Source organism: Cynocephalus volans, chromosome 1, assembly GCF_027409185.1.
Source record: "Cynocephalus volans isolate mCynVol1 chromosome 1, mCynVol1.pri, whole genome shotgun sequence".
Lineage (NCBI taxonomy): Eukaryota > Metazoa > Chordata > Mammalia > Dermoptera > Cynocephalidae > Cynocephalus > Cynocephalus volans.
In genome coordinates, this window is record NC_084460.1 from 94,974,682 (window position 1) to 95,042,589 (window position 67,908).

At 39.3% G+C, this 67,908-nt stretch overlaps 1 protein-coding gene across 1 annotated transcript; it reads left to right on the forward strand.

Annotated features, from left to right (window-relative positions):
• Positions 1-27,147: 27,147 nt before the first annotated feature.
• SEC62 (SEC62 homolog, preprotein translocation factor) lies at positions 27,148-58,255 on the forward strand. The gene is made up of 8 exons (XM_063101653.1): positions 27,148-27,367; positions 34,556-34,664; positions 35,626-35,731; positions 47,975-48,179; positions 48,432-48,524; positions 50,215-50,275; positions 52,298-52,417; positions 56,632-58,255. The coding sequence occupies exons 1-8, from the start codon at positions 27,332-27,334 to the stop codon at positions 57,099-57,101; spliced, it is 1,200 nt and encodes a 399-aa protein (XP_062957723.1). The 5' UTR covers positions 27,148-27,331; the 3' UTR covers positions 57,102-58,255.
• Positions 58,256-67,908: the final 9,653 nt, after the last annotated feature.

Genomic DNA, 67,908 nt, shown 5'->3' on the forward strand with positions numbered 1-67,908 from the left:
TGATTCACAGCTGCAACTAAGATGGGTCAGACCCTATAATGTGTTACTTGTCACCCATTTAGCAGTTAAGCTGAAGGGACTCAAAACCTGGGTACATCATACCTGAGAGAAGAAATATGATCCAGGTGGCTAGAAAGTTCAGCCCATTACAGATTCAAAGTTGAAATTTACATGAAAAGGATTAATATTATTGCATTTCTTTTCCTGCAGATTAGCTAGGCCAAAGAAGACAATTCTTCAGTATGCATCTCTCAGATCCTGGCTACATCTGGTAGTCTCTCTCACTATTGGGTATGTCATCCAAAACCACTGTCAGTTCTGGACCATTATGCCCCTTTTACACATAAAGAAGTAGGGGAAAATCTAATTGGGGCACCTGAATAGTTTATCAGGTTCAATTGACACAGTTGAAGGTAGATCCCTATGCTAAACCTCCTTGTGTGTATCTGACATCTACTAAAAGACACCCTTTTTTGGATGAAAATGGAATATGCTAATTTTCAAATAATAGGCACTCACTATAAAATTTACCCCTGGGTTCCGAAAGGGCTCCTCATTGACCCCTAGTGACTTGATGATAATGAATCCATGGTTAGAAAGAATGATCTTACAAACAGCATCCTCAGGAGACACTACTACTTGTGTTCCTTCAGATTGTAACCAGGATGTATAGCTCTGGGCCAATGAGTACTTGAGAAGGGCAGGACAATGTTTATTGGAATATAGAGTAACTCTTGAAGAAATTCATTTGTAGGCTCAGAAATTCCACAGGGAGATTCCTTAGAATTTGATGACCCTGTCCAGCAGGAAGTAGCTAGATAAGATATCTGTGACCTCGTTCCTTCCCCAAGATTGTGGAAGTTACTAATAGATGGGGAAATTTGTAAATGTAGAAAACCCCCCGATGGAGTTTGGATGTATTGTCCTCCCAGAACTCATGGAAATCTGATCCCCAATGTGGCAGTGTTAGAAACTGATTTGAATCATAGGGGCAGATCCCTCATGAATGGATTAATGCTCTCCCTAGGTGGGGGGATTAATGAGTGTGATCTCGCTCTGTTAGTTCCCACAAGAGCTGGTTGTTTAAAAGACCCTGCACCTCCCCTCTCTTTCTTGCTTCCTCTCGCCATGTGATCTGCTTGTACCCACCAGCTGCCTGCTGCTTTCTGCCATGAGAAGCAGGCTGAGGCCCATGCCAGATGCAGCTGTCCCAGAATCATAAGCCAAATAAACCTCTGTTCTTTATAAATCATCCAGTCTCAGGTATTTCTGTTATAGCAACCCAAATGGACTAATACACCCCCACACTCATGTATACACTATAGAACTAACTTTGTTTGCCCTTTTTAGCTGGCCCTTAATGATTAACTAAGATTGTATTGAAAGCAGACATCCTGTCTCACCCCATACATCTCTCAAAGCAGGAAGCAGCTGTCCATCACACTTGAAGACATCCCATCTCCCCAGTATATTTACCTATATAAACCCTCAGCCCTCAGTTGATCAGAGAGGCAGTTGGGACTTCACCCTCTATCTCCTAGTCAACATCTTCCAAAATAAAAAGCATTGCCTTTAAGTTCTTTCTGGCAGGTATGACTGAAGATCCTACAGAGGTGAGCACTCAGATTCTCGCATGGGTTAGAGAGATTCCCCCAATGAAAGGTAATCCCACGGCACTCATTCGTTACCATAAGTAGCTTTCTCTTGTATCTGCAATCCATCCTGCTGCTTCTTTCTGACTTATCTCAGTCCTCAAATTCACTGTTTCAAACATTTCTAAGTCTTTATTTCATACTGTTGAAAACTAGTTAATTTAACTTGACATATTGCACAGTATCTATAAGGCAAAGTTTAGGCTTATGTTATTAGTCAGAAGCCTGTTTTTCTCCTAAGGTAGACTGTGCCACTATTTGCTTTGGATCACAGACTAGAAACGCCACTCAACTGTTCTTTGAACACTGCAGTGTATGAAAACTAGAGATTTCTGTTTCTCTATGTAAGCCAGGCGGATAATTTGCTAAACTGTCAACCTGTTCTTTGACATTTGTGTGAGTAGTCTGACAAGTTCTTTGCAGGAAGCACAATATTTGCTGGAGTTATTTCAAATGCAGTGCTGTGCTTTGCTTTGATAATAGAAATCTGCTGCAGTTTTCTTTCACCAGCAAAACAGATTACAAGTGTTTACAGAAAGCATTGGTACAATCTGACAAATAATAGTTAAGAACAGTTCCCTGATATTTTCAAAACTTCAATCACAGTCCTCTACTAAAGCAATATTTTCTTTTCAGACGCATTTAGGTCCTCAGACACTGAATAAATAGACATAGCTTCCTTCAAAACAACAGAAAGAACTTTAATTGTCATTTTCTTATGAATTAGGTGATGATCAGGTGTTTAATTGTTATGAGATTACAGTTACTATCATATTCTAACAATTTCTTTAGAATCTGTTAATACTCAGCTCTTCCTAAATGATCAACTTGGCTATTTGTGCTTTGTATTAACACCAATGGTTTGTCACTAAAACCACTCATTTAATTGAGTGAGCAAATAAATCAAAATAATGATTCATAGCACAGGAATCAGAATGCATCACTCAATGTCTGATTGTATTGTTTGTACAGACATGAGAAGAATATCAGCAGCTCCAAAAGACAATATAAACGAGACTAACAGGCAACAGTTTTAGCTCTGGGAGCATACGAAAAAAATTTTTTTATTCCAAGCCTGATGGCCATTCTCCTGCCAGAGACATTAAAAAAAAAAAATCATTACTTACCAGCCTTTGTGTTTACTCAACAACTTTTTAGGCAAATGATGTCCACAATATGTATTCTAAGCACTGCTTCCCTTACAGAGAACTTTCCAAAGTGAGTGGTCTGATTGGGTTATTTCTTCTTATGATTGTTATCACTGAAATACTTAAGTCATAAATTAGGGCTTTGTTTTAAAATTAAGGATAAGAACAAGAGCTTTTTTTGAAAAAAACCTACAGGCATTAGCATATGAAAGAGGTGACTGAGTCTGGGTGGATACTATGAAATGCAATAATTCATGTGAAGTTTCAAATATTTTTCATGAACATTAAAATCTTTTATTTAAAAACAGTAGTTTGTTTCAATTATCTTGTTTTAGGATGGTGTATCAATTAGGGTGTTAAACTAGGGTACTTCAAAAAGTTCACAGATTCATATCATCAAAGATTTTATCTTTCCACAAACTTTCTGAAATACCCTTCTATAATACAAATGACAGAAAACCCAATTCAAATTGGTGTAAACCATAAAGGTAACTTATTGGACCTAGTAATTAAAGAGTCTAGCTGTCTGACTTCAGGCAGTCTTTAATCTAATGGTTCAAATGATGTCACCAAGGATCCAATTTCTCTTTGTGCCATCTTCCTTTGACTTCATCTTCAGATTCTGTAGAAATGGTTTCAGAGCAACTCAAAGCCCTCCTCTCAGGGTAGCAAAATGCCTGCAGCAGTCCAGACCTAACATTTGCAAGTCACAGAATAGAAAGAAAGAGCGTGTGTTTCTTCTGATAGATTCAAAGTCCTGGGAGTCACTCTGTCTCATTGGTTTTTTTTGGCTCTTGCACCCAATCATGGTGGCCAGGAGGGCTGTATACATTCACTGGACCATCCTTAAAACCTGAATTTTAAAATTTTTTTAGCCCCATAATTTTGTTTTTCATTTGTAATATCTCATCTCACCCTTTTGGTTATTAGCCCCATGAGAGCTGCAACTGTGATTTCTAAATTCCTTGCACTGTTTCAAAGCACCCACAACAACGAATGCTCAACATATGGGACTGAGTGATTGAATAATTCAAGGTAATCATTACATATTGTGAGAATCATAATAGTCCTGTCTTTGTTTATTTTGTTGCCTACTATCCCAAGGTAATGAGTAAAAACAGAATCATAGAATGATGAATGTTTTCCATGGCCCTCCCAGATCCTATCTCCACCCTCTCCATCATGCTCAGTGCCCAAGAGGCTGACTTCAACTGACTGCAGCAAACAGCCTCCCTCTCCTATGACTTCCACATAGGCTCAACCAATGGGAACCACCAAGAAGAGACCAATGAGTGGGAGGAAAGAGAGGTGGGAGTATCTAATCTTTGGTTCCCTCCCTGCTTTCCCAGGCTGCTTTCCTCATGGAGGCCACAGGTCTTGTCGGGCAGCCCTTCCCTGTAGCTGCAGCAACAACTCTTCCCAAATTCTGGGATCTGAGAAACCAGTTACTCCCCTCGTCCTTTCAGGCCAGGGATGAGGCCATTTGCTAGTTCTTTTGGTTTCCCTTAGTCCTTCTCATGCCTCTGTAAATGGTCCTTCACTATTTCCTTAATCATTCCATTTAAGTGTGCCACTGTGTAGTGCCAGGATTCTGACTCATAGATATACATACACTATTAGAAAATCCAACTCAGACTGGCTTGAATCATAATGAATTCATTGGATCATGTAACTGAAAAAATACAGACATCTGGCTTCAGGCCGGTGCAGTGGCTCAAGTGATGTCCTCAAGGCTATGAGAACTGGAAGGAACTTTATTAATCAGATTGTTACCTTGATTATAGTTAATTAAATCTGTGTGCAGGACGGGTGAGAGGTAATTGTATCCCATTTCACAGTTAAGAACACTAAAAAAGGAGGAAGATAGTATACTGGCACAGTTGTTTTTGAATCCTATCTTAGCACTCTGTCAACTTTCGAGATAAATAAATGAGAACTTTCACAAGCCAAAAGCAAAAACTAACTCCATAGGAAGAACCTAAAGAGAAAATAAATGGTCAACTACTTACATCTTTGCACATCATTAGCTTTTTTCATCTTTTATTCCTCATGGTATCTAACACAGTCTGCCAGACTAGGCATTCACTAAACTGATGGATGATGGAAAGTCCAAACTAGCTCCTTTCTTTTGTGTGATGCTGGACATGGTATAGCAACTGCTGTAGCTCTCTGTTCTCATCTGCTCCTTCTGCTGAATTCATATAATGAGGAAACTGAGGAAGACAAATGAGCACCAGTAAATGATTTATAGCAACCAAGGACAGTAAAACATACACTCGTTTTGATTATCTGCAATAAGACTTTTGCTATGTACACATTACTAATGATGCTTCAATGCTCAAGTTGAGGAACAAGGTGACATCAAGTATGCTTAATATTTCTCTATTGTTTCAAGTACTTTGAATTGTTTTTCCCCTTTGAACAATGGACAGTTGACTCATTAAACAACAATACTTTTATGAGACTTACACAGCTGACCTTTCCTCTCAAAAAATTATCTTTTATACCTCCTTAATTTGAAAATGTTTTTGACTCTCTCATTTATCTTTTCTTTAGGTAACCAGTGAGTGTGTCTCCTTTGTTCCATGCTATGCCAATGACAGCAGTTTATTCTTATTGTAGCCTGAACAGGTATAACAAGCAAGAGAGTAATGTGACCATGAGGATTAGTGCAAAGCATTTGTTGTCCAGGAGGTGGTAGGTAAGGTGAGATAGAGCCATCTGAATACAGTAGCAATCCCCTCTACACCTATGCTCCCACCTAGCCAGGGCTGCTTCTTTTTTTTTTTTTTTTTTTTAAAGAAAATGTAATTAATATTATTTTTTTACATTCTAGGATGTTGTTGGGGAGCAGTTGGGATGGAGGGGAAGAGGGGAAGGGGAAGGAAAAGTGATGGAAGAAGGAGGAAGGAGGAGGGGTGGGATTGAGGTCTGTGCCACACCCCTCATTCCTACAGAGGAGACCAGGGGGCTTCTAATAGTGGCTTGGCCATTGCCAGGCTGGATGCAGATGTCAGGGGGGTGTGGCATAAGCCCTTGCCCCCCAACACCCCAGCTCAGGAACCCAGGACCCTTCTTGCTGCAGTTTGGTGGTCATCACTGGGCTGGCTGCAGGTGTTGGGGGGTCGTGGCTGAGGCCCTTGGCCCCCCACCACCCCAGCTCAGGAGAGCCCAGGGCACTTTCTGCAGCAGCTTGGTGGTCATCACTGTAGCCAGGGCTTCTTGAAGCCATATCTTTGGGGGAGACTAGAGAACACCAAGGATACTTTGACCTTGGCTCAAGAATACCTGAGCATAGCCCAATTTTCTCATGGTGAAAGACCATTTGCTTAGTCCATTTGCTGCTATAACAAAATACCCAAGACTGGGAATTGTGGATAATTTGTAAAGAACAGAAATTTATTGCTCACAGTTCTGGAGGCTAGGAAGTCCAAGATCAAGGTGCTGGCAGATTTGGTGTCTGGTAAGGGCTCTATCTTTGCTTCTAGGATGGCGCTTCTTGCTGTATCCTCACATGGAAAAAGGGTGGAAAAGCAAAAAAGACTGAACTCTCTCCTTTGAGCACTCTTATAAGGGCACTAATTCTACCTCCCAAGAGCCTTACCTCTTAATACCATCCCCTTGGGGGTAAAGTTCCAACATATGAATTTTGGAGGAACACATACATTCAAGCCATAGCATCATGTCTTAGCCAACTTTTTAAATTAAAAATAACTTTTTTAAAAATTTCAAAAGCAATAAATGTTTATTATACAGAATGTAGAATTTTAAGATTAAAAAAATCAAGATGGGAGAGAGTAGCCCTTAATTCCACCACTCAAAAATGACCATGGTTAACATTTTGGTGTATATTCAAAGCTCGCTCCTTCCTTCTCTCTCTATCCCTCTGTGATCTTATTGTAAATAATATTCTTTTGAGTATCTTTACACATTGTTCATTTTACTCATCTGTCATTCCTCACAGAACCAAACACAGTCCTGCATGAATAGGTATTCAGTAAAAGGAAAACTAATTGAATGTCCAAACCAGCTCCTTTTGTCATGTGCTGCCGGAGGTAATACAGCAACTGTTCCCCCATCCTGTTCTCACGTACCTGCCAAAGGAATACTAGTCAAGGACTTATCTGAAGCCTCAAGAAACCACAATACTTACTAAGTCCACAGAAAACCCCTCCTTAAAAAGAGCAGGTCTTCACAAACCCATTGCAGTGTTTCACAAGTGAAAGAGCCCTTAACTTGGAGCTAAAAGATCTAGGTTTGAATTATAACTGGGACATTTTATTTCTCATTTTACTCTTTAAGCTTCCATTTTCTACTGTGTGAAATGAAGGTATTGACCTATGACCTAGAAAATGCCTAGCAGTTAATTCTATGATATATATCTCTGTTGAAACACATACATATGTGCATGTATACACATATTTTAGTGAAGAAAGAAGGCAGGGGAATGGCCAATTAGCTAAGTTGGTTAGAGTGTGGTGCTGGTAACACCAAGGTCCATGTTTGATTCCTGTACCAGCCAGCCACCGAAAAAGGAAAAGGAAAAAAAAAAAAAAAAAGCAGTAACTATGCCTTGAGGTGCTACTGTGACAAAATCTGGTTTTGTTTGTTTTCCAAAAAAATGAAAGTCTTATAGGAAATCCAGCCAATATGTTTTTCATGCCTACAAACACTTTCTGAGGCTAAGTTGGGAAAATTAAAAGCAGGAAACCTGAAAGGAACAGAAAAATAATAAAAACACTCCAATGCGTGCGGCTTTTATTAGTTCTCAGTCCCATTCTCAGATAACTGTTGTGTCTGAAGTTCCCTGTCTTGTTTTGTGGCTTTACACTTTGTTGTATCATTTCCAAAACAGTCCCCCATTTTCAAGGTTACAAGCAGAGAACAGCTCTTCACTCACTTGTGAGCGATAAGTTCTATAAGAGAACTTAACAATTGAAGCAAAAAAAATCAAATATCAGAACAGGTTAAGACAGGAAAATGATTAGTAGCTCAAGTGTCTGGGTGGAAAAGGAGCATGAATTGTCACCACCTACTCATTCCTTCCCATCAGGATTGGAGACATTTTTAAACCCCACATCGATTCCTTGGGAGCATTTAAGAACTGAGGTGTTTCTGACATGAGCTGGGTTATGCTGAAGTGCCTCCTCACCCTGCCCAAGTGGAGGGTGGGTTAAGTGAGGTGGAAGGGACCAGAGAGAGCCACACTTGGAAAACTCTGTTCCTGGGAAGTTTGTCCACCCAAGTGCACCAAGGTTTGGGAACACACCACCCCCATAGTGTCTGCTTTTTCCAAATGATCAATCAGAACGCATTTGTTCATTCCTGGTGTGGATGATGTGCACCCAATTCTGACTCATTTCCTCTAACTTAGACATTTTGCACCTATGCTAGTAGCACCAAGCTGGGCCTGGCTGAAAGCGTGTCTTTAATTGCTGGGGTCAAGGCCAGGCCTGCACACCCAGCTGTCTCTTCTGGGACCGCCAGATGTGATGTGTGCTTAGCACTGGGGCCCTTAGCACACTGCTCCTGCATGCAGTGGGGAGTGACTGCCTTTTCCAGCCTCGCCTGGTGAAGGAGTCCTCTCGTCCTCAGTGGCAGGGGCTGCTGCTGCTGCTGCTGCTCCTCTTCTCTTTTTTTCAATTTAAATTTCATAGTTAAAAAATGATGACATATGGTCACATGGCTCAAGAAGGTATACAGTGAAAAATCTCTTCCAACCCTGTCCTCTAGCCACTAAAGGCCCTCCTGTAACAAGCAAAAATGTATATACATTCTTTTTTAACCCCCTTTTAATGCAAATGGTAACATTGCATTTGATTTTTTTTTTCACATAACAAAATATCCAGGACTGGGCAGTTAACTCAGTTGGTTAGAACACAGCCTTATAACACCAAGGTCACTGGTTTGGATCCTGAATCCCGTACTGGCCAGCTGCCAAAAAAAAAAAAAAAAAAAATCCAGACATTATTTCTCATCACTCCTTTTAAAAGATGTATAATATTCTGTTATATGTTCCTACCAAGAATTATTTAATCAGTGTCCTGCTGTTAGACTTCTTCAGGCTCTTTCCAGTCTTGTGGGTATGGGTGTGTGTGTGTGTGTGTGTGTGTGTATATATGTACACATACACATATTCAGTTTCATACAGGTGCAAGTGTATCTGTAGGACAAATTCTTGCAAGTGGAGTTCTGGGCCAATGGGTTCATGCAATTAAAATTAAAATTTTCACAGATGTTGCAAAATTGCATTTCATAGAGGTTATCCCAATGTACACTCTTGCCAACAGTATGAGTGAGTGCCTATTGCCCCAGATTCTTGCCAACAGTTTTATCAGAGCTTTTGATCTTTTCTAGTCTGATGAAAAATCTCAGCATAGTTTTAATCTGTAATAATTACCTGCAGGAAGTAGCAAAAATGCCTACTGTGCATACCTATTCATTCTCTACCTCTGATAGAACTGACCCAAGTGTTTTCTTCCTCGAGTCAGCCCTACCCACAGGTATCCAGCAATGCTTCATCTCCTAGACAGGGACACCTTTTCCTTATGAGGCAGGAAGTCCTTGGAGCCAGGGGGCCTGCAGCTCACCCTATCATGGGGTTTGGGAATCTCTCCAACTCTGAGTAGCTACATGTGACTGCACACCCCAAGCAGCTTCTCCTGATACTCTTCTTACTACTCTGATTGCTAGACATCTCTTTGCCTATGTCCCCTCCTTCAGCTAGTAGCAGCAGCAGCTGGAGCTTACCCCACACCTATGCCTGAAAGGCCAAGGGAAGGGAACCATTTCCAGAATCCCAACTGAGAAAGCTGAATGGAGAGGCCACCTATCCAAAGCTGTGATCTCCAACCAAGGACACAGCCAAACCACTGCCTCCCAGCAGGGAGGTGAACCAGCAGACTAAATGACATGACCTCCCCTCCCACCCTCCAATCTCCTGCCAGGCTTTCTATTGGCCCAACCAAACCAGAGGTCAGAAGTCAAAGGAGTTGAGAAGTTAAAATAAAAATACTAGGCCCAGAAGAACCCAGCGAAGAAGAAAACTTCAGATACGATAAATAGGATTATTCCATATCGCAGTCCTGTTTGGACAACAGTTGTATGGTGGCCCTGGAAGGTACTCTCTCGTACTACATCCCGTCATCATTGGTATATGGTTAGTAGGTTAGTTAGTAGTCCTAGGGTTAATAGAATACTAGAATTGAAGTGGAATCATATTGTTAGGCCAGATGCTATGAGTAGGGCGGATAGGGCTCCTGTGAGTGGCCAGGGGCTGGGGTTCACTATGTGGTAGGCGTGGGTCTGGTGAGTCATTAGGTATTGTCATATAGGTAGAGGCTTTCTAGGAGGGTAAATACGTAGGCTTGAATTAGGGCTACAGCAAGTTTGAGAGTGGTGAGTAGAATAAGGAGGGTGAAGGTGGTTGAGGCTGTTAGGGGGCTTAGGGTTGTTAGCACTAGCACGGCATTTCCAATGAGGTGCACAAGTAGATGGCCAGTTGTGATGTTGGCTGTTTACTGTATGGCCAGGGCTACGGGCTGGATGAAGAGACTGATGGTTTCAATGATTATGAGTATTGGGATAAGGGAGGTGGGTGTGCCTTGGGGTAGAAAGTGGGCTAGAGACTTTTTTGTTTTGTAGCGGAGACCCAGGATTACTGCTCCAGCTCACAGGAGGATTGCCATGCCTAGGTTTAGGGATAGTTGGGTGGTTGGTGTAAATGAGTGGGGTAGTAGACCTAGTAGGTTTGTTGAACCAATAAATAGGATTAGTGAGATTAGTATTAAGGATCATGTTTGTCCCTTGGTGTTGTGAATTGCTATCAGTTGTTTTAGGATGAGTTGAACCAGTCATATTTGCAGAGAGGTTTAAGTGATTGTTGATGAGGTGAGAAGGGAGAGGGTATATTGCGTTGGGTAGGAGAATAATGAGGACTACGATGGGTATTCCTATTAGTGTGGGGGTGGTGAAAGAGGTAAATAGATTTTCGTTCATTTTTTTTCTCAGAGATTTGTGTGTTTTGATACCTTAGCAGTTTTTTTCTGTGGGACCAGGGGGGTAGGTGAACTTTGAGAATTTTAGTTGGAGTATGATGAAGAGTGTTAGGATTATAGACATAATGGTGGTGAATCATGTCAAGGTATCTAGTTGTGGCATTTCATTGTGGGAAGGCTGGTACTTCCATTCTTTAACTTAAAGGTTAACGCTATTTAGCTTCATGATGTACTTATAGTGTTGAGGTCGATCAGTCCTCAAAGTATTTGAGTGGGACGAGTTCAAGTACGATGGACATGAAGTTGTAGTTTGAGCCACAGATTTCTGAGCATTGCCCGTAGAATAGGCCCGGTCATGTGGCTGTTAGGGTCGTTTGATTTAAACATCCTGGGACTGCATCTGTTTTCAGGCCTAGTGAGGGTATGGTTCATGAGTGCAGCACATCTTCGGGTGAGATTAGCATGTGAATTGGGATTTCTATTGGGAGTACCATTCGGTTATCTACCTCTAGGATTCGGAGTTCTCCTGGTTTCAAGTCGGGAGTGGGAATTATGTATGAGTCAAAGTTTAGGTCTGCATAATCTGTATATTCGTAACTTCAGTATCATTGGTGGCCCATGGCCTTGACGGTTAGGAGAGGATTATTGATTTCATCTGTTATATAGAGGATTCGCATTGATGGAAGGGCAATTGAGATTAGGATAATGGCGGGTAGAATTGTTCATACGGTTTCTACTTCTTGGGCATCTATAGTGCTTGTGTGAGTGAGTTTTGTGGTCAATATTAGGGAGATGATGTAAAGGACTAAGGAGCTGATTAGGAATACAATTATGAGGGTGTGGTCGTGGAAGCACAATAGTTCTTCTATAATGGGGGAGGTGGCGTCTTGAAGTCCTAGTTGCAGTGGGTATGCCATAAAGATATAAAGGATTTAAGCCTATAAGTTAACTTTGACAAAGTTATGTAATATTTTTACTGATATCTCACTTGTGGGGAAGTCATAGAGGTTATGGGATTGGCTTCAAACCATTCTTGGGGGTTCGATTCCTTCCTTTCTCGTTGGGTTTTATGTATGCTGGTTCTTTGAATGTGTGGGGGGCAAGAGGGCAGCCGTGTAGTCATTCTAGATTAGTGGTGGGAAATTCTACTGTTGAAACCTCTCGTTTTGAGGTGAAGGCTTCTCATGTCATAAAGACCATTAGTATAACTGCCATTAAGGAGATGAATGATCCTATGGATGATACTGTATTTCATATGGTATATGTGTCAGGGTAGTCGGAGTATCGTCGTGGTATCCCCGATAGGCCTAGGAAACATTGTGGAAAGAATGTCAGGTTTACACCCACGAATATGACCGTGAAATGAATTTTGGCTCAAGTGACTTTGAGAGTGTAACCTGAAAATAAAGGGAATCAGTGGACAAAACCTCCTATAATGGCGAACACTGCTCCCATGGATAGTACATAGTGGAAGTGTGCTACTATGTAGTACGTGTCATGAAGTACAATGTCTAGTGATGAGTTGGCCAGTACAATTCCTGTTAGACCTCCCATTGTAAATAGGAAGATGAAACCTAGGGCTCATAACACAGCGGGAGATCATTTGATATTTCCTCTGTGCAGTGTGGCTAGTCAGCTGAATACTTTCACGCCTGTGGGAATTGCCATGATTATTGTGGCTGATGTAAAGTACGCTCGGGTGTCTACGTCCATTCCTACTGTAAATATATGGTGGGCTCAGACGATGAAGCCCAAAAAGCCAACGGATATCATAGCTCAAACTATTCCTATATATACGAATGGCTCTTCTTTTAACCTGAATAATAGGTTACAATATGGGAGATTATTCCGAAGCTGGGGAGAATGAGAATGTAAACCTCGGGGTGTCCGAAGAATCAGAATAAGTGTTGGTATAGGATAGGGTCTCCTCCTCCTGCAGGGTCGAAGAATGCAGTGTTTAGGTTTTGGTCTGTCAATAGCATGGTAACGCCGGCAGCCAGGACGGGAAGGGAGAGGAGCGGGAGGACGGCGGTGATTAGTACCGATCACACAAACAGAGGGGTTTGGTACTGGGATATTGCTGGTGGTTTTATGTTAATAATGGTGGTGATGAAGTTAATTGCCCCTAGGATGGAGGAGATGCCTGCTAGGTGTACGGAAAAAATCGTAAGGTCTCCGGAAGCTCCGGCGCGGGCTAGGTTTCCGGCTGGGGTGGGTGGACGGTCCAGCCTGTGGCAGCGCCGGCCTCCACTACGGAGAGGCGAGTAGGAGCAGGAACGACGCGGGGAGGAGTCAGCCGCTTATGTTATTCATCCGGGGAACGCTACGTCGGGGCTCCGATTATGAGGGGAACTAACCAGTTGCCGAAGCCTCCAGTCATAATGGGTATAACCATGAAGAAGATCATCACGAACGCGTGGCCGGTGACGACGACATTGTAGATCTGGTCATCGCCTAGGAGGGTTCTGGGCTGGCCGAGTTCGGCTTGAATAAGGAGGCTTACGGCCGTCCCTACTATTCCGGCCCAGGCGCCAAATAGGAGGTAAAGTGTGCGATGTCTTTGTGGTTTGTTGAGAACAACCAACGGTTAATGAACCTGGGTATGGGGTGAAGTGGCTGAGTAGGCGTTAGACTGTAAATCTAAGCATGGGGGTTAAGTTCTCTCTTCATCAAGTCTTGAAGTGATTTGTCACATTGAATTGCAAATTCAGAAGAGCAGCTTCAATTCTGCCCGGGCTTCTCCCGCCTTTTTTTCCTGGAGCTGGGAAAAGTAGATTGAAGCCAGTTGTTTAGGGTGATTAGTTGTTAACTAATTTTTCGTGGGGTTGGAGCCCATCAGTCTAATAAGGGCTTAGCTTAATCAAAGTGACTGGTTTGCATGCAGTTGATGTATGGTAAATTCTTGCAGTCCTTAGGTCAGAAATTAAGTGGGAATACTTGCTCAGGGCTTTGAAGGCTCTTGGTCTGTCTAACCTAAATTTCTAGTTTAACATGGGGGTATAGGGGCAAGGGGAAGGAGGAGTGTTGATAGAATCGTTAGTGTTGGTAGGAGAAGTATTTGCTTTGTGTTTTCATTAACATGGGGGTATAGGGGCAAGGGGAAGGAGGAGTGTTGATAGAATCGTTAGTGTTGGTAGGAGAAGTATTTGCTTTGTGTTTTCAAAGTGTCATTTCATCTTTGTGTTATTGGTTACTGGAAATATGGTGAGGGCTGTGGAGTAGATCATTCGCATGCAGAAGTATAGGTTGAGTAGTTCTGCGATAGTTATAAATGTGGCAAGGCAATGTTGCTGTTTTTTGTTATCTCTTGGATAATAACTCATTTAGGTAGGAATCCTGTTAGTGGGGGGAGTCCCCCTAGTGATAGTGGTGTTTTATTTCATAAGAGTGTTAGGGAGGAGGTCGTGTGGTTAGCGTTGAGGTTGAGTATGGTGAAGATGGTGAGTGTAAGTACAATGTAAATTAGTAGGCTGAAGATCATGATTGAGGGGTTGTAGGTGAGGATGGCCGTTATTCAACCTATGTGTGAGATTGATGAGTAGGCTATGATTTTTCGTAGTTGTGTTTGGTTAAGTCCTCCTCAGCCTCCTACTAGGATAGATAGGGTGGCAGCAGTCAGGGTAATATGAGGGCTAAGTAGTGGTGCCACTTGGAATATAATTGAGGCTAGTTTCTGTCATGTCAGTAGGATTATACCTGACATCAGGGGGACTCCCTGTGTACTTCTGGGACACAGAAGTGGAAGGGGGATAGGCCTAGTTTTATAATTAATGCTAGTATTAGTAGTGAGGTTGTTAGGGGGTTGTCTATGTTTATGACTGTTCATTGTCCCGAGCCTGCTGCATTGATTACAACAGCTATTATTAGGAGTATGGATGCTGTTGCTTGTGTGAGGAAATATTTGGTGGCTGCTTCTGTTGATTGTGGGTTTGTTTTTAATGTCAGGATTGGGATAAGGGCAAGTGTACTTATTTCTAGGCCAGCTCAGATTGTTAGTCAGTGAGAGCCTAGTATTGTTATTTTAGGGGAGGGGATCTAGAGAGGCAAACAGAAGACACACAACTTGCCTACAAATGGCAAATCCCATGTTCCTTGTTCCTTCAGCTTCTTTACTTTGACTCTTGAATTTTCCAGGCTCCTTGAAGACTCAGGCTATTCACCCTCAGGTTTTCAGTCTTGACTACCCATGCTTCCCCTCATGTAAGATTTTTCTGGTAGAGGGGCACTCAGCAGCATAGTAGCCATAATTGCCTCTGGGTTACTCATATATTTTTCTAAAGTTCATCACCTGGATCATGAGTACCATCAATGAGTTCATAAGGAAGAAAAGGATCTGGATAAGAAGGAGGCATTACTCATTTTCAACAGGAAGATCATGTTTCATGAAGATCTGCTTGTTTTATAGGTTGAAAATAGCTAATGTAGTCTGGAGACCTACTAGACTAGGGAAAATTATTGTTCTAACTCTAGAAATCCAGTGTGTCACACTATCTCAAGACAGTGGGTACAAATGAGTCCCCACTGATTGTTAAAATATAAATTTAGACACATTAAAATCTAAAGAATTTATTTGAACAAAACAATTCATGAATTAGGCAGCAGTCAGAATCAGAAGAGGTTCAGAGAGCTCTGGTGCAGCAGCCTGGGCAGAGAGGTTTTATAGGCTGAATGTAAAAGGCAACAAAAACATATTTGATTAGAGTGAAAAGCCCCTAGTAAGAGGTTAACTGGCAGTTTCTGATTGATAAAGTCTCTAGTTTTGTTTTGCTGTTATATTGGGCTTCAGTTTGCTTACATAGGAACTTAAAGTGCTGGAGCCACCTCAGCCTAATGGCCTCTCATAACAAAAACTTTAACATGGTTTTAATATCTAAACCTCAATAGTACCTCACTCCCACTTGCTCAACTATATGGAAGAGTTTTTAACAGTGTCCCTATTTCTGGAAATTTGTGAGAATCTGCCAGGATCTCACATGTGCCTGTGATCCAGTCATAGTCATTATTTGCCATTCTTGTAAACTGGATCCTAGGACTCCACAGCTTCTGAGGCAACTGCTCTTTTGCCCATGGCTGCCCCCTGGAGTACTGCTAGGGTGCAAACTCAACAATATCCAGATCACCTAGTGTCAGTGAGTTAGAGTCCTGAAGCTGTGCTGCTGGAGGTGGAATTGAAATGTCTTTGAGGCTATAGATCCAGACAGTTGATTTTACAAACTGAGAAGGAGAATTCTCCCTCTGGCTTACATGCAGGTGCAGCAGTGCCAGGTCCCACAGTGAGCTTGGACCTAAAGTTTTAGAGCATTTACTCTCACAGTTCTTTTAATTAATACACTAAGCAACTTTTGCCATGAGTCATACCTACTGCCAGAGGTCTGTGTTGAGGTAAATTCTACAGTGGCAGTCTCAAATCTCCACCCCCTCTGAAGCCCACACTCTGTTTATGGGTCTGACTTGCCAGGCCGGGCTCCTTCTTCTCTCATAAAGTGCTCCTTACTCTCATGCCCTGCATTGTTCTTTCTGAAACTCTGGCCTCCATGATCACCACACTAGGCCATCAGACATGTTGTAAATGCCTTCACTGAGTTCAAAGTCTTTTTCTTGGAAAGATGTTTAGCCCCAGTATAAATCAGAGGATGCAAAGAGATTCATAGTAGACACGTTTCCCCTAGGTCCTCTCGACAAAACCAGAGAAGCTCTTTTCCAGACACCAAAAGAGGAAGAAAAAAATCATATACTGCTGCATAGATATTACAAAAGGGAGCAGTTTTCATGGGGTGGGGTGGAAAGCACAGTACATGAAGGACACCATATTGACTCTCATTCACAAACCATTCATAAGTGACAGTCTCTAGAGGGTCAAGCCAAATTGATAATTTAGGAAGCAAATAAATGAATAAACTCTTCTGTATAGTAGTGTCTCAATTAATAAATGTAGAAGGAATGATGGAAATAGAAAATTGCCATTTGGCAAACACCACAATAATAATTATTTCAGGCAGAGATAATTAATGAATGCTAAAATTAGTGGGCAAAAGTATGATGAAAAACAGAATATTTACATAGTGTCAAAGTATCCCTTCATAAAATACTTACTAATTTCAAAAGAAAACATGGTAATTTTACAGAGGTGAAACCTGGCAGATACCACCTTAATTAAGTGATCAAAGTGTCTCATCACCAGTGATGAGGACATCAACTATGTTCCTCCTGACAGGACACATTGAGAAGGGCACTAAGATCTGCAACATAATCGGTGCCACTTTAGACAAGGCCAAATACAAATTGGCGCTGCCCACCTCCTCCCCTCTCTCCATTCTTTTATGAGAAGCCTCCTGACTTAAACAGAAACCCCTTTTGCTTCCGCAAGGATGCAGTTCTCCACCCTGATCCATATTAGCATAATGACCCTACTTGATGGTATCAGCCAGCCCTTGGTGCTCTATATAAGCTCTACCACCCCCACACCCGGTGCTGTCCACCATTTGCAGGGCAGCCCCAGGCTGCCTGCCACTCTGAGCACAGCCCGGCAGATTTCTTTCTTTAATAAAGCTTGAACGGTACCTGGCATCTCAGCTCACTTTCTTTCAGGCACAATGTCACTTCTGTGATATTCTTGCCAAAAATGTATAACCTGAATTTAAGCATGAGGAAATATCAGACAAACCCAAATTGAGCAACATTCTGCAAAATGACTGATCATGAAACACAAAGAAAAACTAAGGAATGGTCCCAAATTAAAGGAGACCAAGGAACCATGAAAACTAAATGCAATTTGTGAGCCAGGATTGGATCCTGAACAGTAAAAGGATATTAGTAAAACAACTGACAAAATTTGAATGGCATGTGCAGATTACTGTCAATATTAATTTTCCATTTTAAAAATGGTACTTTAGTTGTATAAGACGTTGATATTTGTAGAGGCTGGGTAAGGAGTATATAGGAATTCTTCATACTATTTTTTGTAACTTTCTCAAAAAGTCCGAAAGTATTTCAAAAGGAAAAGTTGCAAAAAATTAAAAATAAATCTTAAAAACCATGACTGAGCAAAATTCACTGATTACAATATCGGTTTATAGAGAAAGTGAAAATACATATTAATTAAAAGAAATATCTTCCCTCTTGAGTTCAGGACTAGACAAGCCAAACTTCTCCTTTGATTAATCATGTGTAGGATTATTCAGGCATTTCTTGAAAGCACAGTCTTAACTTTCAGTATTTATTTTATTACCAAAAGTTGAAGGTCAGAATAACAATTGTATGCCAAAGTAATCCTGGTCCTTCCTTGTAACAATATGAATAGGGCTCTGCTGGGAACTGTTTTATTACGACAATTGAGCACTAAATACACTGACCTTCAATTCCTAGGTATAAGGTAGATAAAAAAGAAAATTACACATTTGGCAGATAAAAAATCAAGACCCCTAAATCCCTTTCCTTTGGAGAGATAGCTAAAGAAAGGAACTTCCCCCCCCCCCCCCCCCCGCCTTGCCCGCTTCAAATGCAGTGAGTTCCTTTACCAGGGGAGGGAAAAAAACTTGCATAATTTAGAAGCAACATGCAGAATAAAAACAAAAAGAAACAAACAGACAAAGGATAATTAGAGCCACAGGAAGCAGAACATCTTACATATGACATAGGAATATAAAATATTGTATTTTAGTAGTTTCTATATAAATATTCAAGGAAAAATAATTGATTAACTAGTAGCCTTAATTTGGAGGTAGACCTACATTACCACTTATAGCAGCCTCCACCAAATAATTTACATAACTACCTAAAAGTGGTTTACTGGCCTATTGTCCTTTTCATTTCAGATATATCCACATTACTGAACACTAGCTGAACATCAGCACAGGAACACAAGAACTGTCAGAAAATTATCTGAGGCCAGTGTAAGAAGGAATGTGAGGCTCTAAATCCACACGTATGGTCCGGGCAAGGAAGTCCTGGTTTCCTTGGCCCTCCTGACTTCAGTTCCATGAATTCTGTGCCAACTGAGCCTCCATTCTTGATCTTTTACATCCCTTTGCACTCTTTTCATCGTAAGAGATAGTGGACTTGCACAGAAACAAGTTCTAGATACCCTAAGAATCTTTGCGGTTTCACTGCCTTTCCTTGTGAGACAGGATAGAGCTAGACCTGTGGACCAAACTGACTCCATTTTCCCTGCAGAGGACACTATGTCATTTTTCCACTTCTGAGTCATCAGACCTGCCAGGGCACATGATTACCCTATGGCCCGCCTTGATAAAATAAACTGAGATAAGAAGGGAACAGATATTCACTGAGTCGCAAAACCCCTTCCCAAGGCTTGTCCATCATTTAAAACATATTATCTACACATTCTTTCCCTGTGATTATAAAAAACTAAAATTACAGGTTAACCTTGAGACCCCTTTGGGAGTTGCATGCAGGACACTACTGGAACTGACACCCCCCACAACCATGTGAAGATATCAGAAATGAATCAAAAGAAGATACTGATGTCAATTGAGGGATTGCTTGCCTTTAAAAACTCTTCCCCAACTTCTCTCAGGTAGACAGCTTTTTCCATTGTCTCAATTATGCATAAGTTTATCTCTTCTTAATAAAGTGTTGCTTGCCTTAAATCCTGCTGGGTACTTTGCTCATTTCAATGACATTGTGATCCAAGAGCCTAATTCAGTAACACTTGCTCAAGAGGTTTTCATTTTGGAGATTTAGCTTTGCCAAACCCTGTATTTCCTCTCAAATTGCTGGGTCTCTCCTCTCAGGTAAGTCTACACTTCCAGGAAACCAGGCAAAATACTGATTCCTACAAGTACAGTCTCTCTTCTTGCACAAGGATGAGCTTCCTCAACCAAATCTAGGAAAGCCTCTTGTTAAATTGGTTTTCTTTAAATTCCATAGAGGACTATATAAATAATAGAAGCCATGGGATACAATGAAGACTTCCCAACAGAATTCTGTCTTCCTAATAAATATCTTTCTTGCATGTCTCCAATGGATAAGGATTATGCCATTTTCATCATTCACTATTCACTCCATCAACACCCATTTACTCTGGGCCAGGCACTTTGAGAACAAAAAGCTAAGACACCATACTTGCCCTTGTGGGAAAATAGCCTAAGTGACTCATTTTCAAGAATAGCTTAACAAGGGTTGCTTGACTAACTTGTGGTGTGATAAACCCTGAAAGTGCACTTTTCTGAGAGTGACTTCTCAAAATGGTGGCTGGTCACCTTGTTCTTTTTACTTCCTGGTTCTTCTTCCTCCTCAGGACTTCTGGTGAGCCTTTTTTGCGGGCTTGTCCTGAGCCTACCCCTTTCCACCAGAGGGAAGGGGACAATAAATGCCTTATAAGGAAGTAATAAAACAGGTGGCTTCGGGAAGATTGTACATCCCATAATACTCAGCCAATGAGGAACTGGGGGAGGGACTTATGCACTAGGGAATAAACTGCTCAATGTAACCGTTTCAGGTGTGCCTGGTTCATCAGACACCCGATCTTGCAAGACTGCCATTAAAGTCTCACTTTGGAAGGCTTCCGGTCAAGATGGTGGAATAGATGGTCCCCAGCGTCACTCTCTCCCACAAACCAACTAATTCACAACTATAAAAAAGCAACAACATCCAAACTGGGGCTGCTAGAGCTCAGGGGAGGAGGAGAGAGCTATGGAGTTCATGAAAGCAGGAGAAGCCACAGTGAGAGAAAGAAAAAACTGGAGCACTTTGTGCCACAGCCACTTTAAGGCTGGAGCTGCTAGGTGCACAGAGCAGGAGCCAGAAGAAGGCACAGATGTGCCCTTCAGATGAAGTTGCATGGAGGCTGCAGGGGAGAAGAGGGCCTTGATGGCCCCCAGGACAGCAAGACCACTAATAGGGTTCCTGTGGACCCACACAGGAGGAAGAAGCCACAACAACTGAAAAAAAGGAGCCATTCAAAAGCCAGTGAGTCATCACAAGGGACCGGGGGAGGGCCCATCCCATGGGAAGTGTCTGGAGCATGGGCAGTGGAGTAGACGCACCCACCAGGGGAACACTGGGACACAGCAAGGACAGCCCATCCACCCCCCAATCAGCACAGAACCACTCAGAGGAGACTGGTCAGGAATAGAGAATTGCATGGGGTGTGGCTTGATGAAAAGACTCAGGCCTAGATCGGAGTTTCTACACAACCCAGGTGCACCAGGTCTCTGGATAGCCGGAAGTACCTATATAAGGTCAACCATTAAATCCTGAGCTGCACAAAAAGCCTTCCCTAGGGAAACAGCAGCAAAACAGCAATTTAGCTCAACCACAGAGCTCAAGTACTGGTTTCCACAGGAAGTTCCCCCATTTTAGAAGTAAGCAAAGTACAAAAAATTACTTCTGGCCCAGGCATACCACCAGCACCTTGGGGCCCACCTGGGGACCTGAGGCACGGAACTGGAGACTAGACTCCCCCCCACAACCAGGCATACCAATAGCAATAAGGAGCACGTCAAAAACATCACCTCCATGTGGGTGGCCCACCACATCCACCAAAGTAACCATGGCTGCTGTGAAAGTGGCTAGACATCACAATCACCATGCAGACGGCCCACCAGCCACTGAAGTAAATTGACACAAGGAGAGTCACCAGCAGAGACCAAAGAAAAGAAGAGAATGTCTCTCACCACAAAGCCCATTCCAGAGTAACAGAAGAAACATCTGCTCTACGATAATATTGGGGGACCTGAACACACCTCTCTGCATTGGACAGATCTTCTAGGCCACAAGTCAACAGAGTACCCATTATTACCCTTTCAGAGGGAGAGTAGAAATCTAGGATTATCAGAGGTGGGAGTGGGGAGGGAAAGGGGGATAGGAAGAGATTGGACAAGGGGCATAAAGAATAAGTACAATTTGTAACAATATATATACTAGTAATATTGATTTCATCAACATGTCAACATTGAACCCCCAAAATATGTATAATCAATTATGATTCAATAAAAATTTTTAAAAATAAATTAAAAATTTTTTAAAATTTAAAAAGTCACACTTCGCCATACCTCGTGTCTCTGTGTCCAGCCTTTGGAATTGGACACGTGAAGGCATTTCTCACACCCTTGAAAGGTTCTCAGTCTGGTAGAAAGAAAAACAACAAATTGTGTGTAAATTATATATACCATGGCAATGATTTGTACAAAATGTTGTAGGAGCCCATAAAAAGAGAAAATTGAGTCTGTTGAAGAAAGAATTCAGGAAAGGTTTCACTGTGGAGGTGACATGTTACCTGACCTGTGAAGGACAGGCCAGGTGGGAAGTAGAAGGAGAAAAAAAAGAAAAAAGGAAACACGAGTAAGAAAGTGCAGGTAGAAGGATGGCGGGGGAGCAGCATGATCTCACAGTACTAAAACATGATTCCTTAGGAGAGTGGGTAGGTAGGAGTGGACTAGGTTACTCTAAGGGAGAAGATAATGGTGTTGGATATGGTCGACTGGCACACAGCAGAAGAAAAGAAGCTGAAGTCTTCATTCCCCAGATTCCCTTCAAGGACAGTTCTGGTTCTAATTGGAGGCACTGGTAGGATATCAGGAGGACAGACATGATGAGGAAGCCATCTTCCTGCTGCTGCTGGCCAGCAAGATCATAGAGACAGCGTTTTTCTACAGTATCGCTCGTGTCTAGTCTTGATCTTTGTGAGATAAGAAGCAACTGCAGCAGTGCTGGCAACAGCTTTCTGATCTTGGCTTTCTGGCAGCTGGATCACAGCTCTCCTAGCAGTCTCCTAAACTCAGTGTTGCTGTGCTGGCCTCCTGACTCCCCAAAGGTAGAGATCCCCCTGGCTGTTCAGTTCTGCAGGGTATGGCAGTCATTCAGGCTGGCGTCTGCTCCAAACTTTCAATAATTTTGGAAGCATCTAATTCCCTTAATTAAGTACCTTTCTTATTAAAATACGTATATTAGTTTCTCTTTTGCACTGAACCCTAGTAGAGTAAAAAGGAAATCATGAGAAACTTGTATGTTAATGAGAATCATACTTCTAACTTTTCTGTTTGAAATGATAAAACAATTACCGTTTTGGTTAAGACAAAGTGATTTTTTTATATTTTCTTTGTCTAATTCTAGCATGTTAAAAAATTATGTATTGTACTTTTTCCAAAGTATCTGTGTTTGTTTTTCAGTGGTAGATACTTATTGTCTTATTTATGCCACTTCTTGATTGGAAGTCTAAAGAATCAACTTATTTTAAAATATTAATTCAATTTTCAAATAAAATTAGGCTTACAGCATTTTATATTAAATATATTTCAAATTAAATTTATTTGTTTTTCTTTGTGATAATAGCATTAAATCACTAACATTATTAACTACATATTTTTAAATGCTTTTATAAAAATCATGACCAAAAAAGGTGTGGCCACTGTTTGCTTTAGTTCCCTATAATTTTTTCTTTTTTCTTTTGTCAGACATACATATTAACCTATAAAATGGGCCCAGAGAAATGATGACTACTGATGACTCTGTAGGAGACATAAAATGTTTCCCCTACCCCCTTGTGTTCTGTACCCAAAGCCTGTGAATTAAACTGACAAAAGATAGATTAACAGAAGAAAGGCATACCAATTTTATCTGATGTTAATATTCTTACTGTTCATGGGGGCTTCACAGAAAAGAAATGTAAAACCAGAGAAGTGGTTAGATTTGGGGGCTTATATACCATCTTAACAAAGGATGATCAATTGTGGAGAAATGACTAGATAAAGAAAGGGGGTGTGGGCTTGTAGGAATGGTAAATCGTGTGAATGTAAATATTTAGGGGAAACTAATGGTAGATAAGGGTTTTCATCTAGATGCTGTCTCTACCTCTATGATAAGGGTTGTTTTCCACTTCCTGGAATGGTAGAAGAGGGAGGACACATTCACAAGGGGAATTTACATCCTATTTTTAGGCAGATAAGGGAAGGGCACAGAGCTCTTCTGCGTCAGCTTTTTCTCAGTTGCCTTCAGCTTAAAGTAATCCTTATGATAAAATGGCATATTGTGGGATGATGTATTCTGATACTTTTCAACTCCCAAATATGTATTCCAGCCTGGACCTCTCCTCTGAACTCTACTTCTCATATAGCCAGCTGTGTATTCCTCATCTCCACTTGGATGTCCATTAGGCTTCTCAACATGAGCACACCAAAAGCCAAATTCATATTCTTCCCATGCCAAACCTTTTCCACTCTTACTATTCCCATTTTAGTAAGCTGCAATCCCATTTGTGCGGCTGGTGAAACCAAAAATCTTGAAAGCATCCTTGACTCCTCTCTTTCCCTTATATTCAGAATCCCACTGACTCTACCTTCAAAATACATCCAGAATCCAAGCCCTTCCCAAGTGTATGGCAACTACCAAGTGTAAACCACCATCATCTCTCACTCGTTTGCTATAATAACATACCAACCTAACCTCCCCCACCTTCTATCTGTGCACCTCCTCCCACAGTCTATTCCTAGCACAAGAATAAGAATTCTTTCCAAATAGAAATCATCATGTCACTCCTATGCCCCATTCCAGCTTGATACATCCTCTGATAGCCCCCATTTTACTCAGAGTGAAAGCCAAAGTCATTACAATGCTCTATAAAACCCTATGCAATTTAGCCCCATTTTCTTTCTGACTTTATTCCCTGCTTCCTTCCTCTTTTGAATATGCTACAGCCACTGACCTCCTTACTGTTCCTCAAACACACCCTGCACTTTCATACTTGTAGACTTTTGTAAGTGCTATTTATCTACCTGAAGTAAGTATAATTCCCTACCCATTGGGTTTACTTCCTCCGCTCCTTCATGGCTTTTTGTTTTTGTTTTTGTTTTTGGTCAAAGACAAACCCTCAAAGAGGACTGCCCTGACCATTTAAATTACAATTACACCCTCCTTCCCTCTTCCAGCAGTACCTCTATCCTGCTTTGTTTCTCTCCTAAACCTTTGAATATACTATATGATTTGCCCCCTGTATTTTATTGTCTGTTCTTTTCTACTTAAAGTATATGCTCCATGAGAGCAGGGATGTTTGCCTCTTGATCACCAGTATATTCCCAGTGCCTAGAACAAGGACTGGCACATAGTAAGCCTTCAATAAACAATTATTTGTTGAATGAATAAATATAACTCTCCTCTTTTTCTCAAAAACCTCCAGGAAAGACTCCTGTAACTACTAGTCTTGCTTTGGCAAAAGAAAGAAAGAAGGGCAGTGCTCCTCATTTGGGAGAGAAATAACAATCAAATGATATGAGTGAGATTGCAAATTTAAAGGGAAATCAGAGTAAGGAGTGACTAGGAGAAACTTCCCATTACCACCACCAAAGATATAGATGGGGTGCAGAGAAGAGAGTTTGAGCTATTTTTATACAAATATTAAATGGAAAGGGGAACCAGGATTTTGACACATAGGTCATACATGCAAACATTAGCCATCATTCATACTGCTACACACAGTGGGAGTCATAGGAGAGTTTGAACAAGGAAGTAGAAGACGGTCTGGAGTGTAGAGAGGGCAGAGTTGAAGAGAACAATTAGGAGGCTGTTAATAGTTCACGTACATAATGATAAAGACCTGATCAAGGCAATAGCAGTAGGAATGATGAAGAATAGAAGAATTCCAAACCTCTCAGTTGTAGAACCAATAGGATTGGTGACTGACTAAGGCAGAAAGGCATGTTTGGGACACCTCCAAGGTTTCTAGGATGAGTAACTGAGTGAACAATAATGCAGTTATCAAAGTTTAAAAATATAGGAAAAGGGGCAGCTTTTGCTGGAAAAATGGTGATTTCTAGTTAGACATCCAGTGTAGATATCCAGAAAAAAGCCAGAAATAAGTATTTATGCAATATTTTGGAATTAAGCTATAAACATGAATGAGAGTCCCCATAATGCACAAAGAGAAGAGAAGGGAAGAAGCTGAGCATGGATGCATGGTGGCCTGGAACATTTGAGAGCTGGGTAAATGTAGAGAAGCCAAAGAGAAATCAGAAGGAGGAAACTAATACCATAAATGCAAAAGAAGAAGTCAAGAAATGAAACGGTCAATATTGACGAATGCTGAGTAAGACGCTAGTGAAAAGAAGGTATTGGATTTGACAAAAGAATTATTAGTGGATGGTGGAGGTGGAAACCAAATGGCAGTGAGACCATGGGGAAAGTAAAGTAAAGCTCTTCTGAAGAAGAAGGTAATACGGCAGTAATTGAGAAGAAGCCATTGTCCACAAAGGATTTTCATTCTCTATCACAGTCCTAGCCTAACATTTTGCATCTAGTAGGCATTCAATATCTATCAAATGCAGTAATATTTCCATTTGTTGACCAGCACTCCTGTGAAAATATTGCACATTTAATTGCTATTAGGTTAGATATGTAATATGGGAAACTTGAACATTTAAACGGTATAATAAAATGCTTACAACATAACATTAGAAGAAAAAAGTAGGCTACCATGTTGCATATGGTTTCAATTTGGGGAACGAGAAAATATAGAAATACAAACAGGCACACGCATACACAACATAGGAATAAATACTAGAAGAAAACAAACTAAAATGATTAACAGATCTCTGAGTGGTAGAATTAAGAATTTTTTTCTTGATCTTTTCTGTATTTTCCCAGAGTTCTACAATTAAAAATGCTTTAAAATCTCCATAAAGTCATGTGAATTTCTATCTAAGCACTTACTAGCAATTTATGCCCTGTTCTCTTTGGTCTAAAATAACAATATTTTATTTTAGAGGTGGCTCTAAAATAACAAAAGTTATAATAGTAATTCACCAGACATTAAGTAGCCTGCAGATTTTTCATTCCCAACTTCTCAGAATCCTTCTCCTATTCATCTTAATTATACTTCCCTGGGTTTTCTCTGACTCCCGGATTCTAAGGGTGAGTCTTGAGAAGCAACGTGTTACATGGAAGGGAGAATCCAAAGTTTGTTTTGGATGAGCTGTACTACTCCGTCCATGGTAAGGGCAAAAATAATTGGCTCAGGTCTAGGCTCTGCCATCTACCACCTGTGGGGGCTTAGATAAGTCAGTTCATGTCTCTGCCCCTCAATTTCTCATCCTTTAAATGGAATTTTAGGAAATATAAAGGGCGTGGGATAGGGCTTGTTGGGAATAGTATAGGAATTGCCACAGGTAAAGACTTCTAGGATCTGGTAGGTCTCGGTCAATTCCTCTGTGAAAGGTCCCACCCCAAACGCACTGAATCTGACTCTGAGGGGTGGGGCCCGGGAATCTGTATTTCAGCAGCTTCCTAGCGCAGACAGATGCTCGGTCAGGTTTGAGACCTGAGGACTCTTCCCAGCGCTCCTATTCTCTGAGTCACTTCTCAGCCTTGGTCCTCGCGATTCTCCAGTTCCCTCAACAACAGGAGCGGAGGGCACAGGACCAAGCCGGCGCCGGTAAGGCCCGCAGGCGCGCGGGGCTGCCGGCCGCCCTCCTTCCCGGGCGCCCCCCTGCGTGTTACATAACGGGTCGCGGGGCGCGCTCTCGCGAGGTTTCCACCCCCCCTCCTCGTTCCACGTCAGAAGGAACCGGGCGGAGCGGCCAACATGGCGGAACGCAGGCGACACAAGAAGCGGATCCAGGTAGCGAAGCTGAGCCCTGGGGTAGGGGGCTTCAGCGCGCTCGGAAGTGGGAAAAGCCCCCTGAAAGGGCGGGCGAGGGCGAGGGCGAGACGGGGTGGGGTTCCGTCGCGAGGCCGCCGGCTGCAGGCTGCGTCGTTGTGAGGGGCCGGAGGGGGGGCGGCGTTGGCGACGGCGACGACAGAGAGGGAGGTGGTGGCGGAGCCGCAGGGGAAGGAAGGAGGCGCCGAACTCGGATTCCGGCCGCGGAGGCGCGGCTGCCGACCCCGAGCCCCTGGGGCCGCGTCGGCCCGGGCCTGCTTTGGCAGGTCGGCCTCCTCCCGATCTCAGACACTGACCCTGGGGCTCCTCCCCTCCCTCCACCCCATCCTCTCGCCTTAGCTATCCCGAAATTAAGGCCACGGCAAGTGGGGTAGAAGTAGGCGGAGGACTGACCTAAAGCAGCAGGTTCTTTGTGCGCATAGATCGTGGGAGGGGGAATGATCTGGATTTGGTCAGCTGCCCCGGAGGCCAGGCGGCGATCTGCTTATCCAGATGTTCATTGCGTTTGCCCTCCTTTCTCTTAATATTATTAACTTAATAATCCACTTGAAGCTTGCCGGCTTTCTTCCAGGCGACGCGGTGTAAACAAACACAACCCTATTGGTGCTGCAATGAGCTGGTGGCGCCCAGAAACCTCACATACCAGTGTGTCATCCTCATAACCTACATCCCTCCCGCATTCCACATGCGTGTCATGTGTGCATTTCTTCCCTGCAGTTTTCCCCCGTTCTCGGTCTTTGCCAAGAGGCTTAAATATGTCTAATATTTTAGACTCAGGATGTTCATTAGTTGTTGTCTCATCAGCTCATATGCTGAGAAACCTTCATAAGGCATCATAAATTGATAGCATGTAGTAAATTATTAATATACCAGTCACAAATTGTTTCACTCGTCATTGTCTTTTTGCTCCTTACTATTTCGTTGCTTAGAATGACTTTTTCTATCTTCTGTTTTCTCTCTCCAGTTAAAAAAATTTATTGGCCTACCACAGCTGTTTTAAACTATGCAAGTTAAAATTCTCCTGAAAACTTTTAAGCACTATGAAAAAGATATCAGTGACCAGTAAATTTGGAATTTTAGAATTTGGCAGAAATTCTAAAGTAATTCCAAACAGAAAGGAATTAGAGGCAAATTCCAAGTTCAGACAGGTCATAAAACCAGGGCCTAAGAGCGCTAGAAATTGTTTCCAATTATACTATTCCTAATTTTTCAAGATTTGGTGTTACTGGTCCCACACGGATATACTATTTTATTCGAATTTGTATTGAAGTTATCTGATTTGTACTTACTGAACTCCTGATATTTATGCATGACAGTACAATTCTGTGTTCATTAATACACATTGTTTTACAATTTTAACTGCTGTTTAATATTGCTGTAAAAGTGATATAATTCGCCTTTTGAATAGCTGCTATTTCAGTTTCAGTCTTACATTAAACAGAAAGATAGGTAAAGAGGCTGTGTAGTACTATAGTGGTAGTAGCTGAAAGCTAAAACATGAGCCAGACTGTGCTTGTTTGTACTCCAGCTCCACCAATTATTAGCTCAGTAACTTCGAGCAGGTTTTTACCCCAATTTCTGTATCTGTAAGAAGGGATATTTACCTCAAAACAAAACAAACAAATAAAAAAACACAAAGCCTCATAGGGCTGTAGGATTGCTGTGAAAACAATAGGTGAGTCAGTGTCTTAATGAAGGTTGTAAAAGTTATTAAAAGTGCTTGGCATATAACCTCTCCCTTCTCTACCCCCTCCCCCAGGATGAAGGGTTTAGGTTGGATTGTTATTTTTGGTTTTTGTTAAGCACTCTGATATGTTGAAGAAGATTAATACCTATCTAGTCAGTAAATAAACCATTAGGTCTTGAGTTATCTAAAGTATAGTTATTTACTTTCTATTATTTATTTGATTGTTAAAAATCAGCTTGGAATACTGAAAAATGAAATAAATGACATTTATTTTCCTATCATCAAAGTTTTCTACATAGCTGTGTAGAAATGTTTGTGGGAGATCTTGGAGTACTAGTTTTATGCAGTCTTTAACAAATTTAGAAAAATACACTATCCTAGAAAATCCCTTGTTTTTTTTCCTCCCAGAGAAACAGAAACTCTATAATATTGAGATAAAAAGATCAAGTGTAATGGCAAAGTTTAGAGTTTACATTCCAGAAAAGATTCTGTTGTAGGATTTTCAGGCAAAAACTTTGTCTGCAATATCAGCTGAGTTTCCTTTCATTTATTTGATGGTTCATGTTTAGAAAAGATTTTTATGTTTAACAGATTCAGACTTTGAATTTTAATTTGTACATTGGGGAGAAATGTTTGCTACAGACAAATAAGTTCATGGTAAAAAAAAAAAAAAAGTAGCTAATTCATTTGCTTTTTCTAGTGCAGCATGATTTCAGATTCTGGTGTCCCATCAAAGCTGGAAGCAAGAGAACTATTGTCACCTTTCCTTCTTGGGCTCACATTACTGGTCACTGAAAACCAGAAGCAAGCTACATATAGTTCATTGACATTATATTGTAAAATTTTAATGTTTGAGATTCTCAAATGAGAGTGATCTCAATCCGAATTAATGAAATATTTGAAAATAAAGTATTTTATTTAAGAAATGCAATTATATAAGTTTTTGAGGACATACAGTAACTTCATATTAAGAAAGTGCTGCTTATTAGACACATTGATTTAGAATCCTGGTATCATAAAATTTTAGAGTTGAAAAGGATCTAGTAAGGTTTGTTTAGAATCTTTTTTCACAAATTCAGTCTTATTTAAAAGCAGAGTGGTGGACCCAAAGCTTACCGATCTTACCTAGCACTCTCATTTTACAAGTAAACTGAAGTCCAGTGAGGTTATGTGACTTGACCCAGGATCACTCAACAAGGTAGTAAAACCCAATTTGGACCAGGTCTTCTAATTCCCAGTTGAATATTCTTTCCCCTCAACATTTATAAAAATAAGTTGTTCTGAAATACTTTAATCCTGAATTTTTTATATTAAATTGTCCAACATATAGGCTTAACATGATTTGTCCCTGCTAAAGAGAATCATCCCATTTAGTATTCTGCTTATGTGTAAAATATCCAGTTGAGTTTTGGGACATTTAAATGGCTTACTAGATTTAGAACTTTTATAACCTCCATCAGCTATTTTTGTTGCACCCATCTGTCTCCTTGGCAATAAAACCCTGACATATCATGAGCTTATGTGCCTAATTTCAGGAAAGGGAAAAAAATAGAGTTTGGGACTCTACAACCTTTACAGGTCTGACTCTCAGGACCTTCTGAAGTAAAGAGAAGGAACCTGGGAAGCCAATCCTAATTCTGAAAACTACCCCCCGAAGCTTAATGGAAGGCTTTGCAGTTACCTAGCAAACCCATTGCTAAAGAGGGGATACAATAGAAGTGAATTGGAGGTATTACAGAAGGGAACTGCCGTACTCAAGATGCAGACTCCTGTAAAGCTTTATTAGCAACACACTGTGTTACTTTGAGCAAATGATTTGTCTAAGGTCCTTTCCAACTCTGATATTTTATGGTTAACCTACTATTTGCATTTTCACAAATATTTTTTATACTGCTTGTATAAAGATACAAATTCACAGTTTGTGAAGTAAACCTTTTCCTCTTTTGCTCAATTCACTATTGACAGATCAACTAAGCTTATTTCTATTGGCTATAGTAATTTTTAAAAATTCTCCTATATCAGAAATTCTGCAAAATTGAGATCCATGCCTGGCCTACTCTTGATCTATTTTTTTTCTCAAAAAGGTTAAGTATTGTCTAAAATAATAGAAATGGTAACTTCTGTTTCATCATAGTATTTGAGTGCTGATGCATTCTAAAGTAAGAATAGTATTTGTTAATTTTGTGAGTGTTCTAACCAAACTTATAATTTAAAAAATTTTGGATGTGAAGTGCGATAGCCAGTTATTGATATTTGTGTGCAAAGAAAGGCAATCCAGCCTAAGTTTACTGGTTTTTAGCTTCCTCATTCTAAGACAGTTGTGTTCATTCATTGAACTAAAAATGTTCTCTACATTTGGTTGAGGATTGATAGGTTGTTTCTCTTTATTAGTGGGTGCTACTATTCCCAAAAGGCCTTCTTGTTAGAAGTCTTCTAGGAAAGTTATGAAAATATTCTGTTCACATCAGTAGGAAACAGAGAGGAAGGTACTGTAGTCCAGTGTATGTACAAGATGGTAAGACTGTTTTATACTTTAGCTGTAGTAAGGGAGCAGTGAGAGTGAAGACTCCATTCAGGATGTCCTGTGTAACCAACTTCCCATGGTCTCATTCTCATGTTACTCTTCTTCAGCTATCTTTCCTTTTTTTTTTTTTTTTGACCGGTAAGGTGATCGCATTCTCCGGCATGGTGTGGTCTGCACCATGCTCAGCCAGTGAGCACACTGGCCATCCCTGTATAAGATCTGAACCCGCAGCCTCAGCGCTACCAGTGCGGCACTCTCCCGAGTGAGCCACGGGGCCGGCCCTTCAGCTATCTTTCTTTATGGCTCCATATTATATGCCCCGACAGATGGCACAAATTATATTATTTTCATTAAAGGCAGTCTACACTATAGATAACTTAATATAAGTTACTGATACTTTAAGAACATATCAATGGACAAGTAATTCTGTGTCTAATTGGCAGAGATTATCCAAATCCATGTTTTCTGTCTCTCTTCTGGTCATTGTTGCTTAGTAGCAACTTTACCAAGGAGGGGATACAGTTGTGGAAAAGTTTGGTGAACTTGAAGTTAATTGTTAAAATGAGATTTAAAAATTTGTGGATACATATAGTATCAGATTCCCTACTGGGTAATATAGAATCAGCTTTTCAGTTTTTTTATGTATCCTAATATTTAATCAGATTTTATATGTGATGCCTCTATCAGCATTCAGTAGATTAGTACCTTTGTGTCAGTAAATGGTTTACTGTGTTCAGTAAATGGTTTAATTGAGTGTTAGTATGAGTGTAGATGTGTTATGCCTAAAAATGATATGATTGTTCTCTAGAATCACCTTCCTCCCAAATTTCCTTTCTGTTATGGAAAACCATCCTTTCCATTGATCAGATTAGAAATCTGACGTTTTTACCTAGCTATTTCATTTGTCCTTTATCATTGAGGCTTATCTGTTCTACATGTAAAATGTTCAAGTATCTACATTTTCTTCCTATTCCTAGTTAAGTATCACATCACAATTTACTTGAATACTGCAGTAGTCTTCTAACTAGTTTCCCTACCTTATGCATTTTTTTCCAATTCATTGGACACTCAGCCACCAAAATAATGTCTAAATCATTTTTCTAATGTCCTTCTATTCGAAAGCTGCTAGTGGGCTTTCTTCTACTTACACGGTAAAGTCAAAATTCTCAGCCTGCCTTGAAGACTCTTTAGTCTATTATACTTATACACATTTAATCTCCCAGTGCTTCCTAACTTGTTTCTACTGGAGCCAAACTTTGTGCTCATTCTCAGCCACAATGTTCATGCTCTTCATTCAGTTTACACGAAACTTGTTCATCTTTCAAAATCTGGCTCTTCTAAGAGGTGTTTTCTAGCTGTTCCCATCCACATTGATGATCTCACTCCTACTTTGTGTATTTCTAAAATATTTTTTCTACCACTCCTTTTGGAAAATAACAGTTGCTGCTTTTGATAGTTATGTAACAAAGTATAGGTATCATGCCTTACAAATCTTTGGTATTTACTGTAACATCCAAAGATTATAGAGTAAACACGCAGTAAGTATGTATTTGATTAAATGGTTTACGTTTATTCAGACTTCTCCCCACAATTTTTAAACAAGCATATTCAAGTAACAAGTTAGCAGTTAATTAGAAAACTTTAAGTTGACTACAGATGTTTCAAAATGAAGGAAAAAATGATCATATATGGTGTGATTATAAAATAGAATTGATTTTTATGAACCATTTATAGTATTATTTTCAACTATTTATACTTTTTTAGGTGTATGCATATATAGAATATTATTTACTAATAGATAAGGCTCCCAGAAGTATAATGTGTATTACACAAACATAATTAAGTACTGTCATTTAACATATATCATACCAACATATATTAATATATTTTATCATGGTTTTAAAATTTTTAATAAGGAATTTTCACCTTTTATTATGTCAGAAAGTATATTTTGTAGCTAGGCCTTAATTAAATCATTATGAATCTTGTAGATGTTAGTGAACTTGGAGTGTTAAATTTTGAATTTGCAATTTTTTAAGATTCTATTTTTCTGTGATACATATTTTAATGTTTTAAAATAAAAGTTTTTATTTCACAAATATCTGGTTTTTACAGTAGTCTTCATTTGGGTTAAGTGGTTTGTGCTTTTAAAGGGAATAAAAGGAAGGTGGGAAATGATAAACAATGAAGAAAGTAATACAAAGTTTGGGTAAAGTATGGAAGAAAGAAAACAGGGAAGGATTAAAGCAGCCTTTCCAAAACTACTCTGTCAGTGCACTTCCATTAATCAGTTCTTCAGATGAGATAGTAATTTCTCTGTTGCATTTTTTTTATTTTTGCCTCACTCTTTACTGGGGAAGAGAAGACAACAAGATGATAAAGGAGTCTTAGACAATATCTGCAACCAGAAGGCAAAGGGGAAGGGAATACAAATCATCAGCATCTCAGTAGTTCTTAAGGCTCATTGGGGCAGCTATCGTTGGTTAATTTGAGAACTCGGTGTGTTGTCCATTGCTCAAGGGACATATCTATGGCTGTTGTTATTTTAACATTTATTTATGACACCTGTTTCTACTTTGACATTTGGGTCCTCACTATTGGCAATATCTTATCTTTTTAATTACTGCTTTGTGCCTTATAAAAAGAGACCGTACAAGAGTGAAGGTGCACTGGTACAAAGTAGGTAAACATACTGGAAAAACAACTCAAATGACTTATAGTTGAGGCCAAGAAGCAGACAGGTTTTGGCCCTATCAACTTGTGTTTGAAAAACAGAACTTTTGTATGTACACTACCAGGTCTGCTCCAGAGAAAGCTTAAAATAAGCAAGGCCTATATTCCACTTGAAAAGATTCACAGAACAGATCTGTAAATTATTCTTCAGTGCATGAATTTCTCAAGTGAATAATTACACTAAATTAATATTCTTGCGTTGCAGGAAGTTGGTGAACCATCTAAAGAAGAGAAGGCTGTAGCGAAGTATCTTCGATTCAACTGTCCAACAAAGTCCACCAATATGATGGGTCACCGGGTTGATTATTTTATTGGTAGGATTACATCAGTAAAATCATATTAGTGTTCATATCTTACGAAGTTACCTAAATTTGGGATATGTAAAAATTTTGAGTGTTTTCCAAGTATGATTGTTGAAGCTGGGTGATGGGCATATGGTAGTTGATTATCCTATTATTTCCTTTTATAATTGAAAATGTGTGTAATCAAAAGATTAAAGAAAATGCTGTCTAATAACATTTGTTGGAAATTTTTTAAACAGGATTTGTTTTCAGTGTTTAAAAGTACTGCCTTTTAATCAGATAGTATATATACTCGGAACTAGGAGCTTTGGTTCTTCACATTATCCACACAATCTGTTTATATGCTGATGTCATCTATAATAGCATATAAATAGAGGTTGAATTTGCCTGTCTCTTCAATTAAAATTGAATTGCCATTGTAGAGAAGAAATTCCTTTATATCCCTTTCTTTAGTGTTATTGATGATTTTGACATTCATTAAAAGTTTAGGAAAAAATAGCCATGCCAGTCTAATCTCTTCAGATTGAATATATTTAGCTGCTTCTAGTGACAACAGAAGATTGTTTACACAACTTATTCCTCAGTGGTTTACATTAAAACTTGATGAGAATTTCCATCAAGTTTTGGTTTATTTATCCTACATCTGATTGTGATTATTTGATAAGGGTGATAGTTACATACGAATATTTTGAATTTCTTTTGTTGAGAACATTTTTTCCATAAATTTATCTTGCTTTAATTAGTATTACTGAGTGCCATTTATTTCCCAGCATGACTAAAAAAGACTTATCAATATGTTTCACAAGTTGATGTTTTGAGGAACTATTATCATGATCGTGTTAGATTTAATTTTCTGTTGAGCTTGGTTTTCTTTTCTGTTACCAGAATATTAAAATTTGCTTTATAAAATATTATTTAGATAGACATAAATTCCCATGTATACTAAATTTAAAATAATAATTTTCTTCTTTAGCTTCAAAAGCAGTGGATTGCCTTTTGGATTCAAAGTGGGCAAAGGCCAAGAAAGGAGAGGAAGCTTTATTTACAACCAGGGAGTCTGTGGTTGACTACTGCAACAGGTAGTGTTTATTTCTTATTGAAGGATAACATAAATAATAATTTTAAATTTTCTCTGTAGTTGTGAGGCTCCTTGCCTATTTTCATCATTAAATGTAGTGATACTACAACAAAACTCAACCTTCGCTTTCACATGTAACTGGAATTCTTTGGTATCTCTTGAAATGTATTTAGAATTAGACTACTATATTTTTAATTGTGTATAACTTTTCCTTATGTTCTGTTACTTTTTTATATTTGCCAGGCCTACTGAACTGAAGGGTCAGCAATAAAAATCATATACCAGTGCATACAGTGAACAAAAAATTATTTCTTTTGTAGAGCAAATGGTTGGGGAGTCTTTTTTCCAAAACTTTTGCAGGGATTTCTATTAGCCCTGTAATCTCTGGTTTTTTAGTGCCTACACCTATATAAGCCAGACACCCTTTTCTATTTTGCTTATTGATTGTTAATGTGATCTTTTAAAATTAAGGCAGCCGCAGCATCTTTCTTGTGTTTTTTTTATTTGTTTGAGGATATCAAGATGGAGTACAGGTAATTCAGCAAAATACACATTTTTCATAGTAGATATTTTTTCTTTTCTTTTTCTGGTGAGTGGTATTCCTAAAAGACAAAATCACTTTCCTCTTAGAAAGAAGTATTTTGATTTTTCTTTCCTTTTTCCTTATTTTACTTATTACTTATTAAGCATATTTATTAATAGATATTAACTAAATTTTGTTTTCATGACACAAGTTTATAATCTGTGGGTATTTGAGATTTAGATTTTTTTGTGTGTGTTTGATAGGGAGATACATATAGCATTTACTAATATTTTGTTTAATGGCACTTAAAGTATCAGCCACCTGAGAATCCTCTTAAAAACTACTCTTTTACAACCTGGCTTTTTAAGGTGTCAAGTTAAAGAATTATCAAATATTTCTTAAAATTCTTAGTTGCTAAAGACTAGAGGTCACTAATGGACCTTTTAGAAACAATAAGTCTCGTTGTTGGGGCAGGAATGAGCTAATAATGGTGCAGTTGGTATTTACTTGTCTTTTACAGCAGTGCATCTAATTAGAATTACCTCCAAAGGGCAAACTTCCCTACCTACTTCAAAATAGAATTACTTTTTATGTCTGGTGTAAAAATTAAGAGATGCCACAAATGAAAAAATTGGGGCATAGACAAATTAAGTACCTTGTTCAAGGTCACACAGCTAGTAAGTGGCAGATTTACAGATTTTTTCCAAGCAGTCTGGCTTCAGTCCATGATGTTAACCACTGCACTCTACTGTGTCCTCCAACAAAATGATGATGCATTTAATGGAGCAAAAGTTAAAACTGATTCATTTGCCATTATTATTATTTGGGATATTGTATCTGTGAGCCGAAATCACTAAGGAGAGCATCCATATTAGTCTATATCTCTTGGCCTTTCTGGAAACTTGATACCTTGTTATGTGAAAAGCTCAAAAGATTAAGTACAGAGAATGTCCTAGAAACACAGTCACTTTTCATTGTATATGTTATTTCCATTCATGTCACGTTGTTTGTGTCCTTTCTGCACTAAAAGAAAGGAGAAAAGCATAACTCTACCTAAGATCTTCAGAGCCACTTCTGATACAACTGTAGAGTCCTCATGATGGCCAGTCCTCATGGATTCCTGCCTAACCACAGACAAAACCAAAGAGACTCTTGAGTTTCATTTTCTGAAGCAGCTAGGTGGACATGAGGGAGTCTGAGAAAAGACAAAAGAAAATTGGAAAATGTAGGACAATAACAAAACATTATCTAATGTGATCTACACCTTTATATGGCCAATTTCACATATAAATGCTTCAACCTAGTCTCCATAAAAATGCATCACCAACCCCCAATCCAGTAATGTCCAGTAATGTTGTGCGTTTGTCACACTCATTCTCTTCTCTGGTTTTTCTTTGATCTTAACCTGCCACTTACCCTGAGTGGTTTTCCCTCCTCTGTTTACCTGCCTCTCGGTATTACAAGCACATCCCTCAAGTCCTGCCTCTACCATGTAATATTCTCCAGTTCCTCCAGCCCACACTAATCTTTGTATCTAAAATTGTATCTGCTGAATTTATCAAGTTAGTATCATCTAGTTTGGCCCTTAACTATTTTAGAATTGTTGCATTGTTGCATATGTGTTAGTTTTTTAATCTCTTGCTAGCTAAATCTAAGAAAAATTGTAGGACTGTTTTATACTTTATTGTAACTCCATAGCAATTAGCACAATGTGGGCACTTAATAAAAACTCACCATTGCCACATAGGTGAAAGTCCCTAACACATGTCTAGCATTCAATAAATATTTGTTAAATCGGGGCGGGGGGGAGGTAAGGAAAAATACAGAAGTGATTTTAAAACTTTTTACAAGGTATTTTAAAACCATTTATTTATTGAACAAATAATTTCAAGATGAAGTACAGATAATTCAGCAATATACACATTTTTCATAGGTATTTTTTTTTTCGTTTCTTTTGCTGGTGAGTGGTGTTCTTAAAAGACAAAAATCACCTTCCTCTTAGAAAGAAGTATTTTGTTTTTTCTTTCCCTTTTCCTTATTTTACTTAATACTTACTAAGCATATTTATCATTAGATATTAACTATTATATGCCAGGCCCCAGGAATACAACAATGACTTTGACTTGGTCCCTACCTCAAAATGCATATTCTAATCTGTTAGGAAGATTTATAACTAATTACAATATAGTGTGTTCTATAAGGAGGACATGGATGGTGAAACTATCAAAAATCACTTCACAGGAAAAATGTTTTAATCAAATTTTGAAACATAAATATGTGATTACCCAACAAAGAGGAGAAGAAGGAATACTTATTCCAAGCAAAGGGCATAGAACACACTGAGATAGAGACGTGTGAGTAGTTCTGTGAAAATGTCAGAACTTTGTATTAGTGATTTGTCCTGTATTACGTATTTATGGCTAAATAAATGGAGGCTCTGACTTTATTACAAAGGTTAAGTAATGTCATTGTCACTCCTAGGCAAAGAATGAGTTGAAGTAGACATCCTCCAAAGACACATCAAGGAATAAGTCAGTGATCCTACTTATTACAGAATGGAATAATACTATAATGTAATGAAACCCAAAACGTGTGTATTCCATAACTATTAAATGAAACTGAAAATTTTGCCATAGCAATAATGACTAACATTTATTGAATACACGTATGCCAGGCACTAGGCTAAACAGTGTACATACTTCTGAGAAATAACCTCTATGAGATAGATAGCCCATTTTAGAAGTACACTGAAATTAAGTAACTTAGCCAATATTGCCTGGCTAGTTAAGTGGTAGAGGTGATATTTGAACCTATATACCTAGCTGTGAAATTTTCAACACCAATTTGATTAGAAGTTAACAGTCTACTGTTCTTGCATGGGGGTGGGGCAGCTGTATAGAAAGGGTTATAGAAGTGGGCAGTCCTGCTGGTTCTGTACCCTTCTGTATCTGCTCACCAGGGAAAAGGTTTTTTCTTCTAAAGTTCTGTGGTTTATTTTTTAATTATTTATTTCTTTATTAAGAACAATCTTTTTCCACTAAAGTAAATTTAAGAAAATTTAGAAACTTTAGAAAACTGAAAATTTAGAAAATGATATAGGAGAAAATTCAAATTATTAAAAATGTTGCTTCATAGGTAACCACATTACCATTTGAGAATATACTTCTGGTATCTGTATGTACACACATGTACTCTTAATATATGGGCATCTATAATATGAACTCTAGTATAAAATGCTGGTTTTTCAATTAATGTGATGAATAGGATGTATTTTTGTTTCATATTGAGTGGTAATTAGTATTCCTGATATAAATCTGGAAATCATAAAAGTGCATAAACAAAAAACTAGAATATATGTTCATTAAAAATTATTTCAAGACATTCTGAAGTAGGGTAAGAAAATATAAAACTCTCCTTCATATCCAAATGTCTCCCCCCACCACTACTCTTATGCCACTTTCTACTCATAAGTAATTAATGTTTCATTTCAGACTTTTGTTTGTTTACATATGTGTGTATGAGGGTACTTCAAAAAGTTCATGGAAAAATAGAATTAAAAGATAATAGGAATCTTTCCATGAACCTTCTGAAAATCCCTCATTTATGGGTAGCAGATATTAGTGGTAGCATTCTGGGGGCAGTCTGAACTATTGTGTAATTATATGCTAAACAGATCTTCTGAACAAGTAGAATGGACCAAATGAGGAAACCTAGAGGTTGACTTTGAGGAGATGCTCGTGGGTTGGACCTAATTGGGCAGGAGATTGAAGCCCAGCCAGGCAGGTGAAACACTTGCTTCAGAGGGCACAACACAATGGTCAGAAGTGGTTCTCTGGGCAGGAAGAAAGCATCTAGTTAACAAGGGGTATGATGTGCTGAAGCAGGCACCAGAGAGGTGTAAGTAGAAAGGTAGATAGCTACCATCAGCAGGCATAGATGGTGGTAGTGAAAGCTACATACTAGATTGTATTGTAGTAGTTGTACATTATCAAGGCAGGAATGAAGAAACAAATCAGGCACTCTGAAACTGGAACATCTAAAAGTGACTTTTAGATGACGAAGGTTAGGGCAGCACAGTTTCATGAATCAGATTATAAGTTTAGAAAGGAACTAGCAGCAAAGTTGACTTAATTTGGGGTCAGCTCAGCTTCCAAACCCATCAGATTAAAAAATGAATAAAGCAAGGATTGCACTCTTAAGTTTAGTGAAAAGTGAACAGATATAACAAATTCTATAGTGAGTTAGAAGATAATGCTATAAATAGGATAACAGGAAACAGTAGAGAGGCTTGAGGGTGGTGTACAGTTTTAAACAGGGTAGATTGTGGTTGATGGAAAGCTTGAAGGAAGTGAGGGAGTGAAACAAAAGTTCGTGCTTATTTGGGGGAAGATCATTCAGGTGATGAGAACAGCCAGTGTGAAAGCCCTGAGGTAAGACTGTAAAAAAAAAACGGGGGAAACTAGGAATATATAGTGTTTTGCCAAATATATTGCACATTTTTTGATTTGTTGTTGGAGAGGCCTTTTCAGTGTCCAGAAATCTCACTTTGTATATTTAATTGTTCATTACTTAATTGAAGATACTTCATTATAGTGGCTGACTGAGTAGTGAAGTATGCGGAGAAAAAATGACGTTGAGAAAGGCTGAAAGGACAAGTCGACACCAGTTGACGATCCACCGGAGAGAGCTTGTTTATTAGGCAGCACACACACACATATATATATAGGGCTTTTAGGGAAGGCTGATTGGCTTAAAATACAATCCCTACTTAGCATACCGCATGGGGCTTAGGGTGAGCTGATTGGTGTGTGATTCACGCCGGCGGGAAGGAGAGTACGGAAGAGAAGGGCAACCAGCGCCATGATGGGGTGTGGCCGAGAAGGACTTATGTGATCAGGGTGTGATCCCTTGGGGCATTTGGGTTCTTACATTCCTCCCTTTTTCTTGTTTTAGGAAAGGGGACGTTGAAGTCATCGAGCTACTTCCTGCTGAACTGGGGCGTTGGGGGGGGGGCAAAGGGAGGAAGGTACATAAATACCCATTATGAAACCCCAAAAGAGGGTGGAGAAACAAGTAATTTCAAAAGGGGAAAAGTCCATAAACGTTCCTTGAAGCCACAAGTCGAATATGCACCGGTTCCATTGTTCGTCGTTGGAGACTGGAGGGAGCAGCCAGGCATCGGTGGCAAGGAATGCGTTTCCTCTGTAAGGTGGTGTCTCTTCAGCATCGGCTGAGGTGCTCACGAGATGAGGCGGGGGGGGGGGGGTTCATCGGTACCTAGAAGCTGGTAGTTTCTAAGCAAAAGCTGGTTAAAGGCCTGATTAGAGATTTTTCCCACTTGGGTTTGAAGAAACCTAATGATGCAGGGCAAGAAAAGGCAGGTTTAGAGGTCCCAAAATGGGCCAAATCCAAGTTAGGATAGGGTTTCAGATAAAAGAAGAAAAGGGGTTAGAACTGGATGTGGTTCGTAGGCTGGAAGCTAAGTCGGTGAGTTTGATGATGTTTGTTTCTACTAGACTGGATTCATTGATATAATAACAGCATTCTTCCCCAAGGAAGATGCAAGTACCTCCTTTTTCTGCAGTGAGGAGGTCTAGTGCTCTACGGTTTTGGAGGGTGACCTGAGCTAAAGAGGTAATTTGTCTCTGTAGAGAGGAAAGAGATTCGGCAGTGGAGGTCAGAGCCCCTTCAAGTTTAGCATTTATGTCTTCGACCGCCCATAAACTGTGTCCTAAGGCTCCTCCCGACAGGCCGGCTCCGACCGCTGATGTTGTTAGGGAAATACCAACCATGATTGGGAGGAAGGCAGCCCTTTTTTGCCTTGAGGGGGGATGAAGAAGATGGAACAGTTCTGAACTGGTGTACAGAGTGAGTTGAGGGACGATGGTGACAAGAAGGCATGGGGCAGTAAGATTAGGCAGGATGGAGGTAGAGAGGGTTCCATTGCACCAGAAGAAAGAGCCTGGTGGGGCAACGGTGTGGTTATAAATGGTTGAGGAAGGGAAGCGTTTAAGGGGACGGCCGCCAGGAGCGGTCGCATGAAAGAAAACAATTTCCGGGAGAGAGAGAGAGAAAGATGAGTGTTTCAGAAATGATCTGTTGCCAGGTGTAAATGGGTGACCCTGGGGAGCTAGCAGAGGGGCCTGAAAGCTCCCTGGGTGAAATGAAAAGAACAGGAGAAGGCCAAGGAGAAGGTTAATTGGGAGTAAGGTTGAGGTCTGGGATAGGCGGAGTTTGAAAGGGTTGGTAGGATGAGGGATACACTTAAAAGAATGGTGTGTTAAGTTCTTTTGCAGCTTGTTATTGGAGTTCTCGGTGGCCGAGGGCAGATCCTGAGTGTAAGGCTTCAGCCTGGAAACATGATTACCTGGCAGGGCAAGTTTAGCAGCAGTTGGTGTGCAAAAGATGACAGGACATGGGCCTTCTCACTTAGGGGTTAAGGGGGTTTTGGGTTCCAGGGAAGTGTAGAATACTAATTGGCCTGGGCTGAGTGAAAGGTTATTTTTGGCAAGTGACGGATCTGGAAGTAGCCAGTCCTGGTACTTCCATAATTCGGTGCGAAGGTGGGAGAGCAAGGGTAAGGCCATGGTGGGTGGTATGGGTCCTTCAGTTGCTGTGATCCCCGGGGGTAGGAGGGGCCTACCATACATGACTTCAAAAGGGGAAAGATTGGAGGGATTTTTTGGGAAAGCTCTGGTCTTGAGTAGAGCGAGAGGTAGAAGACGGACCCAATCAAGGTGTAATTCCAGAGATAATTTAGTTAGTGTGTCTTTTAAGGTTCTGTTGGTTCTCTCTACCTTTCCAGATGCCTGAGGTCGGTAAGGGAGAGAGAGTGACTGGGAGAGTTTTTGTATTATCTGGGCGGTAAATTCAGGTCCATTGTCAGATTGAATGGAAGTGGGCATCCCAAATCATGGAATGATTTGGGAAAGGAGAGTCTGGGCTATAGTGGAGGCCTTTTTATTGGATGTTGGGAATGCCTCTACCCATCCTGAAAAGGTATCAACAAACACCAAGAGGTATTTGAGGCGCCGGACAGAAGGCATGTGTGTAAAATCGACTTGCCAGTCGGCCGCGGGTGTGAGACCTCTGGCCTGGTGGGAGGGGTATGGCCCAGGTTTGAGAGTGGTGTTAGGATTGGTACGCTGGCAGATTGTGCATGAGGAGGAAATTTTTTGCAAGAGGGCTTTGTCAGATGGGGTGACTGAGAAGAAGGCTTGTAAAAACTGGGATAAATCTTGGGGGCTAGACTGAAACAGGTCATGGAGCAAGCGAAAGAGAGAGGACTTATCATCATTAGGCAGTTGAGGCTGAGAGGGTGTCTGTGAACCTTGGGATCTGTGAACCTTGGGAGCCGTATGGAAGAATGGGAAGTTGGTTTTGTGTCTGTGGGTGCCGTGCCGCAGTGCATGCGGCGAGGTCAGCCTTACAATTCCCGCGAGTAATCGTCCCTCTGGTGGGATCTGCAATGAATGACTCCTAATTTACAAGGTAAATGGGATGCCTCAATTAATGTGGAGATTAAAGCTGAGTTGGTGATTGTGTTACCCTTGGTGTTAAGCAGACCGCTTTCTTTATGGCGGCATGAGAGAGAAGTATATGAAAGACATATTTGGAGTCAGTGTATAAGTTAAGAGTTTTTCCTTCAGCTAGAACACAGGCTCGTGTGGCAGCAATAAGTTCAGCCTGCTGGTTGGTAGTACCCTTGGTTAGAGGTTGGGCTTCTATAACCGAATCAAGGGAGACTATGGCATAACCTGCGTAATGAGTGTTTCCGTCCCTGAATGAGGACCCATCCGTGAACCATGTGAGATCAGCGTGAGATAGGGGTGCCTCAGTGATGGAAGAGCGGTAAAGTATAAAATTTTGAAGGCTTTCTACGCAGCTGTGCAAAGGGGTGTTGGGGGAATCTGGTATAGGCAGTAGGGTAGCCAGATTTAGGGGTGGGCAGGTAGTGAAGGATGGGGTGCAGGATTTTCCAGAAATGAGGATAGGAGGGTTAGGATTCTGGAAGGTGGGAGGGATTGGAGAGCCTTATAGGTAAGGAGGTCATGAACATAGAGGAAAAAGGGTTTAGTTAGATCAGGGAGATGAAGTGCAGGGGCTATTAGAAGGGCCTATCGAAGAACCGAGAAATGAGTAGAGGTCGCTGGGACCTTGGAGAGAAGAGTGTATGGATTTGCGAGTGTGGGAGTATTGAAAGGTGAGCGAGTGGGACGGAGATACCCCTTTTTTAATAGGTCCTGAATGATGGGGCTTAACCCGAGGAGGGCTGTTGTGGTTAATGGATACTGAGCCTGACAAATATATTTGGAGGGGTCTTTTAGTTTTATGTGTACAGGGGAACACTGGACCAGAGCGGGGCTGGCAGTGTCCCAAACTGTGCGGTTAACAGGGTGTGTTAGCATGGGTAAGGACTTCTTTGGAGGGGTGGAATTAGTAGGATCTTGGGCTTGAACTAGCGCTAGGAGGAAGGAAACGGGGAAGAGGAAGAGGACAGGGGCAAAGTAATGGAGACTTGAAGCCGTGATAGAATATCCTGACCCAACAAGGGGACGGGGCACTGTGGCATGACTAGAAAGGAATGGGAGAAAACGGATTGAGTGCAGCAGGTTAAAAGAGGGGTTTTTTGCGGAAAGATTTGTTTACCTCCTACCCCGACTATAGGAGAGTTGCTGGAGGTGGTGGGGCCTTTATATTCCCTTAAGACCAAAAAGGTGGCTCCAGTGTAACCTTGAAGGCCACTGATAGGATTTCGGTCTGAGGGGTTGCAGGACCCTGCTCTAATTTTTTAAGTTTAGTTTTAATGTCGGGGTAGGATTGGGCCAGGAAATAGGTCATAAGGACATGCTGGCCATCTTCTGAGTTGGGGTCTAAGTTAGTGTATTGTTGAAAGGCCAGAGTTAATCTATTGAGGAACTCGGAGGGAGTTTCCTCCTTTTTTTGGACAATTTCTTGAATTTTTTGGAAACTGACAACCTTGCGAGCCGATTTTTTGAGGCCAATTATTAAGCAAGAGGCAAAACGGTCTCGAGCCTGGATTCCCTGGGCTGTGTTATAATCCCAATTAGGTTCCTGTTCTGGGACTGCTTGGGGGCCTGGCGGGTGATTTGGATTGGTACGATGGGTGTCAGTGGCATGGGTTTGGGCTGACTCCCAGACCCTGCGGCGTTCCTTGGGGAGGAGGGTATTGGCTAGGAGCATGAAGATGTCATGATGTGTGAGGCTGTAGGCCTGCAGGATCCATTGGAATTCTTTAATGTAGGTGGTAGGGTCGGTAGAGAAAGAGCCTAGTCTTTTTTCTAATTCTGTAAGGTCAGCTAGGGAAAAGGGAACATGGACCCTAACTACTCCTTCAGCCCCAGCTACCTCACGTAGTGGGGCGATTGTTAAAGGGGCAGGGGGAGGTCCTCAGGAACGGGTGAAAGGGGGGCTTAGTGGGTCAGGAGTAGGTGAGGGTAAAGACGGGGGAGTGGATGGCGCAGGAGGTGCAGAAGGTGACGCGGATGACGGGGGAGGAGGAGCGGACGCCGGAGGCACTGGGGGAGGAGGAGGTCGGTAGGGTGGGGGTTCATCAGCAGGGTCGAAAGTGGAAGAATCGAGGGGTGACTGTGAAGAGGGTTTACAGGCTAAAAGGACTTGAGAGGGAGCACAGGAGGAGCAGAGGGCGGGGTTCTGAGCCAAGAGGCGAAAAGCCTCGATGTAGGGGATCTCCTTCCATTTTTTTAGGCACTGGCAGTAGTTAGAGGTCTCGTAGAATGTTAGGATCTAGTGTGCCCTCAGGGGGCCATGTGTTTTGATTATCTGAAGGATAATAAGGCCAATCTTGTGTACAGAATTTGGTGAGGAGTTTGGGCTCAAATCCGGCCTGAGGGAAAGGTTGGTGAAATTTTTCAGAAGGCATTGAAGTGTAGAGTCCCCTAGGGAGAAGGAGGAAGCGCCCATTCTGGTCTCTTAATGGGAATTTAGACAGAAATCGGACAGAGATTTAGTGATAGGACAGATCCTTCGGCTGGCTGGGAAAGGCGGGATCCTAGAGGGCGTCCCCAGTAGGTCACGTCAGTCCCGGCAGGTTCAGGTACGAACCAGGAGGAGAGAAGGGAGGTGTGGGTCGTCACTCAGACCTCCACTTCTCTAGGGCAAAAGCCCGGTGTCTGAAGGAACCTAGTGCCAGGATTTTCTGGTCGGGTCCCGGACCCGGGAAGTGGAGGAAAGAGAGTGGTGGACAGGAGGATGAAGGAGAGAACAGAATGGGGCTTTTAACCTCCAAAAATGAAAGTAAAAGTTTACCAGGGCTTTGGAACCTGTTATAGTTTGGGAATTTATGGTGGTCGTGAAGACCGTGGTGGGGTGGGGTATGGGCGTTAGGGGCTACCGGATGATCTAGACTACCTGTGGTAGCCTGAAAAAGGGCTGGTGCCCTTTAGGAAAGGGGGCTTACCTAATGATGAGCCGGTGGTGAGTGGAAGGAGCCAGCTCCGAAAAGAATGGACAAGGGTGGACTGTCATTGGTGAGCGGTGGAAGGGAGGCCGGTCCTGGCGGGACGGAGTTCCCGAGGGGCGACTTGGAAAGTGCTGCCGCTGCGATTGGAAAAGTGTTACAGCTCGAGGGAGCCCTGAGGGGCGACTTGGAAGATGTTGCCGCTACGATCCGAAAAGTGTCGCCGCTCGAGAGAAGCTCCATCCCGGGTTTCCGGCACCAAATGAAAGGACGAGTCAACACCAGTTGATGATCCACCGGAGAGAGCTCGTTTATTAGGAGGCACACACACATATATATAGGGCTTTTAGGGAAGGCTGATTGGCTTAAAATACAATCCCTACTTAGCATACCGCATGGGGCTTGGGGTGAGCTGATTGGTGTGTGATTCGCACCGGCGGGAAGGAGAGTATGGAAGAGAAGGGCAACCAGCGCCATGATGGGGTGTGGCCGAGAAGGACTTATGTGATCAGGGTGTGATCCCTTGGGGCATTTGGGTTCTTACAAAGGCAGCTAAAAAAACACGATTTGGATCATTCAAATCATGGACACATTTTTAATCTGTTACATTTCTTAAACTTTATTTTCCCCTTTATTAGGTCTGCTCTTGCATTTGAGACTTAACATTAAATGAAGCTGAGTCTTGATTATTATTATTTTTTGGTGGGGGGCAGCTGGCCAGTATGGAGATCCAAACCCTTGACCTTGGTGTTACGAGGCTGTGCTCTAACCCACTGAGCTAACTGGCCAGCCTAAGTCTTGAGTATTCTTTTTTTTGTTTGTTTTTTGTTTTTGTTTGGTTTTGGTTTTGGTTTTTTTATTGTTGCCTGGCTTGTGTGGGCATCTGAGCCTTTGACCTTGGTGTTACCAGCACCATGCTCTCCTACGTGTGCTAACCAGCCAGCCCTTGATTATTCTTAGTGAACCTAGAGAGAAGCTTTATATGGATGATCCAAAACCTGTAATCTCTTTTAAATACAAATTATATAGTTAAAACTGAAAATTATATTGAACATTATGAGTTTTGACAACTTTTATACAATCAAATTGGCTATAAAGATTTTTGATTATAGGTGGAATTGACTATTTTTTCCATGGATTTATTAGTTGTAATTTCTCTTGTGAGTTACCAATTTATGTCTTTCTTTGCTCATTTTGTTCAGGTCTTGATATTTTTGCTTTTTAGTCTATATCTGTATAGTTGATAGAGAATATAATGTCATACCTTTTTTTCCCCAAAGGCTTTTAAAGAAACAGTTTTTTCACCGGGCACTAAAAGTAATGAAAATGAAGTATGATAAAGACATAAAGAAAGAAAAAGATAAAGGAAAACCTGAAAGTGGAAAAGAAGATGATAAAAAGAGCAAGAAAGAAAATATAAAGGATGAAAAGACAAAAAAGGAAAAAGAGAAAAAAAAAGATGGTGAAAAAGAAGAATCCAAAAAGGTGAGTTTAACTAAATTAAGTAAAAATAAAAAGTCATATGCGCACATGATCACTACTGGCATATAAGCACATTTAAAATATTGTGCAACAACCACATGAGATAACCATATTAGGGTTATTAGAAATACCATGGCTAAGAATTTTTATTTCTGTGTTACAGTCAGTGAAAATTTTCAACTATATAAATCTCATATTGTTTTTTGCTTGTTTCTTGTAAGTGTTAATTCTTCTATTCCACTTGTGTTTTCATAGGAGGAAACTCCAGGAACTCCCAAAAAGAAGGAAACTAAGAAAAAATTCAAACTTGAGCCACATGATGATCAAGTTTTTCTGGATGGAAATGAGGTGAGAATATTTAGCCTGTAGTCAGAATCCAGTTTTCCATGGAAGTTTTTAGAAATATGTTTGATGCCTTAACTAAGAGAAGTAGTTTAGATAAATCTAACCATGTACTTAAGTATATAAAAGCTACTCTATTTTAAAAAAATCAATAATTTCTCTGAATGTAGATTTACTAAAAATTCCAAATTAGATTTGGCTATTTGTGAGTAATAACACTCCCTGAAATAATGGTGGCTTAATACAAAATAGATGATTATTTCTCTCTTGTCAGTGAAATCTAGGGGTAAGCAGTACAGATACGGCAGCTCCATGGTGGAGCTCCTTCTGTCTTATCTCCTCTGTGTGAGGCTTCTAGCTAAGGTTACCTCATGGTACAGAATGACTGCCAGCCTTATATCTGCACAAAAAGAGAAAAGGAGAGTGAGGAACATGCCTCTCTTTAAGGAGACCATCTTAAGGACACCATCCAGAAAGCAGACAATTTCATTTCTGCTTGAATTTCTGCATTTAAACATGTTACTATATTACAGTGTGGTTAAGTGTCATGGTGTGAGAGCACCAATTAGGGATAGTTAACCTGGTCAGGAAGCATAAGGAGGGTCTGGAAACCCTGGACGGTTGAGCTGAGCCTTATGGCATGACTGGTAGATTGCCACATGTACCAGGAAGGAGTTCTAGGTTATTAGAAAGGAAGCAGCCTGAGCCAAAGTGTTGGTACCTGCCATCCTGAAAAGGCTAGATTTTATTCTGTAGAAGGTAGCATGTACTCCAGAACTTTTAAAGTTGGGAAATGTTTTTAATTTTAAAAACATGTTTTTTTTAGAACAGTAACTGGTAGAAGTAATGTTCATGAGTCTGATTCCCAGGGAAAAAAGTGCAGAATAAAATAAGGGGTTGAAGTGGAACCCCAGTGCTAGAAATAGAAGAAAGAAGTCAGAAAGATAATGAAGACTTCTGGTCAATACAGAACTAGAAAATGAAAGAGTACTGTCATTTATAGATTCTAAGAGATAAAACTTAAGAGTTTTATGGATGATGATCAAGTAGAATTCAGATCTGAATGATGAAGTAAATTTCTGTTGTATGAAATAAATAGCCTGATAAAAGTAAATTAACTTTTGAAGCAGTGGTTACTAGCTTATGGGCTACAGACCTTCCATGGAGGAGTGGGTAATAAAATTATTGCAGGGAATCATAGAATCTTTATGTTTACCAAGGATGATCTTATCTTTAATAATGGTTCTTTGTGTCTTATCAGTAGGAGAGAAAAGGGTGGAGTTGAGAGCTGCTGGATCTGTAAGAGGGCCTTGCTGGGATCTGTCTTGACTGTGCTCTTAGCCCAAACTGGTTCATCATTACATTAGGGACAAAAAGGTTGACAATTGCTGGTCTTTAGGTTGAATAAATAATGGTTTGTACACAAGAATAAATTGATAAATGCATGTAAGTACATACAAATTTACTTAAGTGCATTACAGAATTTATAGTTTTCTTATAATCATTTTCTAACTGGATGCCTAAAGAATCACCACTACTAAAGGAAAGGTCTTTGGAATTTGTTTACCTTTAGAAATTAGTTCTCATATGTTAAGAGGTTTGTGAGTATTTTAGAGGACCCAAAATATGTAATTAAGCTTTACTTTCTAATGTGACCTTAGTACTTTTAAGCATTGAGGTTTCTCGATTCTTTTAGGTTTATGTGTGGATCTATGACCCAGTTCACTTTAAAACATTTGTCATGGGATTAATTCTTGGTAAGTAGCAGGATGTAAGTAGCTTTAAAGTACAACCTAAAATTTACAAAACAAAATGTAGACACCGTAAAGGAAAATATTTCTGAATTTAACATAAAATATTTATTATTTAAAAAAATATACTTTAAAGTCAGAAGATAAATGATAAACTAAGGAAAATATTAACAACACATTAAAACAAAGATCTTTAAGAGTTTAACAACCTGGTAGAAAAGTGGTAAAGGTAGCTCACAGATAAAGAATGCAATGACTAGTCATTATAAATGTCACTGAATCACACTAATAATAAATACAAATTAAAGCAACAATTATTAAGAGGATTACAAAGTTTCACAGTGAAGGTCTTAGAAAAAAGTCAATACACTCCAACAATTGATGGGTATGCCCATTGTTTTAGTTTTTATGGAGGACTGTTTGGCAATATCCTTCAATTTTTAAATGCATATACACTGACCCAGCAATTCTACTTCTAGAAATTTATCCCATGGCTGTTCTCATACGGTTATTACAAAGTGTGTGCATTGACACATGATCTATTTTAATTCACATCCTTCTGACTATATTTAAAAGGTAATGAAGCAAATATCTTTCAAATTTTAAATGCCTGTACCTTTTGACATAATAATTCCACTACAGGGAACGTATCCTATGCTGTAATCACAATTGCACAAATGTACATGTACAAGAGTATTTGCACTATCATCTGTTTTCAGGATAAAACTAGAAGCAATTCAAATCCCTCGATAAGAAAATGGTGAAATAAATTACAGTGCAGCTACACAATAGAACACCATGCATCTTTTAAAGAATTAGGGTGTACTGATGGAAAGATACCTAGAATAGAGTAAATGAGAAAAGAAAGTTGCAAAAGAGTAAGAATAGAATAAGCTCATTTATTTAGAAAACAAAATTCTTTGTAGCTAGTTTTAATTATATATAGGCAGTCTTTGGGAATACAAATAAGTTTAACAGTAGTTAACCTGTAGGGATTGGAGCAAGAATTGGATAAAGATTTAATCTTTACTATACTTTTTGATTTGTTTTTGAGTTGGGTTTTTAACATGGGTATGTATTCCTGTAAGTTCAGGGCAGGGATGGGGAAAGAATGATTTAACAAATAAAAAAAAATAGATAGTAGTTAAAATAAGCTTTTTCAATATGATATCATAAGATCCCATTCAAAATAACTCTTTTATAATAGAGTTGAAACTCAATTAAACCCAACCCAAATAGCTGATAGCTATTAATTACTTAAACTGTACTAGTTACTTTGCTGAATATTTTACATACAATGTTTCATTTTATCCTACAACACCCTTTAAAAAATAGGAAACAGGTACTTACTAAATATAACAAAACAGCCTCAAAAGGGTTAAGTAACTTGCCCAGGGTTACTTAGCTTATAAGTTGATAGAGCTAGAATTTGAATCCTGGTTTTATTCTAAAGACCTAATAACCAGGCTTCTAATTTCTTGTAATTCTTTCACACGGCCACACTTTAAAATGCAAAAAAACTGGAGAAGCTTGTATACAATTTCTCTAATTACCAAAAAAACATCTGTAGCCGAATCACCCAGGGAACTTTTTCAGTCTGTGGATGTCAGAACTCTACCCCAGAATCAGAATTTCCAGATAGGGTCTTTGGAATAATTTTTTTGTTAGGTTTGTTGTTTTGTTGCTTCTTTAAGCTCTACCACTCATTAGATATATTAATATTAAAAAATAAGGTAGACATAGCTTAAAAACAGCAGTAGGTGGTTATTTAAGGTGCTAACATTCTAGACAGCACTTTTTTCTAGTTAGATGTAATTTATACTAGAACAGCATAAAATGTTAGGTTGAACAATATGAAATTGCTTATAATTTACCATTTTTTACCTGTAGAAATAGCAGTTTTATGTTTTAATAAGTTTATGTTTTATAGTTTTCGCCCCCTAGGAATATGTTCACTGTTATTGCAAACAAGCATTTAAATTTTTATTTTGAAAGTATCAATGTAACTTTGTTATTTTTTTGTTCCAGTGATTGCAGTGATAGCAGCCACCTTGTTCCCTCTTTGGCCAGCAGAAATGAGAGTAGGTGTTTATTACCTCAGTGTGGGCGCAGGCTGTTTTGTAGCCAGTATTCTTCTCCTTGCTGTTGGTAAGTATTATTAGTAAAACTGACCTCAGTAATGTAGGTACTGAGCACTTGGACTATTATCTGGAGCTCCAGTAAAGCTTAAGCAAAATTAATGTAGGTAAATAAAGAAGTATATGGTCCTATTTTCCCTGTCAAATTCCAAAATGAACTCAGACTGATTAGATTTGGTCTAATGCAAAGAAAAAGCACTTCATATTACTTTTTTAAATTAATTTTTTATTATGTTTGATTGACAGATCATAATTGTATACATTCATGGGGTACAATGTGATGTTTTGGTATATGTGTACAATGTAGAATTATTAAATCAAGCTAATTGATATATCTATCACCTAACTTACCTATCATTTTTATGTTGAGACATTTAAAATTTACTCTTAGCTATTTTTAAATATACCATACATTATTATATCTTAATCTGCAAATAGATGTGGTTTAAAAATTAGCTACAAAGGACTTTAATACTTTTGCAGTGGTTGATCATTTATTAGACAATATTTTCAATAAAACATTTTTATGTTTTGACTTAAGGCAAATGTAACACTAAATATGCAAATTTTATGCATGTATTAAATTAATGGTTCTAAACAATAGATTTGCCATTTTGGGGAAAATCAGTGATTGCACTCAGGTAACAATAAATTCTAGATACATTAAGGAATTAAATGTTTTAAAAATCAAACAGGAAAACATAAGTGAATGAGTATTTTTAAATTTCTGGATGATTGGGGTCTTTCATAGCTAAAAAGCATTGTAAAAATAACAAAAAAGGCTAATAGATCTGAATCATATTGAAGTTTAAAAAAACCTTTTCATGTCAAATGGACCAGATTCAAAACAAACAACAAACTGACAGGACAGGCAGAAGATTAAAATTCCCATTTACTCATACCAATTGATAAGAGGACCCAAATATTAAATGGAAAAGGACGTGAACACCCTTTCATCCTTTAATAGAGGGAATAAAAAACAAATAACAAATATATGAAAATGCTCATCACTAGTAATAAAACAATAAAACAAGATGAGCTAATTTTTTTGCCTATTAGTAAGGTTTTTTTTAAATAAAAAACTATACACATTTATCCACATACAGCAAGGAAGACTTTTTTGAAAATGGTAATATTCAAACATCAGGGAAGATTTGACTGGAAGGAAATACACCCAAATGTGATAGTTGTGATTTTAATTTTCTTATTTACACTCGTCTATATTTTTCCACAGCAGGCATGTTACTTAGTCAGCAATAGAACCAACAAATATTATTTTACTTAAAATCCTAGTCTTTGAAGATTTTTACATATAGATTGAGCAGCTCTGATTTTTCACCTTCAGAAAGATACATGAATTTTTCTCAGCTTGTCCAAAGTGATCTAGTGATTTTTTAATTATATAGAATTCCTTGATCCATCTAGAATTTATGTTGGCATATGGTATGAAGTTCTGATTAGTCCCCAAATGACAAACCAACTTTTCCACCAAGACAATAGGAATAGTTCTTCGTAAAAGAAAACAACAGCACCCACATTGTTAACCTAATATTTGTTATTAAAAGACAAAATTTGACTAAGTTTATATGAACTGTGTACATTACTCCTACCACTCTAAGCAATTTCCTTTTGTATATCCCTTCACACTGGCCATCCATGGACCCAGGACCTCATCCAGTATCTTCCTTCAATCCATCACTTTTATGGCCCTTCTATTTTCTCTGTGATCTTTGACTCTCAGTGAGGCCTTCTCCACTCACCTTTCATTTTTTTATTCCTCTAGCTTAATCACTTTGAGAAAATCCACTCCTGCTTCTGCATGTTATACAAGAACATTTGTAAGCCAAGAAATAATATTTAAGCCTTTTAAGCAGATAAATAGTGTTAATGTAATCCTGCATCTAGAAGGAGAAAAGCTATAAGCTTTGATCTGACATTAGGTATAATAAAATTGATGCCTTAAGGCTCTCATATCTCTGAAATTTAGAAGCTCTTTGAAAACTTTCAGCAGAGGTTTCGCTCCACTGTGTAGAATTTGTTCCACTTGCTTATCTTTTAATTAAACCAGTATTCATAATAATTTATGGTTATTATACTGTTTTGCTCTTTAAAAAGCTTTCTTCAGTAGTATTTTTTATAACTTTTCATTTTAAATATGCTGTGGATTTAAATATGCATTATGTATCATGAATTAAGCCAGGATACAAACCCAACATTTTATGTTGATTCTGTTAGAAAATGTAATTCCAAATATACTTTTCAATAGTTTTGATTTGTAGCCCACTTATAAATTGGATATTTCTTTTGTTTTATCCTAAGAAGTATTATATGTTGATCAGAATTATATTTGGTGTTACTTTGAATATGCATTGTTAATATTGCCACTTAAAGTAAGTCTGGCAATTTTTTAAAACGTGTCAATTTTAATATAGGAACAGTTTGACAGTATGTGTCACAGTTTTTTCATCATTCTTCCCTTTTTGCTCCCGGTAATCTAATGCCACATAGAGAAAAACTGTAAAGCATGTTAGAATTCTGCTATGCCCAGTTTATATGTGGTAAGAAATTGGTTTTTTTTGTGCCATTTCTATATTGCTTTTTCTTAGATTTGATAAAAGATTTCATGTTATGAACCATCTGTCTTACAGCTCTATGAAAGCTATCATAGCATCATAATTGTATTGGGAGAGAGAAAAAAATGTGCAGCCTCCTTAAAAGTTCATTATCTTCTTTATCAGTAGAATTTATTCTTAAATCATAATCTCAAACATATTTACCTTTTCTCTTTGTATCACAAAAGATTGTAATGTATACAGGACTCTTTCAGAATATTTATATTATTGTGAAAATAAAAATAGCTATTTTCAAGGCATCTGTATAACCTCTTACTTTTATTTATCCAAAGCAAAATAATGGGAGAAGCATAGATGAGCTTTTTTCAGTCTTTATACAAGAGTATTTCTAAAAGTTCAGGAAAAATAGAATTAAAAGGTAATATGAATTTATGAAAACAGTGATAATTGTCTGTAAAGAAAACAAAACCAAAAATCCTGTTACAATTGGCTAGTCTATAACATTCAGATAATCATTATGACGTTTTGTAAAAAAGGAATAATCACTCAGCTCTATATTGTTAAATTAAGAAAAAAATCATATAAAATAGTGGGGTTTGTGATGACTCATTACCACAAATTTTAAAATTTAAATTTCATTTCCGACAGTTTTGTCATAATGTATTATTCTGAAAGAGTAAGCTCATAAACCTTAGGTGTTCAAGCGATCTTGCTTTCATTAGCATTGTATTATTTCCTAATATTGAGAGGATTGATCCTTAAAAAAGCAAAAATTATATAATTTACCTAATTAATAAAACAAAAAGGATTAGAAGATGGAACTTTCTAATACTGGGATTCTTTATCCATGGCTGACCCATCCTTTAGGCAGAGTAGGCACATGCCTCAGACTCATGCATGATACATTTAGGGGCCAACAGAAATATTTTCATTTTCATTTCTTTTAAAATCAATAAGTAGTAGCATACATACATGTATATATGAGGGATCTTTTAAAAGTTCATGTAAAGATTCAGATCTCTTTTAATTCTATTTTTCCACAAGCTTTTCAAAGTACCCTCATACTAGTAAACTTATGCAGTATTGTATGTGCATTTATACCAGTACAGTTATAAATATATATATATATAGTATAAAATATAGTTTTTAGTATTTCTTTATGGAAGAAGTGCCCTACAAAGGCGAAAGTACTACAGCCTAGGAAAGTCATGATGCAGCCCTGCTTTTTTCTTTTTAAAGGCTTCTTTCTTAAGATATCCTTCTTCCCCTATTCATCTTTTTCTTTTCTTACACCATGATTTTATGAATACTTAAACTTCCAACTGACTGCTATGTTTATTGAAGTATAAACATCACAAAGTGCATAAATCTTAAGTGTATAGCCATGAAACAGCACCTAGATGAATAAAAACACAGAAGTAATTTTTTGAGAGTGGCATTATAGCATTGTGCCCTCAAGTTGAGAGCAGAGTGCTCTGCCTGTAGAATACTGTGATAGCTGCTAAACTAGTCAGGATTTAAGTATTCATATTTAAGGAGCATGAAATGTGTAAATAATAAAACTAAATGTTTTCCCAGCTTTTTAACAATATTCCCTGCTATCAGGGTCAATGTGTAAATTACTCAATTGGAGAAATTTTTCTCCCCACAGCTCGTTGCATTCTATTTCTCATCATTTGGCTTATAACTGGAGGAAGGCACCACTTTTGGTTCTTGCCAAATCTGACTGCTGATGTGGGCTTCATTGACTCCTTCAGGCCTCTGTACACACATGAATACAAAGGACCAAAAGCAGACTTAAAGAAAGATGAGAAATCTGAAACCAAAAAGCAGCAGAAGTCCGACAGTGAGGAAAAGTCAGACAGTGAGAAAAAGGAAGACGACGAGGGAAAAGTAGGACCAGGAAATCATGGGACAGAAGGCTCAGGTGGAGAACGGCATTCAGACACAGACAGTGACAGGAGGGAAGACGACCGATCCCAACACAGTAGTGGAAATGGGAATGATTTTGAAATGATCACAAAAGAGGAACTGGAACAGCAAACAGATGGGGATTGTGAAGAAGAAGAAGAAGAAGACAATGATGAAGAAACACCTAAATCTTCACATGAAAAATCATAATCTGACTAATTTGGGGACTGAATAAGTACAAGAGGTTGCGGTTGGATTTTCTATGTTGGCCAATCATCATAATGTACACATGGCATTTGTAGCATTCTTTAAATCTATTTACTGAAATGTATTTGATATCCAAGCAATTATATTCAGTTCTTCATTTTATAGAATACTGGTACTATTATTGGTACAGTTTAAAGCCATTGATAAGTTTTATCCGTTTGATAATTTTACAGTAAATAGGTCCCATTCATTTTGATAGTTATCAAAGATGCACTTTACACAATGACATCTAGATTAACGGCATTTTTGATAATTTTATGGCTTTTTACTTTTAGACTAATCAAAATAACTTTGAAAGGAATAAGGAAACTCCAGTATTTCAGATTTTGTGTAGTTATGTAGCCATTTCACAGTTTCTTTAAGATGAAATTCTTAAACTCATTGTTCTTGATAGTTACTTTTGTTTTTCCTTGTAAAATTATACCAGGAAATTTCTTTTAAGATTCTGAGTTAGCAGGGTTCAAAAGCATTTTGTGGAAACAAGCCAACTAGTAACAATGCAGCAACACTTTTAGTTTAGCTACAAATTCTCCTTTTCCAACTTAGGAAATCCAAACTGATTTGTACATCTGATTTACAGGAAAATGGTCATCTCCAACAGAGAAAGTAAACAGCGTTGGTTGGAAGGCAATGGCTCTTTCTTCTTCCCCATTTCCTTGTCATAACGTTAAGTGTATTCTGTACATAATTTACAAATAAAACGAACATTTTATTTTAATTGTTACTTATTATTTAGACATTTCTCAACACTTAAATTTGTAAAATTAAGACCATGTAAGGGTATGTTTTCAGAGAAATGATGGAAGTTTCAATAACCCACAGAACATCTGTGATCTTTCTACAGCAGCTTCAGTTTTGTGCCAACATTCCATGTATTTGAATATAAGTAAAAACTGATCCTTATTAAATAAGAGCAGACTTAAAGTAGCTGTTTGTACGCCTTAATATTCATTTTGATTTATTTTAAATCTTCACATTCAGAAATGGGTTGCCATATTAGACCAGGAGACACTGCTGTGGAAGATAATTTACTGTTCTAAAATATCAATTTAAAATAAAGACTATAAAAGAAAACGTAAGAGATACATTGGACTCTGCTTTGAACTAGTTCTGCAGTTTGATTTTATGTCTTGTATACCTTAGTTACACATCTTTTGGAAAAATCTTGTTATAAGCATAATCATTCCTTGGAGTTATACTCTTATAGACTGATAATGAATATTAAATGATTTTCCTTCAGTCACAGTGAGAGCATTTTGCTTTGCAGTTGAAATAGGTGGTGTATATAGATCTTTTTCTTTTTTTTAAGGCTGTTTCCCACTCATCTAAGTGTTTGACTAAAGATGTTCAATTTTTCTCATAGTGAAAAAACACATTTCTGTATATTGACATATTTTATTAAACATGGCTTGATTGCTTCTTTGTAGTATTCCCTGTAAGTGGACAGATACGTGGCTGTTTGATGTTAATGCAACTTTATCAAGGCTGCATTATCATTTTAAGAGTTTCCTCCTAGCAAATATTCATTGATTTAAGTGCCTGGGTATTCTCCCCTCAAATTTGTAGAGCTCTACTGCTTTATGTCTACAGTAAGGTTATGTGTTGTTATAGCTTCTTAGCTACTTAATCACCCGTAACATTAATAGCTATTTTGGGATATGAAAAGAGGTATTTTTCAAAAATAAAAATGTAGTTAACCTTTACTACTGTGGTAATACCCAGGCACTCAATATTTATTCCAAAGTTCTTTATAATATGTATACTGTGTCTAAAAGACATTTGGAGCATGTTAGACAGGAAAGTTAGCTTTTTACTGAAGTGTGGTGTACTCCTGCAGAATGTTAGTAAAAATTTTTATAAATATTTTGTGATCCCTGGGGGGAAATGTCATTCTTACTATGGTTAGGAAGTGAGTGAGAAATTTCAGTTCAGTGTCTATGTTACTATTCAAGGTTGTGTACTCTAAACAAAGATAAAAATCAAAAGACTGTCTACTACAGTCCCCGGAAGAATAGATGGATGTCTTTGTTGGCTAACATTTAATATTCTTGTGCCAGAGCATGGAGAATTGTTCATAATAGCTAATAGAATGGTGATTTTTTTAAAAAATAAAGAACTTCAGATTTGCTGTGCCACTGTAAGTAGAAGCATAAATCTTTTGGATAATGTAGGCTTTATTGTAGAGTAGGTATAAATTGGCCTAACTAAGCAGAATTGAATTAACCAGAGGCTAAGTCCAGATAGTAAGAATAGTGCATATGTGATTGTTCTTAAAGTCAGTGTATTAAATAGGGTGTTTTTCCTTTTCCCTCCCACTGAATTTATTTTATTTTATTTATTTATTGGCAGCTAGCTGGTACAGGGATTGAACCCTGGACCTTGGTATTATCAGCACCATGCTCTAACCAACTGAGCTAACAGGCCAGCCCCGAATTCTTTAATTTTCAAATTATAAAGCCTTCTAGACAACTGATTGAAATAATTTACGTTTAGTTGAGTAGTATTCCAAAAGTAATATATGTTAATATATCACATTACAGTTATACAGTGGTGATGAATTTTGGTGTTTTCCCCCCTCTTTCTGGTTTTACATCATGAGTACCAATTAGCTGCTTACTAGAAAAATCATGTATCTTTCGTAAATTGAATTTTTAAAATCTTTATTGTTAACTGGAAAATAGCAATTACGGTTGATTCTCATTATTCAAAGTAGTTATTTTCTATAAAGTCACTGCAAACACTGAATTAGCAAATGCTGAACCATTGCTCCTAGGAGAAATGCAGAACTGCGTTTCCGCAAGCCTTTGCTGACAACGTTTTCATTAACCCATTAATACGTAAACTTGTTTTAGGCGTATTTCTGTTTTAAAGACACAGTATTTACTATATATATTATTGATTGATTAACATTGAACTAACTAACAGCACAATAACTCATGCCCGAATTAAGCTTATCTTAAACATTTTTCTCCATAAGGGACGTCACAGCCTTTTTGCACATAAGAACACTAGACAGCACTTCAGCACTGTGCTTGCTGGCCATCTTAAACAGTGAAATCACCAACAAAAAGCACAAAAATCTAAAACACGTGGCATTAAATAGAGCAAAAAGGACTTGTTTTACAGTATGAGAGCTGGAACAAGAAGGCCTTGTTCAACCTCAGCCAAGAATATGTGCATTGGGCAAGTCAAATATTTCACTGCTCTGCACATGGCTGCAAAAGCACTGCAAAAATTTTAGATTAGGTAAATTCACAAATACAGAATCCACAAATAATGAGGATTGACTGTACTTAACTATAAAGCTGTGACGTTTATCTAACCTGATCTACAGAATAGAATTTATTGCTGAATGCTCCAGCATTTGAGTAATTTTAAATATCCATTCTGTCTGAAAGTAAATAGTTCCTAATTGTTGTGTAGTAGATAATTTGCTTTTACTGTTTCAGCAATATTTCAGATCTTTGTTCATTCATTCAGTAAGACTGAGCACTTACCATGTACCAGAATTTTACTAGGCACAGTCATGAATAAAAATGCAATTCTGCCCTCCTGGACTGACAAATAGTGTGATAAGTGTTATGGCAGCAATTTGCAGATGTGCTGGATATTTATTTACCTCTCCAGTTCCATTCTGCTCTCTGCCCCATGAGGTTGACGTGAATGGACCACAACAAGGGGCTTCTATGCCTTCTGGCTTCTGGGTGGGTTTGGCCAAGGAGTGTCCTGGCCAGAGATCTGAAGACTGTCAGGGTATCTGTTCTCTTGGCTCTTCCCCCAGGGGGCGCTGCCTCAGCAAAAGTCACTACTTCTCCCAAACTTCCCTCCACCACTCTCTACTAAGTAGCCATTCCCCACACTGTTTGCCTCTGGCCAAGGATGATGTCATTTCTGGGACTACTAGCCTAGATTTGCTGACTCTACTATTCTTCCTCTGGGGGTCCCTTATACCCACACTTTTGTATAGTATCTCCTCAAAATGTCTTAATTTAAGAACCATCTATTTCCTGTTAGAACCAAGACCAAGGAGAAATTCCCAGGAAACAAAAAATCTGATGAGTTTATCTCTTTGTCAGATCCTTGCCACTAAACATTACTAGAAAGGATCCCACAACCTTACACGGTATGCCCTAAAAGTTTTGATAAGTAAAATCCTGTTCTAGTGGATATATATGCAAATAACTACACAAAGAAATGAATTTAAATTTGCCTTCTTTAGCAAGCCCTAAAACCAATGTCTGCAGCATTTGGTTATGAATTTTTGTGTAGGTCCAAATGCATTTACTCTACTTTTTCAACATAGCCCAGAGGCACTATCAAACTAATTACTTGGCTTTTCCATCCTGAGATAGGACATCTTTTCTTAGGTTTTTTATCCAGAAAGCCTGTGATTTCTATTCTTAGCATGACATTAGAAAGAGAGGGCAGGATAGGTTAAGTTTCTGTGAGGTCAAATCATTACACTTTAGCTTCATTTCATTTTCAGTGAATGCCCAGATTACTTCAACTTTTTTGTGCCATGGATCCCTCTTCAGAATAATGTTTTTAAGGACAGAAAATGAAATGGATGGGATTAAAAAGGAAACCAATTACATTAAAGTATAAGTTATCAAAATATGTTAATTTATGGTACAGTAGCATATGGCTGCATTTAATAGCCAGATCTAGGAGGGAAGTCTTATAACTGCTATGATGTTGAAGTAGCATAAACAATATATTGAGATCTCTGCAACAACTGTAATGTGATATGAAAATATCTGATTTCTAATGTTGACAAAGTCACAGTTACTGTTAATATAACTGTGGATTATTGTCTGCATTTATAACTGAAATACTACATTTCAGATATAGTCTAGTGAAAATAAATTTTTTCCTATCCAAGTTCATGTATCCTCTGAATTCTGTCCCCGAATCCCTTAGAGGTCTGTGTATTCCAGGTTAAGAACCCCTGACCTAGCTAATCAGATTCACCAGTGTTTCAAAGAGGACTATAACATCATATCAAGGACAAATGATACTTAATTTAGCATTTAATATTATTCACATCTTACGTCCACTTCATTAGCACAAATTTAGTAAGCTACATGACTTGTGCGAGGCTTTGTTAAAGATAGAGTATATCTCACTCCTAAGTTAAAAGTCAAGATTATATCTTACTCCTAAATACTCAAGATTTTCTGTAGCAACTTTTTAGATGAAGAAGCAAGGGCAGGATCTTACCCATACTGAGATTATCTTTCAGTCATTAAACACACATTTGTGGAGTGATTACTATGTGCCAAGCATTGTGCAGTCACAATGCCAGGGAGCTAGTGAGAGAGACAAGTGTGCATCCAAACAGTTGCAACAGTGTTGTGCGATGCCAAGAGTATCTATGACATGCTTATGGGACCACGTAAATGAGCACCCAGCCCATACTGAGAAAGTAGGAAAGGCATCCTGTAGAAGTATCATGAGCTACATCTTGAAGGATGAGTTGGCATTAGTCAGGTAAAGAACAGAGGAAGGCTATTCTGGGACATAGGGCGACCGGCCTCAAGGAAGAGCAGCCAGTCCAAGCCAGGCCAATCAAAGTCCTCTCCCATCATCAGGGATCTTGAGTTCAAAGAACCAAGTGTGCCTGAAGATACCAATGGCTGTGTCGCCTCCACATGGACAAAGCCTGTCTAGAAATAAAACCGACACGAGAAAAGGAGAACCAAGGGATGGATTGGGAAGACAAGGCCCTTAATGCCTTAACATCTGAGACAATATCAAACAAGCATGCCATTTATATTTTAAATATCTTGTGTTTATTATCATGGCTAAAGTTAAACCTACTTAAAGTCCATCGGGATGCTCATTTTGTTTATTCCCACCTGCCACGTTACAAAGAGGAAGCAACACGAGACATTGTTTCATGCGGCTGAGAACAATTCCGTTTCCTTCCTGTTGGCTGTTTTTTCTTGGCACAACACATGATTATGGGAACTGTTTTTATTTCAGACAGGTTTGTATTATAGAGCTCAGTCCCTCCTGTAAGCAACATAAGATCCCCCTACAGATCAAGGCAGCCTGGACTCACACAGTTAAAGAGTGTGGTTTGCTTTAATGCTGTGCACTGTGCACAACCAACCCCCCGTCGCCTTTCAGTGTTCTGCTGCTAGTACAGCTTAATTGGATAACTAACTAAAAATATGGGGGTACTTCAAAACGTTTGTGGAAAATAGAATTAAAAGATACAAATTCTTCCATGAACATTTTAAGAACTCATATTTGTGGTGCTGATTTGTTTCATTAAAGCAGAAGTTCCAAGTTAAGCATATGAAACATCTAATTGATTTTTGTCCTCCACTATTATCTTTTTAGGACATGACACATGCTCAGCCAACTTTTTAAAATAAACTTTTAAAATGAAGTGTAACATATCTAGAGAAAAGTACACAGATCCAAAGTGAACACACCTGTGTAACCATCAGTCAGCCCAAGCAGCAGAGCACCAACACCTGGAAGCCCCCACATGCCCTCCCAGCCACCTGACTCGTCCCCTCCCCTCCATGCCCACTTTTGACACCATGGAGCGGGTTTTGCCTGTTTTTGAACTTCATGTAAATGGAATCATATTATGTATTCTTTCGTGTTTGGTTTTTCAACAACTGTGAGATCCATATTGTCTATAGCAGTAGTTCCTTCATTATCTTTGTGCAGGTTATTAATCACATCCTGGATGGGAGCAAGAACTACACAGATGGCGGTGGGGTTCCCACAGACTGGGGCTCCAACTACATCAGATGAACAATCTCATATTGGATGAACAGAGCCACCATTGTCCACTGAGGGCATATTCCTGCCTAGAAGAATAATTTCCAGAGAACTCTCTAACCTTTGCACCTCAATCCCTGTTAAGTATGTTTCTGGTCCCTTCACTGTGAATTCAACCAGTATTTGCCGAGCAGCTCCCACGTGTACATCCTTGTGTGAGTGCTGCAGGGAAAACAATCCCAGCTGTGAAGCAGCTCACATTGAAAAGGAGCAATAAGACTAGTGTACAAAGAACTATAAATTAAGGGCATAATCTCATTAGGAATGATAAGAGAGATACATTGTGCTCTGGGAATTTTAAAGTCAGGAAGTCATTCTCATTTGAGGGGTCAGAAAAAGGCACTGAGATGGTGTTTGAGCCAGTGGGATCATCAGGGTGATCTGTGGAAATATTCCAGGCCAGGACTACATCCTGAGTAAAAACAAACTAATAAATAAATAAGCAAACAAAAAGAGACAATGGGGCATTTTGTGGAAAATATTAAGTGTCCTGGTTGGCTTAATCACAGAGAATATTGAGGTTTGAGTCTAGAAAGCTAGGTGGAAATTATATTTCAGGAGATTTTAAATGTCAAGGTAAAGAAGGAATTTACTCCATTGGCTTCTTCGATTGGTTTCTGCTCTTAAGCCTACAGATGTGTTCAGACCCCCTCTTCCCAACAACTAACTTCTGTCCACCTTGCTTCTCGAGTGTCTTTCTTCCTCCTTCCACTCCTCATTGTTTTTAAAAATTCTTATTTTCCACTTCAGTTTAACCCACTGCAAGCTGGTTTCTATACCCAACAGAAATTACTCCCGCTGAGATCTCTATAAATCTTTCAGTTCTTTTTTTTTTTAATTTTATTTTTTATATTTTTTAACTTCTCAATATACATTGTAGTTGATTTTCATAACCCTTTACCTGTTCCTCTTAAATCTTTGAATTCTTGATAGCAAAGAACTGAACCAGCTCTGGCTAGAGGAAGAGGAAATGGGATTTATGTGGAAGGTTGTTGAATGGCTCCCAAGATTGAAGGGAAGGCTGGAAAAGTAAGCTTAAGTAAGGAAGGAACAAGGAAATATCTGGCAGCACAGGACCCAGCCACCAGAACGGGCTACTCAGGTCCTCACTGCCATTGAATCCTCCCGCCACATGTCTCCTAGACAGATCTGACTGGGCCAACTCCTTGCATTGTTCTTCCAAGAGTCAGAGTCCTGAGCGGGAGCATCCTTCTGGCTGAGCTTGGGTCATGGGTCTGGCCTCTCACCCAGGAGGCCAGAAAAAGAATTATTTATCCTCATCTCTCAGATTTTTAGTGAGGAGCAGAGTTCCCAAAAATTCGTATTTGAATGAGTACAACCTCTCCCAACCACTAAGCCCAATAGCCTCTTGCTAGCCTTCATCCCACTTTATCTCACATCATTCATTCCTCACCATCAGCCACCCAATCCTCCACCTCCCACCTTCTTAAAATTCTCTCTTCCTTCAGCATCCAGAACAAGGCTTTTTCCTGGTTCTTCTCTACTTATGGCCACTTTCTCTTCTATCTTCTTAAATGTTGAGGCTCCCAAAATTCCTTCCCTGGTGCATGTTCATTTTACATACTCCCTCAGGTGATTACATTCATTTCCTTGGCTTCAAATGCGACCCTAAGTCTTTTGCCCCAGGCTCGACTCCCATCATGGGCCTAGATCCCACGGGCACCTCAATATCAGTGTTCCCAAATGGCACTTCAATCTCCATTTCTGCAGGGCTGCTCCCTTTTACTGACCTCAAGTCACAATTGACTTAGCTAGAATCTCTGGCACCATCAGTCCCCACATATATCAGCCACCAAATTCTATTCATTATACCTCAAAATTATCCCTGTACGCAATGAAGTATTTAAAAAGTCTCTTGACTCTGCCATTCTTTCCAATCAGCTCAAGCCTTTCTGATCTCAGGATGAGGGTGGTGGTGTGAGGGATTGCGATGGGGTAGATGTGGGAATGACTAGGAGAAAGGTTGCAAAGATGGATCGTGGAGATAGACAGGACAGAGTCTAAGATAATTCCAGATCTTTGGCATGAGCAACTAAATAAACCAAAGGAAAATCATGGGACTTTAGAAGAGCATCTAGTTTGGAAGGTAGACACAGCAGAGTAGGCGCAGCAGAAGCGTGCTGGGCCCATAGTTTGGAAGGTAGGGCAAGATAGTCAGTTTTGAACATGTGTAGTGAATTGAGTTATGTCCCCCCACAAGCTCACTGAAGCTGAATTGTGTCCCCCAAGTTTTATGTATTAGAAACTTAGCCCCACTGTGACTGTTAAGAGGGTGGGAAATCCTATTAAGGTAATTGAAAAGTGGAGCCTTAAAGAGGTGATTGGATTGTAGGACCATGCCATAGTGAATGGATTAATAATAGTGGTCAGGGGCGTGGGTTTCTGAGGGCTTCAAAAGAAGAGGAGAGTCTGTCTTTCTCTGTCTGCTCTCTCTGCTTCCAACATCTTGCAATGTGAGACCCCTGGGTCACTGTCGCCACCACCAGATGGACTTTGGATCTCCCAGCCTCAGAAACTGTAAGCAATAAATTTTGTTTCCTTTGTAAATCACCCAGTCTCAGGTATGCTGTTATAAGCAACATAAAAGGACTAATACAACATGTTATGTTTAAATGGGACATCCAAATGGAAATGCCCAGCAGGCCATTGATACAATTATATGAAGGTTGGGAGAAAGAACAGAATTAGAGCCATCAATTTTGGAGTCATCAGCACCATCAGCTAGTGGATAAAATCATGAAACTGAGTGAGAATAACAACAGATGGCAAACAGAGAGAAGACCTGAGATAAGGTTGGACCCTGGAGACATCACCAATTCAGAGCAGGCAGAGAAGAATGACCCATCAGGAAGCTGGGACAAAAAGCTCCAGGAGGCTAAAAATGGAATGCAGTGATACAAAGGCCAGGGGAGGGAGGGTCAGAAGGAGGCTGCTAGTGGTGGAGGCACATGAAGCAGGGAGTGCACTGGACTTTGCCACATGGAGATCAGTGCGGTGCTTGCACAAGCAGTTTCATGGGAGGTTGGGAAGAGCCATACAGAAGCCTGGTCAAGAGCAAAGGGACAGGAAGTGGTGAGGAGTGAGTGCAATCTTTCAGACACCTGGCTGAGAAGGGTAAGAACTACTAGGGCAGTAACTAGGTGACAACAGGACCAAAAGAGCCCCCGCTTCTCAAGGACAGGAAAGACTTCAACCTGTTCAGGGAGGGATTGAGTACATGAGTGCACACGAAAGAAGCTTGAGAGAGAAGCTAAAGACATGGGGGAGATGGGCAGTGTGTGACTGATGGAGCAATGGCCAGAAGAGACAGAAGAGAGGAGACTGGGAGTCCTGCGTGGGAGCTCATCAGCTTCCACATTTCAGTTCTCTTTGAGATCATTTTCTGTTTCTTTGCCATCTTTTTTAAATTTAATTTTTAAAAATTATATCCACATATTTTAAAAATCCAAAATTATAAAAGGTGAAAAATCTCCCCCTTATCCTCCATCTGCCCAGTTTCTCCCTAACCTGGCAACTTTCCCGAGTTTCTTTATGCATATACAATAAAGAGTAAATATAGGTTCTTAGTTTCACTTGCTTCCTTTCCAACCCCCCTCTTTTTTTCATCCAAAAGCACATATTATATCCTCTTCTGGATGTTACTTTTTGTCACTTATACCTTGGAGAAATGTTCTCATATCATTGCACAAAGAGCTGCAGACTGACAAGCATTTTCCTGAATGTGCTGGAGTCATAAGTGCCTGAAAAGTGTGTACACATGTCTTTTCATTCCACCTGGTTGAACTGCCTGTCTTTAATACCATAATATTCAGGTATTTCATTTTTCAGGTGCAGCAGTTTTGATAACAATTGGCTGGAATATTAACCAGTTCAGGTCTTTTCTATATTCCAAATCAGCTATAAGAGTAACAGAAATGTCAAAAAACAG

What these genes read in the sequence shown, in the direction of transcription:
- SEC62 (XM_063101653.1), top strand. Translation starts at nt 27,332, where the DNA reads ATGGCGGAACGCAGGCGACACAAGAAGCGGATCCAG. An exon ending in AAAAAGAAGAATCCAAAAAG is followed by an intron (nt 48,180 to 48,431) that starts GTGAGTTTAACT and finishes GTGTTTTCATAG; the next exon opens with GAGGAAACTCCAGGAACTCC. An exon ending in TTTTTCTGGATGGAAATGAG is followed by an intron (nt 48,525 to 50,214) that starts GTGAGAATATTT and finishes CGATTCTTTTAG; the next exon opens with GTTTATGTGTGGATCTATGA.